This window comes from Talpa europaea, assembly GCF_964194135.1.
Source record: "Talpa europaea genome assembly, contig: HAP1_SCAFFOLD_91, whole genome shotgun sequence".
NCBI classification, from domain to species: domain Eukaryota; kingdom Metazoa; phylum Chordata; class Mammalia; order Eulipotyphla; family Talpidae; genus Talpa; species Talpa europaea.
This window is the reverse complement of record NW_028168027.1, coordinates 100,727-171,514: the sequence shown is the minus strand read 5'-3', so window position 1 is coordinate 171,514 and position 70,788 is coordinate 100,727. Positions and strand designations below refer to the sequence as shown.

The 70,788-nt window shown below is 55.4% G+C and overlaps 1 protein-coding gene across 1 annotated transcript; it reads left to right on the top strand.

Annotated features, from left to right (window-relative positions):
* Positions 1 to 17,063: 17,063 nt before the first annotated feature.
* On the top strand, positions 17,064 to 61,109 carry LOC311187974 (ubiquitin carboxyl-terminal hydrolase 17-like protein 6; the record flags this gene model as incomplete). Its single annotated transcript, XM_084259752.1, has 4 exons — positions 17,064 to 18,304; positions 58,616 to 58,790; positions 59,132 to 59,331; positions 61,019 to 61,109. The coding sequence occupies 4 exons, from the start codon at positions 17,064 to 17,066 to the stop codon at positions 61,107 to 61,109; spliced, it is 1,707 nt and encodes a 568-aa protein (XP_084115878.1).
* Between the last annotated feature and the right edge of the window lie 9,679 nt (positions 61,110 to 70,788).

Genomic DNA, 70,788 nt, shown 5'->3' with positions numbered 1-70,788 from the left:
GGCAGGAGAGGCCCTGAGGTAAGTCCTGTGGCCCCCGGTGTCCAGGACTCACCCCAGGCAGAGGCTGTGGCGGAGGAGGCGGGAGCTCCTGAGCCCACTAACACTTGCCTTGTCTCTTGTCCAGGTCACCCACCGTCGGGCCCGGGGACAGCGGGATGAAGCTCCAGGCAGCCCGTCCGATGGCGGGAAGGTCCAGCCCAGCTGGGGTCCTCTGCCCGGTGAGCACCCAGAGAGGGATGGACCCGCGGGCAGGACCCGGGGAGCAGACAGCACCCCCAACAGTGGAGGAGGATCCTCGGGTAAGTTCAGGACCTTGTCGGGCCCCCAGGTCGAGCACAGGGCAGGCGCCCCTCATGATGTCTGCACAGCTCAGGCCCCCCCGCCCCAGCACCGCCAGGTGCTCCAGGGCGGGCCCCGCACCCCCAGTCAGCTCCTCCCCCTGTCCCTGCACCTGTAGCCCCCGCTCGCCCCGGTGCCCAGTGCGGTCAGCCACCTGCGCCCTCCCTTCTCCTCCAGCCCCTCCCTCAGACCCTGGGGGAGGCCCCCACTCTGCCTCTCCTGCCCCCCACAGCCCCCTCCCCGATTCCTTCCCCTGCATGTGACTGTGAGGCCCTGACCCCGTGTCCCTCCTCCCCGCAGGTGAAGTGCAAGGACTGCGGAGCCTTTGGGCACAAGGCTGCCAGCCACAGGGGCCCCATCAGGTGCTGGCAGGGGGCCCTGGCACCCCAGGCTTTGGGCTCCCTGCAAGGCAAGGAGAACCAGAACCCGTGGTACGGGCACCTGGCACGGAAGCCCCAGACTGGCAGCCGGACCGTGCGGGAGGTTGCACGGGCACTGAGGTAGGTACATGCGGGCAGCTGGCGGGTCCCCCAGCTCACGGTCAAGGTCGCTGTGACCACCCCTCCCCTGTGGGCACAGCCAGGCCCGGGCCAGCACAGGTGGAGGGGGCAGCGCCACAGGCCGGGATCCTCCGGCCTCCATGCTGAGGGGCCCCTGATCTCCTGGGGGCCCACGCGGGTGAGGGGGGCAAAGGGAACCTGCACCTGTGGACAGCACGGGGAGGGGGGTTCAGGGGGGTCCATAGGGAGACCGTGGGCGCCCAGCAGTGGGGAGATGCTCCAAGGCGGGAGGACAGTGGGGTGGCCGGGGCGTTCATGACCCTCCCGGGAGCCGGGGGATGGAGGGGGGACACTGCCCACACCCTCTTGGGCTCAGGAATCTCTGCTTAATGGCGTTTATCCCCGCAGGCAGGAGCAGCAGCGGGGCGCCCTCCCGCAGAAGCCTCCCAGGAGCACCCCGGGCCCGGCGCAGGGCGGGCAGCCGCAGCCCCCTGGGACGACGCGCGGGTGAGTGTCCCTGCTCCCGGGCCGCCCCTGCGCCGGGGCCGCTGTGGTTCCCTCGCCGCGCGCTGCGCTGCTGACCGGAGCGCGGGGGAGCTCACGTCCGTCTCCCTCGTGTCCCCACAGCACCCGAGCCGGCCCCTGCCCGTCCACCCCACCCAGAAGCGCGGCCCTGGTCCGGACCTGCCCCGGGGAAGGCCGCCCGCGAGCTCGCAGAAGACACGCAGCGGTGTCCAGGGGTGTCCCAGGGGCCGGCCCGCCCCGGGGGGCTTCTCACCCGCCGCCCTGAGGGAGATGCAGGGCGGGGCTCCCTCCCCTGGGCCCACGTCTCTGGACACACCGCGGGGTGTCGCTCAGCATCAGGCCCTGCCTCCCGGCCCCCACCCCTGGACACACCCCAATCTCCTTGAGGTCCCCTCAGGCTCCGACACTCAGCCTGCCCTGAAGTGGGGGCCCCAGGGCTCCTCCATCAGCCCCAAGGCCCCAGGCAAGAGATCCGCCCCCAGTCCTGCTCCACAGAAGCCCCCGAAGAAAGCCCGGCTGGGCCCGGCCCAGCACCCCCAGGAGGACAGTGAGGACGCAGACGTGGGGCCTGAGCCAACCCTGCCTCCCCCACCAGGCCTCCCGGAACATGGGTCCTGCACAGCCCCGCTGGCCACCCAGGGGACCCCGGCCCCCAGCGCTGAGCCCCCGCGCCCTGCCCACGCCCCCGAGCGCCCAGACTCCCGGCCCTGCAGCCCGCCCCGCCCGGCCCTCACCTTGGTCCTCAGCAGACGGCAGCACGGCCAGTGGAGCTGCAGGTTCAAGGCCGCCTGCCCCCCGCCCCCTCCGCCGCAGAGCACCCCACCCGCTGCAGCCCCGAGGGCGCCGCCCCGCCTGCCCCGCGCAGCGTCCTCCACGAGGATCTCCTGGTGTCTTCCTCCTCTGAGGACAGCGATGGGGACTGAGACGCCCTGGCCGCGGACCCTGGCCCGCAGGCGCCCCGAGGATGCCCCGTGACAGGCGGGGACCCAGGGACGCCACAGCTCGCTGCCCCGCACCCTCGTGGGTGGGTTTACTGCAGACTCTGCTCACCGCCGCGAGCGCGAGGCTCCTGTCTGCGGCCTGGGATGGGGGCTCCCTGTGCCTTTGGCTCTTCCTGGAGCGCAGCCGTCGGGGGCCTGCGCCCCAGTCTCCTCTATTAATAAAGTGCCCTGAAACGCACGCGGGTTCGCGTCTCTCTTCTCCGAGCAGCACATCGCGCAGCGCCCCCGTTCCCTCCCGCACAGCTCCCCGTGGGGACCCTTAAGAGTCTGAGCCCAAAACCGCCCCCGGCAGGCCCTCATTCCGGCAGCCAGAGGACCCCAGGGCCCCCGCGGGGTCTCCCCCTTCTGACGCCGTCTGTGCGTGTCCGAGGCCAAGGACCCGGCCATCCTGGGGGGGCCCGTGGGAATCGCTCTCCTGGAGGAGCTGCCACCGCAGGGCGGGTGGGGGTGGGGAGCACCAGGGACGCTGAAGGGCGGCCTCGGCGCAGGACCCTTGACACCTTTCTGGGGGCGTGGTCACCCCAACTCTGCTCCTGGGCAGGGACCCCGAGGGGGAGGAGCACTGGGCCTGAGTGCCCTGGGCTTGGGCGAGGGAGGGTCTCTCTGGCTTCCCTGTGGGGTGAAGCAGAATCGGGTCCAGCCTGGGCTTCACTGTGTGAATCTGGGGGATTCCCTGGGGTGGGCCCAGGGCGCGCGGAGGGCGCCCTGCCCCGGCCCCCCACCCTGCGCTGACATGTGGCCGGGGTGGTGGTGGCCGAGTTATCGTCGGGCACCTTCCCCCGCTTGTTTTGAGCCGAACACGAATCAGTTTCCTGCTCTTTGTAAAGTCTTTGAAAGTGAAATTTGTGTCGGGCTTTACCTTCCACGCGTCGCGAGTGCGTTGGCACACATCCCCCCACACTCACTCATTTGCACACAAGAGTGTGTTATTGAGAGTGAAGAGGAGCTGGTGAGACACCGTCTTATTAGAGTCCAGCCCCCAGCAGGAGGCTGCCCGGTGCTGGCCGCCCCAGGCTGGGCAGGGGAAGGACAGGGCGGCTCCCGCGGCCGCGGCTCCAGCGCTTTGGAGGCCCGGGGGCAGCCAGCCCCCTGAGGGAGCCCCAGCGCACGCCCGGGAATCCTCGGGGTCTGTCTCCCCCGCTGTCATGGGGTCCACGTGGTTCAGGACGTCGGGGTTGAGGAGCCGGGGTGGGAGGGAAGGGGCGGGACGCCAGCCGGGCGCAGCCATCTCGCGGCTGCAGCAGGACAGCCTGGCGCTAGCCAGGCCCTCTCCGAGCTCCGGGCCGGGCTAGTGAGGACACAGCGACCCCCTTCCCCAGGGCCCCCCTTTTCGTCGGCTCGTCATGCCCAGGACCTGTAATAACGACCAGCTGCCTCCCTCGCCCAACACCCCCGCAGCACAGGGAGCAACAGAAGAGGAAAGTCAGGGGACACACCTGGGCCCACCCAACGCTGCCCCATCCCCAGCGACCCCCATCCTGGGACGGGCCGGGGCTGCTCCAAATACCTGCAGGCCCGGCCCGCGCCTCCTTTATAGCCCCTGGCCCCGCTCGCCCTGAAGCCCCCGACCCCCCCTCCCCGGGTCACCAGCCTGCTGGGCTACGCTGGGCATGGCCCTTCCAGGCTGGCATCTCCAGGGGAGTCTGGCGCTGGGTGAGCCTTTCCCTGGACAAGCGACACCCCAGCCCTCAGCGTCCAGGGGGCCCTGAGAAAGCGCGGTGGGGCTTGGGCTGATCTCTGCCTTCGCCCCCCCGATGATCAAGAGGCGCCTTCTGGGACGTGCATACCCGGGCACTGCCCGGAGCCCCGGGGTGAGGGGGACACGCTCCGGATTCCTGAGGGCTCGCGGCTCTAGGTCTGGGGCCGCAGTGGGTCCCGGGCAGAGCCGACGCTGCTTCCCCCCAAGGGAAGCCCAAGAGGACACAGGGCCTCATCCAGATTTCACGGAGTTCGGGTCGTTCATTTTTTGAAGCCTCGAGAGATCAAAGTGACCCATTGCCAGGGGTGCGGACCCAAGGGCCGCCTGCCCACCCCCCTGCCTTCCTGCGAGCGCCCGGGACACAGCTCCCCCCAACCTGAGCCCTCCACGGAACAGCAGCAGCCCAGCCGCCCTGTGCCCCACCCAGTCACGCCCCGGTTCTGAGGGCAAGATCCCGGGGCCAGGCCCGGCAGCAGGTGCCAGAGGTGTCGCCCTGGGGCCTCTCCAGGGAGCGCTGTGCCTCCCTCCCTGAATAACTGCCCCTCACCCCTGGGGCGGGGGTTGTGGCTCCAGACGTCCCCCGGGGCCATGTGGCCACACCCAGCACCTCCGGCTGCAGGGGCCTCCCGGGGGCCTTGGTGGACACTGAGTGGATCCTGTCTGTCCCGGCCAGCGCCCGCCCCACTGTGAGGATGGCGGGGCCCCGAGGGGCTCTGTCTCCCCAACAACAGTTCTGCATCTTCCCACCTCGCAGGCCCAGGCCAGGCCCTCGGCTCGGCGTCCGGACCTCCTGGGACCGATCAGAGAAACCTCGTCACGTCTGTCTTGAGCTGTGCAGCTTCCCTTGAAGATATTTTTTAATCCCGAATCCTTGGGAATGAATGATGTAGCCGCCTGTGTCCATCCCGCGGGCTGCTCCTGAGTGCAGCGGGGCCTCCTGCGAGCTCCCCGAGAGTCTGCTCCTGCACTTTGAGCCCCGGCCAGAGGAGTCACCCCAGCCCCACATGTGTCCGGAGCCAACTCCGGGCTTCTCTGACTCTCTCCTGTCCCTGCCAGCTCGTGCTGATGCTGCTCTGACATGCGGGGGCAGGTGGGGTGGCGCCAGTGGAGGGTAGGAGCCGCTGTCTGTCGACCCCAGCCCTATTCGGGTCCCGAGCCCAGGACACTGAGGGGGTCGGAAGGGGCCAGATGGCTGTCCCTGTCCAGCCGTGGGCAGCTGGGGCGCTGAGTGTCTCGTCAGGCCGCACCTGTGCCAGGTCGGGGCCGGCAGACGGGAGGCCTGCGGGGGGGGGGGGGTGTCACCCGCGCAGGACTCCCCGTGGAGATGCCAGCCCGGAAGGGACACGCCCAGCGCTGCCCAGCAGGCCGGTGACCCTGGGGGGCGGGGGCGGGGCCTGGGCGCGGGGCGGGGCCAGGGGCTATAAAAGGTTCCCGGGCCGGGCCTGCAGGTCATTCGGAGCCAGCGGTCCTGACGCGCGCATCGTCCAGCGGCTCTTCCTGACCCCGGCAGGGTAGACTCCGGACCTCGCCGCGACTCGGAGCTTCGGCCTCAGGACTGGACGCGCTCGCAGCCTCTGCACCAGGTGCGGGGACCCGGGAGCGCTGACCTGCCCCCCCCCCCAGACGCTCGTCCCTCCGGCAAGGCCTGCACGGCATGGCCCCGGGGCCTGCGGAGACGACCAGCTGCCAGGGCCTCCTAGGGCGCCGGCTGGGGTCCGGCCACGTTGGGGCCGGGCTTCGCAACCTGGGGAACACCTGCTACGCCAACGCGGCCCTGCAGTGCCTGACCTACACGCCCCCGCTGGCCGGCTACCTGCTGTCCCGGCCGCGCGCGCCCTCCTGCCCCCGGCGGCTGTCCTGCACGCTCTGCGCCATGCGGGCGCACGTCTCCCGCGCCCTCCTGCACCCCGGGGAGGTGGTGTCGCCCGTGAAGGAGCTGCTCGCCGGCTTCCATGCCTGGCGCCAGGAAGATGCCCACGAGTTCCTGATGGCCACCGTGGGCGCCATGCAGGGCGGGTGTGTGAGCGAGCTGGCGGCCGCGCACCCACAGCCCCAGGACAGCACCCTGGTGCGGCGGCTCTTCGGGGGCTACTGGAGGTCCCAGATCCAGTGCGTGCGCTGCTGCGGAGTCTCCACCACGCTGGAGCCCTACCTGGACATCGCCCTGGACATCCAGGCCGCCGACAGCGTGGAGCAGGCTCTGCAGGACTTGGTGAAGCCGGAGAGCCTGGTCGGGCCCGACGCGTACCACTGCGCTGCCTGTGGCGACAGGGGGCCCGCCGCCAAGACGCTGGCTCTGCACGCCCCTCCCCAGGTCCTCATCCTCATGCTCAAGCGCTTCGGCGGCCACACAGGTGGCAAGGTGGCCAAGCCCGTGCGCTACCCACAGCGCCTGGACCTGCAGGCCGTGCTGTCCGAGCAGACGGCGGGGGCCCTGGAGTACGAACTCTATACGGTGCTGGTCCACGCAGGCTGGGGGTGTCACCAGGGACACTACTTCTGCTACGTGAGGCCTGGGAAGGACCGGTGGTATCGCATGACGACTCTCAGGTCACCTCCTGCAATGTCTCCTCTGCCCTGAGCCAACAGGCCTACGTGCTCTTTTACATCCAGAAGAAGGAACTGGACAGGGCCAGCGAGCTGGACTCCCCTGGTGGGCCACCCCCAATGCTGACCACCACAGGTGTGGACCTGCTCCCTGAGGCCCATTGGGAGCCTGTGGGAGACAGGCCTCCTGCGGTCCCCGAGCCCCAGGAGCCTGCGCGAGAGACCCCGACCCGGCCGGTCACCTTGGACCAGTGGAGAAAGCATCAGGAGCACGAGCGACCCAAGCCTGCCCTCAAGCTCAGGGAGGTGGACCGTGCCCTGCCCGCCGACGCGGTCGTGATCCACCGGCCCAGACAGCCCGCGGGGACCAGCGCAGGTCCTGCCCAGCAGGACACTGGCCAGCCGCAGCTTTCAGCCTGGGCACATGCTGCTCAAGGGCCAGCCCCCGTGGACAGAGCCCCTGGCATGGGAGGGAGAACCAGAGCCACCAAGGGGAAGAACAGGAAGGCCCAGAGGGTCCTGGTTGCCTTCTAGACACCGACTCCCATATCCGGTCCTCCAGGCCGAGGTGACAGAGCACATGAACACCCAGGATCCTGCGTGTCCCACGGGAGGCCCAACCCGCCAGAGCCTCCCTAACCCAGTGCTCCTCACCCTCAGCACCTTAGACATGACCCCGGAAAGGTCCTTCCGCTGTCCAGCAGCAATGAGATTCCCAAGCGATCCCCAGCTCCGTGTAGGCCAGGTGCAGGGGCCCAATGGAATCCCACTCCTGGCACGGGGTTCCCTAGTTTTGGTTGCACCTGATCCTCCAACTGTGGGGATGGAAGAAAGGGCAAGGCCCTGGCCTGGGTGCAGGTGGCCCACACAGCACACTCAGCCTTGTCTTAGGATGAGTTTTGCTGCAAAGCCACTCAGCTGTCCCCAATGGAAAGCAGTTCTGCATCCAACGACTCGCTTTCCCGGGCGTGGAGTGCAAGGCGGGAGCCGGAGTGCCTCCCGGCGCCCGTGATGGACACCTGGACCTAGCAAGTTGGGCGTGCCCCCGGGCAGGAGGCAGCGCGCTCCATCCTGGAAGGACCTGAGCCTCAGGAGCCAGTACATGGAGTCACCATGGGGTGCCTTCTCCTGCGCCTGTTCTCTGTGAACTCACAACACTGTTTAATGTAGCATGTACGTTTCTTTCAATTAACAGTGTGTGACCAAAATGATACGGTACAGCTGAGGTCCCCCAAGGGGCACAAAGCATTTCTACCTTCTGAACCTTCTAGAGGACCTGTTGAGAAAGAGATCCATAGTGGTTTCTGGATGGCGGCGTGGGAGTTCAGTTCCTGATAGGATTTAGTCTGCTTAGAGATGCCAGAGCAGAGTGGGTGGTGGGGGGAGGGTGAGAAGCACCAGGGCTCCCTGAAGCAAGGCCCCAGGGTATGACTGGTGGTAGCTGTGGCCCTTTCCTGCAGGGATCACATACCCTCTGCACCTCTGATGGGGACACCCTTGGGGGTGGGGCACCTGCCCGCTGTGTTTTCTGAGAGTGGCCTTCTTGGCATACTTCTAAGTTTTCTGATAGCAGGCATTGCCTGTAGCCCCTCGTTTTCTCTGAAGAAGGGAATGTGGGTGGTGGGAGGGCTATCTAGGACTAGATGGAGGGGTTGAATCCTGTGATAAAATTAACCTAGTGACATCTGGCAAGAGGGAAAATGATTTTGAGTGATTTGGGAAAGTTACCTTATCCTTCCCAAAAGATGAATAAAGATCAAATGTACCATACGTGCCATGTGTGTGCCCATTGTTTTTTTAATCAGAATGTGTTTATCATTTCTTGCAGATGCTTTTGCCCGCTACTAAGACATATAATTTTTGTGATGATATTTGTCATGGTAAAAGTTCTGAGTAGTGTCATGAGGATCAGGAGCTGAAGATGGGGTGTCCTTCGTGACTCAAATGTCCGCACCTTCCTCCCTAGTGGGCACCTGTTTGTGTTTTGCTGCTTTCATTCTGCAGAAATCGATGATCACGGCCATGGGTGCTCCATTCTGGGGACCAACAGTCATTAGAAAAGCGGGGGACGTGATCAGATCATTGTTCGGGCCATAGCCAAAGCCTGCACTCAGGGCCCAGGTGTGGGCTGCTGCTCCCTTCCACGCCGGGCCTCATAATTCTGGAGTGAGACACCGTCTCTCCCACACATACTTATTTACTTTGCTCATTTATATCAGACAAAAAGTTTCAGAATTAAAGCAGAGTTGCTTATGCTGTCTTTCAACAGGAAATCTGATGGGGCCTCCCCCATGGCGCAGCCAGCAGCCTCTGCACCACAGGTTAGTTTTCCTGCCTCCCACAGGGGAGGGGGGGTTTCCCACAAAACAAACACACAAAAACGAATGTACAACAACAAACAAGCGAAAACAAACATAAACAAACAAAAACACAAACAAAATTAACAAAAACAAACAAACAAAAACAAACAAACGGACACGCCCTGGTATTTCCATGGCGGGTGCCTTGATCAGGCTCTTTTAAAAAGCTCCTGGGCACGAATGGGCACCCAGAGGGCCCCCAGGAAGGGGGAGTGGAGGGACCAGGGCGCACGGGAGGCGGGGTGCAGGGGGGAGGGAAGAACCTGAACACAATTGTTGATGGGAAGCAGAGGGCAATTTGGCTTTAAAATCTTGTTTCAAATTCAGAAAACCAGGAAGGAGACTGAAGCCACAGGCACATCCCGGGGATTCCCGGCCAGGAAAGCCTGGTGCGAACTGTCAGAGCCTGATCATTATCAGCTGTTGCCAATTAAACTGAGAGGTTCGCTTCTTACTGTCCCTTTCCCTGGGGGCAGGAACACAGAATGGGGATCTACCTGCTCTTGACAGAAGTGCCCATTGCCCACAGCCATCTGGGGCCTCTGGTCCACCTCAGTAGCCTCCTAGCCACGCCAAGATGAGGCCCTCAGCTCATTTCCACCTTAGAGTTGAATAAACTGAGTCACAAAAAGACTGAGTAGCATCTCCTGGACTGTGATGGTGGAAATGAGAACCCGTGAGGTCTGTCTCCAGGGTCTGGACTTATTTGTTCCCTGAAGCCCTTCTTCACACTTCTCTTGTCTCTGCCTCTCCAGCCAAGATACCAGAATGTTGAATTTTAGTTCCTCCTCCTCACATGACTGTTTCCACCCTCGCTGCACCATAGAATCGCTTTGGGGGGGGGGTGTTTGAAAACAGTGGCTTATCACTGTGAGGCAAGACTGTTCGCTCACAGGGCCTCAGGGTGTGAGTGGGGACGGTGGCAGTTGGGAGAGCACCCGCCAGTTGAGTTCTCTCTTGGAAGCATTTCCCCTTGAGCTTGAGTTCAGTTTTTAGGTTTGTTCAAAGGGAAACATGTGCAATTCCTTTGTGAGAACTTTCATTCTGCAGTACGTTGCGGGCTTCTGTGGTGTGTGATCGCTTAGGGGGTGCAGCTTGCCTGAGTGCTCTCGGCAGAGCTGCTGTGGAAGGAGAAAGCACTGGCGGAGAGCTGACTGGGTGCGGAGCTCAGGACTCACCCAGTCAAGGTACTGGATGTGGTTACGGGACGATGAACTCCCGCCCCCACATAGCCCAACTCAGATGCTTCATGGAGAAATTCAAGGAGTGTTCTGTGGCCTGGAGGTGCTGAGCTACCCCTTCCTCTGGTCTGCAACTGTCCCCACAGAGACGGGGCTGGTGCTGACGCAGTGGTGGACATCAGTGTCATTGCTACTGCCCCCCGCATGACCTCGCCAAGCCAGGGCCACGGCACACTGGAGCAACCAGGCACGGGTGAAGGATCTTGTGTCTCCCGCAGGCCAGGACAGAGCGCAATATGTCAGTGAGGAGAGAGGATGCGTGGGGTTGAGCTGTGTGGAAGGAGCTGCTGGGAAGGCTTTCCCGCACAGATGGCATTCACAGACTTTACCTTGACTGGGAATGTGCTTATGCTGATGAAGGCATGGCCGGCCACCAAGGGATTTCCAACACTGCTTGCTGATACAGGGTTTCTTTTCCGTGGGAGCCTATAAATGTTCGTTCAGTGTGGAGCACTATGGGGAATCTCCCATACTGTTACATTCAAAGGGAATCTGCTTTTGGGAAGGAGAAGAAGGGCTAGTAATGGTTTTCCATATACATCCATACATTCATTATTAAATATATATACATATATATATATAATCATTTAGTGATGCCCTTCAATTAAAATCTTTCCAGTGTTAATTCCTAATGAGCTGCATCTCCCTCCTGCACACGTTTTTGTAGCATCCTAACTGCGGCTTGTAGACTGATTTTGAAGGCGTCAATGTGTTTCAAAGACGAGGCATAGGGGCCTCCCCGGTGGCGCAGCGGTTGAGCACTGGGTTGCTCAGCTGCCCGCAGTCTCTGCAGCTCCGGTTCGATCCCCGGTTGCTCCCTGGCCACAGGAGGAGGGTCCCACATGGCGCGCAGACCTCTCCTGCAGCCCGCTGCTCCCCTCAGCAGTGTACTTCGGTCCTTCTGCCTGCTCTGCGTCCCGCTCTGGCTCTGGTGAATTCTCTCACCCTCCCGCGCTTCTGACTGTGCCCAGTGCTTGCATAAATAAATAAATAAATCTTTAAAAAAAAAAAAGACTAGGCAAAGACTAGGCATAGGAACAGTATGTAGTTGTCCATATTTTTTTAATATCTCGGGATATAATTTTGAGCTCATTAATTTTTTCACTACCTCAACTATCCAAAACTTTTTGCTGAGAGTTAAATCTCAACTTAATGTACTTTAGGATAATAGATTCACTTATTCACATACTACTGCCATGTCTCTAATTTGAATGATTAGTGTCACTCGCCATGTGACTTACCATTGCCTTGATTGCAGATGCGTCCTTCCTGCTGATATGGACTCTCCTGGGTTCTAAAAAGGTCCCGGGGTTGGAACGAGACAAAAGCTGCAGGCTGTGGATTTGTGCTGTAGATCTCAGACCCTGTAGATCTCAGCATCTGGCCAGGAGGGCAGGGAGGGGCAGGCGATCCCGGGGGAGACTTGGAGGCACCCCCCCAGCAGGGCTGGTGGAAGAACAATGGGGAGGGGCATGGATGCTGCCCGCGCCTCCTCCCGCCCCTCCCCCGACTCCATCTCAGACCAGTGCATGGGAACAGGCTTGGCTCTCCTCGGCCCAGGCTCAGCTCCCTCTGGCCGGCACGGATCAGGCTGCTGTCTGTTCCAAACGTGCACGGGCCAGCTTTTCTGACACATGTGGAAACGTTCCCATAGGCTCTGCAGAGCACACTGACAGCCCAGCGTCTTCCTGTATCATCTCTGTGCCCCAAAGAGGCGCAGCACAGACGCCAGCACACGGGGCCTGGGCCAGTCCTCCCAGGGAGCCAATGGCCGTCGCCCACGGGACTGTTCCCTGGGAGACGTGGAACATTCTTATAGACTGGAAAGGGTTATTTATTGGGATTAGGAAGCACAATGTCTCCTTCTGCTTCTATGCACCCCAGACACGGCCATGGCAGGGGGCCGGGGGTTTGGTTCTGCTCGTTGAGGAACAAGCGTGGGCACGGCCTGGCGCGGTGAGGCCTCGCTGATGGGGTGACGTCTGCCCCGTCTCAATTCTAAATCCATCCCCTGTGTCCAGGAGCCCTGGGTCCTCCGCTTGGTGAGCACCCAGAGAGGGATGGCCCCGCGGGCAGGACCCGGGGAGCAGACAGCACCCCCAACAGTGGAGGAGGATCCTCGGGTAAGTTCAGGACCTTGGGCCCACCACGTCGAGCACAGGGCAGGCGCCCCTCATGCTGTCCGCACAGCTCAGGCCCCCCCGCCCCAGCACTGCCAGGTGCTCCAGGGCGGGCCCCGCACCCCCAGTCAGCTCCTCCCCCTTTCCCTGCACCTGTAGCCCCCGCTCGCCCCGGTGCCCAGTGCGGTCAGCCACCTGCGCCCTCCCTTCTCCTCCAGCCCCTCCCTTAGACTCTGGGGGAGGCCCCCACTCTGCCTCCCCTGCCCCCCACAGCCCCCTCCCCGATCCCTGCCCCTGCATGTGACTGTGAGGCCCTGACCCCGTGTCCCTCCTCCCTGCAGGTGAAGTGCAAGGACTGCGGAGCCTTTGGGCACAAGGCCGCCAGCCCCAGGTGCCCCATCAGGTGCTGGCAGGGGGCCCTGGCGCCCCAGGCTTTGGGCTCCCTGCAAGGCAAGGAGAACCGGATCCCGTGGTACGGGCACCTGGCACGGAAGCCCCAGACGGGCAGCCGGACCGTGCGGGAGGTTGCACGGGCACTGAGGTAGGTACATGCGGGCAGCTGGCGGGTACCCCAGCTCAAGGTCAAGGTCGCTGTGACCTACCCCTCCCCTGTGGGCACAGCCAGGCCCGGGCCAGCACAGGTGGAGGGGGCAGCGCCACAGGCCGGGGACCTCCGGCCTCCATGCTGAGGGGCCCCTGATCTCCTGGGGGCCCACGCGGGTGAGGGGGGCAAAGGGAACCTGCACCTGTGGACAGCACGGGGAGGGGGGTTCAGGGGGGTCCATAGAGAGACCGTGGGCGCCCAGCAGTGGGGAGATGCTCCAAGGCGGGAGGACAGTGGGGTGGCCGGGGCGTTCATGACCCTCCCGGGAGCCGGGGGATGGAGGGGGGACACTGCCCACACCCTCGTGGGCGCAGGAATCTCTGCTTAATGGCGTTTCTCCCCGCAGGCAGGAGCAGCAGCGGGGCGCCCTCCCGCAGAAGCCTCCCAGGAGCACCCCGGGCCCGGCGCAGGGCGGGCGGGCAGCCGCAGCCCCCTGGGACGACGCGCGGGTGACTGTCCCTGCTCCCGGGCCGCCCCTGCGCCAGGGCCGCTGTGGTTCCCTCGCCGCGCGCTGCGCTGCTGACCGGAGCGCGGGGGAGCTCACGTCCCTCTCCCTCGTGTCCACACAGCACCCGAGCCGGCCCCTGCCCGTCCACCCCACCCAGAAGCGCGGCCCGGACCTGCCCTGGGGACGGCCGCCCGCGAGCTCGCAGAAGACACGCAGCGGTGTCCAGGGGTGTCCCAGCAGCTGGCCCGCCCCGGGGGGCTTCTCACCCGCCGCCCTGAGGGAGATGCAGGGCGGGGCTTCCTCCCCTGGGCCCCCGTCTCTGGACACATCGCGGGGTGTCGCTCAGCATCAGGCCCTGGCTCCCGGCCCCCACCCTTGGACACACCCCAATCTCCTCGAGATCCCCTCAGGCTCCGACCCTCAGCCTGCCCTGAAGTGGGGGCTCCAGGGCTCCTCCGTGGAGCGCAGCCGTCGGGGGCCTGCGCCCCAGTCTCGTCTATTAATAAAGTGCCCTGAAACGCACGCGGGTTCGCGTCTCTCTTCTCCGAGCAGCACATCGCGCAGCGCCCCCGTTCCCTCCCGCACAGCTCCCCGTGGGGACCCTTAAGAGTCTGGGCCCAAAACCGCCCCCGGCAGGCCCTCATTCCGGCAGCCAGAGGACCCCAGGGCCCCCGCGGGGTCTCCCCCTTCTGACGCCGTCTGTGCGTGTCCGAGGCCAAGGACCCGGCCATCCTGGGGGGGCTCGTGGGAATCGCTCTCCTGGAGGAGCTGCCGCCGCAGGGCATGTGGGGTGGGGAGCACCAGGGACGCTGAAGGGCGGCCTCGGGGCAGGACCCTTGACACCTTTCTGGGGGCGTGGTCACCCCAACTCTGCACCTGGGCAGGGACCCCGAGGGGGAGGAGCACTGGGCCTGAGTGCCCTGGGCTTGGGCGAGGGAGGGTCTCTCTGGCTTCCCTGTGGGGTGAAGCAGAATCGGGTCCAGCCTGGGCTTCACTGTGTGAATCTGGGGGAGTCCCTGGGGTGGGCCCAGGGCGTGCGGAGGGCGCCCTGCCCCGGCCCCCCACCCCGCGCTGACATGTGGCCGGGGTGGTGGTGGCCGAGGGATCGTCGGGCACCTTCCCCCGCTTGTTTTGAGCCGAACACGAATCAGTTTCCTGCTCTTTGTAAAGTCTTTGAAAGTGAAATTTGTGTCGGGCTTTACCTTCCACGCGTCGCGAGTGCGTTGGCACACATCCCCCCACACTCACTCATTTGCACACAAGAGTGTGTTACTGAGAGTGAAGAGGAGCTGGTGAGACACCGTCTTATTAGAGTCCAGCCCCCAGCAGGAGGCTGCCCGGTGCTGGCCGCCCCAGGCTGGGCAGGGGAAGGACAGGGCGGCTCCCGCGGCCGCGGCTCCAGCTCTCTGGAGGCCGGGGGGCTGCCAGGTCATGGGTGAGCCCCAGCGCACGCCCAGGAATCCTCGGGGTCTGTCTCCCCCGCTGTCACGGGGTCCCCGTGGCTCAGGACGTCGGGGCTGAGGAGCCTTGGGCGGGGAAGGGGCCGGACGCCAGCAGGGCGCAGCCATCTCGCGGCTGCAGCAGGACAGCCCGGCGCCAGCCAGGCCCTCTCCGAGCTCCGGGCCGGGCTAGTGAGGACACAGCGCCCCCCTTCCCCAGGGCACCCCTTTTCGTCGGCTCGTCATGCTCAGGTACTGTAATAGCGACCAGCCGCCTCCCTTGCCCACCACCCCCGCAGCACAGTGGGCGATGGAAGAGGAAAGTCAGGGGACACACCTGGGCCACCCAACGCTGCCCCATCCCCAGCGACCCAACTCTCCAAATACCTGCATGCCCAGCTCGAGCCTCCTTTATCGCCCCTGGCCCCGCCGGCCCCGAGCCCTGCATCGCCCCCCACCGGGTCACCGTCCTGCTGGGCAGCGATGGGCGTGGCCCCTCTGGGCCCTCATCTCCCGGGGAGTCCTATGCCGGGTGACACCCTCCGTGGACGCCCACGACTTCCGTGGTCCTCGGGGTCCAGGCCGCCCCGAGAAAGCGCCGTGGGGCCTGGCTGACCTCTGCCTTCACCCCCCGACGGTCATGAGGCGCCTGCTGGGACGGGCGCCCCAGGGCCCCCCCCCCCGGAGCCCCGGGGTGAGGGGGACACGCTCCGGATTCCTGAGGGCTCGCGGCTCTAGGGGCGGGGGCCGCAGTGGGGCCGGGCTGAGCCGACACTGCTTCCCCCCAAGGGAAGCCTGAGAGGACGCGGGGCCTCGGCCAGATTTCACGGAGATCGGGTCATTCATGTTCTGAAGCCTCGAGAGTTCAAAGTGACCCACTGCCAGGGGTGCGGACCCAAGGGCTGCCTGCCCACCAACTTCCTTCCTGCGAGCACCCACGGGGGACAGCCCGGGCCACAGCTCCACCCTAACCCGAGCCTTCCACGGAACGGCGGCAGTCCAGCCCCCCCACATCCCCCCAGCCACATCCCGGTTCTGAGGGCAAGTTCCCGGTGGCCAGTCCCGGAAGCAGGTGCCAGAGGTCATGCCCTGGGGCCTCTCCAGGGAGCCCTAGGCCTCCCTCCCTCAATCACTGCCCCTCACCCCTGGGGCGGGGGTTGTGTCTCCAGGCGTCCCCCGGGGCCATGTGGCCACACCCAGCACCTCCGGCTGCAGGGGCCTCCCGGGGCCCACGGTGGACACTGAGTGGATCCTGTCTGTCCTGGCCAGCGCCCGCCCCACTGTGAGGATGGCGGGCCCCGAGGGGCTCTGTCTCCCCAACACCCGTTCTGCATCTTCCCACCTCGCAGGCCCAGGCCAGGCCCTCGGCTCGGCGTCCGGACCTCCTGGGACCCCATCAGAGAAATCTCGTCACGTCTGTCTTGAGCTGTGCCCCTTCCCTTGAAGATATTTTTTAATCCCGAATCCTTGGGAATGAATGATGTAGCCGCCTGTGTCCATCCCGCGGGCTGCTCCTGAGTGCAGCGGGGCCTCCTGCGAGCTCCCCGAGAGTCTGCTCCTGCACTTTGAGCCCCGGCCAGAGGAGTCACCCCAGCCCCACCAGGTGTCCTGAGCCACCTCCGGGCTTCTCTGACTCTCTCCTGTCCCTGCCAGCTCGTGCTGATGCTGCTCTGACTTGCCGGGGCAGGTGGGGTGGCGCCAGTGGAGGGTCCGAGCCGCTGTTTGTTGTCCCCAGCCCTATTCGGGTCCCAAGCCCAGGACGCTGAGGGGGTCGGAGGGGGCCTGATGGCTGTCCCTGTCCAGCCGTGGGCAGCTGGGGCCCGAAGTGCCTCGTCAGGCCCCACCTGTGCCAGGTCGGGGACCGGCAGACGGGAGGCGGGGAGGGGTCACAGGGCGCCTGACTCCCGGGGGAGATGGAAGGGCCACGCCCAGCGCTGCCCAGCAGGCCGGTGACCCTGGGGGGCGGGGGCGGGGCCTCGGCCCGGGGCGGGGCCACGGGCTATAAAAGGGGCCCGGGCCGCGCCTGCAGGTCATTCGGAGCCAGCGGTCCTGACGCGCGCATCGTCCAGCGGCTCTTCCTGACCCCGGCAGGGTAGACTCCGGACCTCGCCCCGACTCGGAGCTTCGGCCTCAGGACTGGACGCGCTCGCAGCCTCTGGACCAGGTGCGGAGACCCGGGAGCGCTGACCTGCCTCCCCCCCCGAGACAGACGCTCGTCCCTCCGGCCAGGCGCGCGCGGCATGGCCCCGGGGCCTGTGGAGACGACCGGCTGCCAGGGCCGCCTCGGGCGCCGGCTGGGGCCCGGCCAGGTGGGGGCCGGGCTGCGCAACCTGGGGAACACCTGCTACGCCAACGCGGCCCTGCAGTGCCTGACCTACACGCCCCCGCTGGCCGGCTACCTGCTGTCCCGGCCGCGCGCGCCCTCCTGCCCCCCGCGGCTGTCCTGCACGCTCTGTGCCATGCGGGCGCACGTCTCCCGCGCCCTCCTGCACCCCGGGGAGGTGGTGTCGCCCGTGAAGGAGCTGCTCGCCGGCTTCCATGCCTGGCGCCAGGAAGATGCCCACGAGTTCCTGATGGCCACCGTGGACGCCATGCAGGGCGGGTGTGTGAGCGAGCTGGCGGCCGCGCACCCACAGCCCCAGGACAGCACCCTGGTGCGGCGGCTCTTCGGGGGCTACTGGAGGTCCCAGATCCAGTGCGTGTGCTGCTGCGGAGTCTCCACCACGCTGGAGCCCTACCTGGACATTGCCCTGGACATCCAGGCCGCCGACAGCGTGGAGCAGGCTCTGCAGGACTTGGTGAAGCCGGAGAGCCTGGAAGGGCCTGACGCGTACCACTGCGCTGCCTGTGGCGACAGGGGGCCCGCCACCAAGACGCTGGCTCTGCACGCCCCTCCCCAGGTCCTCATCCTCATGCTCAAGCGCTTCGGCGGCCCCACAGGCGGCAAGGTGGCCAAGCCCGTGCGCTACCCACAGCGCCTGGACCTGCAGGCCTTGCTGTCCGAGCAGAAGGCGGGGGCCCTGGAGTACGAACTCTATGCGGTGCTGGTGCACGCAGGCCTGGGGTGTCACCAGGGACACTACTTCTGCTACGTGAGGCCTGGGAAGGACCGGTGGTATCGCATGGACGACTCTCAGGTCACCTCATGCAGTGTCTCCTCTGCCCTGAGCCAACAGGCCTACGTGCTCTTTTACATCCAGAAGAAGGAACTGGACAGGGCCAGCGAGCAGGACTCCCCTGGTGGGCCACCCCCAACGCTGACCACCACAGGTGGGGACCTGCTCCCTGAGGCCCATTGGGAGCCTGTGGGAGACAGGCCTCCTGCGGTCCCCGAGCCCCAGGAGCCTGCGCGAGAGACCCAGACCCGGCCGGTCACCTTGGACCAGTGGAGAAAGCATCAGGAGCATGAGCGACCCAAGCCTGCCCTCAAGCTCAGGGAGGTGGACCGTGCCCTGCCCGCCGACGCGGTCATGATCCACTGGCCCAGACAGCCTGTGGGGACAAGAGCGGGTCCTGCCCAGTGGGACACTGGCCAGCCTCAGCCTTCAACCTGGGCACATGCTGCAAAAGGGCCAGCACCTGTGGGAGGAGCCCCTGGCATGGGATGGAGAAGCAGAGCCACCAGGGGAAGAAGAGGAAGGCCCAAAGGGTCCTGCTTGCCTTATAGACACCGATTCCATCTCCGTTCGTCCAGGCCGTGGTGTCAAGAGCATCTGAACACCCAGCATCCTGCGTGTCCCAGGGGAGGCCCACCCCGGCAAAGCCACCCAGACCCAGTGCTCCGCACCCTCAGCACCTTGGACAGGACCCCGGAATGGTCCTTCCCCTGCCCAGCAGCAATGGGATTCCCAAGAGCTCCCCAGCTCCGTATGGGCCAGGTGCAGTGGCCCAATAGAAGCCCACTCCTGGCACGGGGTTCCCTAGTTTTGGGCGCACCTGATCCTCCAACTGTGGCGGGGGAAGAAAGGGCAGAGCCTTGGCCTGGGCGCAGGTGGCCCACACAGCACACTCAGCCTTGTCTTAGGATGAGTTTTGCTGCAAAGCCTCTCAGTTGTCCCCAATGGAAACCTGTTCTGCATCCAACTAGTCGCTCTCCCGCGGCATGGAGTGCAAGGCGGGAGCAGGAGAGCCTCCCGGCACCCGTGAACGACACCTGGACCTAGCAAGTTGGGCGTGCCCCCGGGCAGGAGGTAGCACACTCCATCATGTAAGGACCTGATCCTCTGGAGCCAGTGCATGGAGTCACCATGGGGTGCCTTCTCCTGCGCCTGTTCTCTGTGAACTCACAACACTGTTTAATGGAGCATGTACGTTGCTTTCAATTAACAGTGTGTGACCAAAACGATACGGTACAGCAGAAAGCATTTCTACCTTTTGAACCTTCTGAGAGGATCTGTTGAGAAAGAGATCCATAGTGGTTTCTGGATGGCGCCATGGGAGTTCAGTTCCTGATAGGATTTAGTCTGCTTAGAGATGCCAGAGCAGAGTGGGTGGTGGGGGGAGGGTGAGAAGCACCAGGGGTCCCTGAAGCAAGGCCCCGGGGCATGACAGTGGTACCTGTGGCCCCTCCTACAGGGGCACTGCTCCCCTGGGATCACACACCCTCAGCACCTCCGATGGGGACACCCTTGGGGGTGGGGCATCTGCCTGCTGTGTTTCCCGGGAGTGGCGTTCTTGGCATAATTCTAAGTTCTCTGATAGCAGGCATTGCCTGTAGCCCCTAGTTTTCTCCGAAGAAGGGAATGTGGGTGGTGGGAGGGCTATCTAGGACTAGATGGAGGGATTGAATCCTGCGATAAAATTAACCTAGTGACATCTGGCAAGAGGGAAAATGATTTTGAGTGATTTGGGAAAGTTACCTTATCCTTCCCAAAAGATGAATAAAGATCAAATGTACCATACGTGACATGTGTGCCCATTGTTTTTTTAATCAGAATGTGTTTAATTTCTTGCAAATGCTTTTGCCCGGTACTAAGACATATAATTTTTGAGATATTTGTCATGGTAAAAGTTCTGAGTTGTGTCATGAGGATCAGGAGCTGAAGATGGGGTGTGCTTCGTGACTCAAATGTCTGCACCTTCCTCCCTAGTGGTCCCGTTTGGGTTTTGCTGCTTTCATTATGCAGAAATTGATGAACACAGCCATGGGTGCTCCATTCTGGGGAACAACAATTATTAGAAAAGCGAGGAAAGTGATCAGATCATTGTTCGGGTCATAGCCAAAGCCTGCACTCAGGGCCCGGGTGTGGGCTGCTGCTCCCTTCCACGCTGGGCCTTATAATTCTGGAGTGAGACACCGTCTCTCCCACACATACTTATTTACTTTGCTCATTTGTATAGGACAGAAAAGTTTCAGAATTAAAGCACAGTAGCTTACGCTGTCTTTCAATAGGGAATCTGATGGGGCCTCCTCCTGGCGCAGCCGGCAGCCTCTGCAGTGCAGGTTAGTTCCCTGGCCTGTGGCGGGGGCGGGGTCCCACAAAACAAACAAACAGAAACAAACAAAAACAAATGAAGAAAAACAAACAAGCGAAAACAAACAAGCAAAAACAAAAATAAACAAAAACAAACACTAACAAAAACAAACAGAAACAGAAACAAACTAAAACAAACACAAAAAAAGACTCACAAAAACAAAAACAAAAACAAACAAACCAAAAACAAACACTAACAAAAATTAACAAAAACATACAAAAACAAAAACAACAGAAACTAACAAAAACAAACAGAAACAAACAAAAACAATCAAAAACAAACACTCACAAAAACAAGCAAAAACAAAAATAAAGAAACAAAAATAAACCCTAACAAAAACAAACACAAACAAAAACAAAAACAAAAACAGACACTAACAAAAATTAACAAAAACAAACAAAACCAAAAACAAAAAAAAACAGAAACTAACAAACATTAACAAAAACAAACACAAACACACAAACAGAAACAAAAACAAAAAACTCTAACAAAAACAAACGAATCAAACAAAAACAAACACTAAAAACACACAAAAACTGACAAAAACAAACAAACACAAACACACAAAAACAAACAAAAACAAATGGACACGACCGGGTATTTCCACGGAGGGTGCCTTGATCAGGCTCTTCTAAAAAGCTCCTTGGCACGAATGGGCACCCGGAGGGCCCCCAGGTACGGGGGAGGGGAGGGACCAGGGCCCACGGGAGGCAGGGTGCAGGGGGGAAGGAAGAAATAGAACGCTACATAAATGAATCCCCCAAAGGTTAACAGACCTGAACACAATTGTTGATGGGAAGCAGAGGCAATTTGGCTTTAAAATCTTGTTTCAAAGTCAGAAAGCCCAGAAGGCGACTGAAGCCACAGGCACATCCAGGGGATTCCTGGCCAGGAAAGCCTGGTGCTAACTGTCAGCGCCTGATCATTATCAGCTGTTGCCAATTAAACTGAGAGGTTCGCTTCTTGCTGTGTTCCCCTGGGGGCAGGAACACAGCAGGGGGATCTACCTGCTCTTGACAGAAGTGCCCCTTGCCCACAGCCATCTAGGGCCTCTGGTCCACCACAGTGGCCTCCTAGCCACGCCAAGATGAGGCCCTCAGCTCATTTCCACCTTAGAGTTGAATAAACTGAGTCACAATAAGACTGAGTAACATCTCCTGGACTGTGACGGTGGAAATGAGAACCCATGAGGTGTGTCTCCAGGCTCTGGACTTATTTGTTCCCTGATGCCCTTCTTCACACTTCTCTTGTCTCTGCCTCTCCAGCCAAGATACCAGAATGTTGAATTTTAGTTCCTCCTCCTCACATGACTGTTTCCACCCTCGCTGCATAGAATCGCTTGGGGGGGGGGCAATTTGAAAACAGTGAGGTATCACTGGGAGGCAAGATTGTGTTCACTCACAGCGCCTCAGGGTGTGAGTGGGGACGGTGGCAGTTGGGAGAGCACCCGCCAGCTGAGTTCTCTCTTGGAAGCATTTCCCCTTGAGGCTTGAGTGCAGTTTTCAGCTTTGTTCAAAGGGGATACATGTGCAATTCCTTCATGAGAACTTTCATTCTGCAGTAGTTGCGGGCTTCTGTGGTGTGGGATAGCTTAGGGGGTGCATCTTGCCTGAGTGCTCTCGGCAGAGCTGCTGTGGAAGGAGAAAGCACTGGCGGGGAGCTGACTGGGTGCGGAGCTCAGGACTCACCCAGTCAAGGTACTGGATGTGGTTACGGGACGATGAACTCCCACCCCCACTTAGCCCAACTCAGAGGCTTCATGGAGAAATTCAAGGAGTGTTCTGTGGCCTGGAAGTGCTGAGCTACCCGTGCCTCTGGTCTGTAACAGTCCCCACAGAGACTGGGCTGGCGCTGACACAGTGGTGGACATCAGTGTCATTGGTACTGCACCCGCCCCATGACCTCGCCAAGCCAGGGCCACGGTACACTGGAGCAACCAGGCATGGGGTGAAGGATCTTGTGTCTACCAGCAGGCCGCGGACGGAGCACGCTATGTCAGTGAGGAGAGAGGATGCGTGGGGATGAGGTGTGTGGAAGGAGCTGCTGGGAGAGACTCTGAGTTGGGCTAAAACTTCAGCCCACGTGCCGCGGAGCCCAGACCTAAACAGGTGCCTACAGCTGCATAAGGACAAGCAGAACTTCAGCTCACCAGACTTTTTTAGCAACACGGTTTACTCACATCTTTACAAATCTATTGCAAACTTTAATTTCTTACAAAATCGTGCATACTCCCAGAATCAGTTCAGTATTCCCAGACCACTTGACTATCTTGGCGATGTCACCCTTTCCCTGGGAAATTATGTAGATTCTTAATTATTTGCTAACTTGCATATTAAAAGATTCTTAGCGTATTTTTCTCCTAGATTTCGTTATCTGATATGAAATCTAGCTGAAGTTTTCTCCACTTTGGTTTTTGGACTACCGTCTCCTTGGTTTGAGAACCTTCTTTCGTGACACTGAGTGCTCTGTACAATCTGATTCCTCCTATGTGTCACAGAATGGCTCTGGGAATAAGGGTTCTGTTGGATTTTAATTGAATCACTTCTGTGTGAATTGCTTGGTAATCCTCAAGCACATTCATCGCTCACATCCTGGGTTTGCAGTGACTCGTTCACTGAGCTTTGTTGTGCCTACATGACTGGTGCTTGGCTGAATATTTGTTCACATGGATGACACTCCCAGGCGGTCTGACCTGTGTCAATCCTTTAGTATGTTTCAAACGTACAACTGCTGCTGAAGACAACCTCATTCTTTCTATGTACAGTAGGAGTTCACTCAGGTCATCGAAGGTCAGGCCAATGACTGAAGGTTTTGATGTCATACGTGTATATTCACGGCCACACACATGTGCATATGTCAAGTACGAAAGACTAGAGGATCTTCCACATCAGTTCCAGTATCCCTTCAATGTATGAGTCTTCTGGTGTGTTTCAACATTAAAGCTATAGTTGACGTCTCCTAAATATAATGAATCATCATTGTATGTCATCTCAGGTCAGAATATTCACTAAAAGCACTCATGTTCTCTCCATGGTGGATTCCCTCGTGTCGTCTAAGGGCAGAACACTGACTGAAGGATTTCCCACACTGATGACATTCATATGGTTTCTCTCCAGTGTGAGTTCTCTCGTGTCGTCGAAGGGCAGAACACTTACTGAAGGCTTTCCCACACAGTTGACATCCATACGGTTGTTCTCCAGTGTGCGTTCTTGCATGCTGCCTGAGGTTAGAGGACTGACTGAAGGCTTTCCCACACAGGTGACATTCATACGGTTTCTCTCCAGTGTGAGTCAGATTGTGCTTTCTAAGGTCAGAGCTTTGAATGAAGGCGTTCCCACAGATGCGGCATTCGTAAGGTTTCTCTCCAGTGTGAGTCATCTCGTGCCGTCTCAGACTGGAGCAGTTACTGAAGGCTTTCCCGCACAGATGGCATTCACAGGCTTTACCTTGACTGTGAATGTGCTTGTGCTGATGAAGGCATGGCTGGCCACCAAGGGATTTCTGACACTGCTTGCTGATACAGGGTTTCTTTTCTGTGGGAGCCGATAAATGTTCGTTCAATGTGGCGCAATAAGGGGAATCTCCCATACTGTTATATTCAGAGGGAATCTGCTTTTGGGAAGGAGAGGAAAGGCTATTAATGGTTTTCCATATACATCCATACATTCATTATTTTTTATATATATATATATATATATAAAATCATTTAGTGATGCCCTTCAATTACAATCTTTCCAGTGTTCATTCCTAACGAGTTGCATTTCCCTTCTGCACACGTTTTTGCAGCATCCTAACTGCAGCTTGTAGACTGATTTTGAAGGTGTCAATGTGTTTCAAAGACTAGGCAGAGACTAGGCAGAGACTAGGCAGAGACTAGGCATAGGGACAGTATGTAGTTGTCCATGTTTTTTTAAGATCTCGGGTTATAATTTTGAGCTCATTAATTTTTTCACTAAACTCAAACTATCCAAAGCTTTTTGCTGATTGTTATATCTCAACTTAATGTGCATATGGATAATAGATTCATTTATTAACATACTACTGCCATGTCTCTAATTTGAATGATTAGTGTCACTCCCCATGAAACTTACCATTGCCTTGATGGTAGATGCATCCTTCCTGCTGATATGACGTGTGGCTATTGTTGTTGGTTTTGTAGGGGCACTTTCCCTGCCTAAAATTAAAATTTAGAATGGCCTTAGGAGAATGAAAACATTGAAAAGTACCAAGACATTAATAAGTCTAAAAACTCACACTTCAAAAAGGCAAATAATAGAAATGAAGAAATTTTCTAGAAAGTAGAAACACATTAAGGGCACTGACAAAGATTTTCAGCATTGAAATATGAAAAATTAAAATGGGGATGAGCTATCGGGTTGGTAATGATAGGGAAAACCTTCAAGGGGGGGTGAGGGAGGGACCAGGATAAGAGTTATTATGTGAAAGTTTAACTTCAATACATACATGAATACCCTTTTCCCTAAAGCCAGAGAAATGTGACTAATACAGGCAAGGACTAATGACATCTGAAGAAGTTCCCCCCAGTGTACCTCACATACACTTTAGAGTGTATCCCTCACCCCGTCACATCTTCAGTTGGTATTTCTAAGGATACTCAGTTGTCAGGCACTGGCCTGGCTCCTGCGGAGGTGTAGGTTCCTGCTGCTTACCTGGGCTCTGGCCTTGGAGAAACCCTGTTCCTTCACTCCACAGCTCTTCTTGCTCCAACTGGAAAATTAGATCTGATTTGGAATGCTGATACCCTGTTCATGGGGGAAATAAGTAAATATTGGTAGGTTTTGAGTTCCATGATGATAAACACGCATGATCATCAAGGCCAGGACAGACTGCTTAGAAAAAATAAAGAGAACACTGATTCAGAGCCCAGACAGCAACAGCTTGGACAGAGAAGACAGAGACGGTCCCGCAGCAGAGCAGGAAGAATCCCAGCTGTATCCAAAGCAGTGATGACCTCTGGATGCCGATGTCTGTGCCCAAGGGCAAGACAGAATGTAGCCTCCTGCTCTTCAAAAGCGGAGAAACTGAGTGTGTTCAGTGAATTGAGTATTATTTGAAAACAGAAGATGAACAGCTAATGAACATAAGCTTCCAAAGGATCACCAAAGTTGGATTATTTTTTTCTAGTCAAGGCTCAGCATAGTGACTACAGCAGAGTAATTATCTAGAAAATATTTCATCAATTTATGTATTAAAAAACATTGATTTCTGCTGAGTGTCAGACATTAACAAGAAAGACATTAAATTGGGGTGAATATTCTAGCAGGGTGACAAACTAGATGTAAGTAAATCAAACGACTTTCCCTCATGTCATTATGAAGTCTAAAATAATCGGCAGAGACGGGGTGGTATCCTGGGAAGCTGTTTTAGATGCTGCCTGGATGCCTGCATCCATATACAAGTGCTGACGCGTACCCATGGAGACCAGATGACTGACATTTTCCAGCATCACATCTCTGAAGAGCTGCCTCTGCCATGGGTCCAACAGGGCCCACTCTTCCCGGGTGAAGTCGACAGCTACATCTTCCAATGTCACTGATTCCTGAAATGTGGACATTCTGGATTAGACAGAGCAGTCCCTACCAGTATCCAGAGTAGGAGGGTGAGGATGACAGCACTGAGGAAGGGGATGGAGGAGTAGGTGTAGAAAAAACTCAAACTGAGTCTGGGGCCCACATCAGTTCATTCCCAGGGCCGAGCCTGCACGTGCCTTCCAGAGCCATCCCTGACACACAGTCTGAACGAGTATCACATCATTGGGAAGGCGTGTCCTATGAGGTGTGTCCCAATATAATCTGGAATTTTTCATCTTCTGAAATAAACTAGTAATTATGGCTTCCAGATATGTGGTTATAAAATTTATACTTGAAAATTCATAACTCTCCTGATTTAATTTCAAGTCCCTCTACTTTCCATCACAAGGCAAACAGTAACCATATTTGCCTCTTTTAAACCACAACTGTGCTTACACGTCATTTCCCTAGATGAACCTGTTTCCTCATTTATGAAATGGTTTAATAACCTGCTACGAGTGTTGAAAGATCCAATGACTGGAGGTATGAGGCTCTTCTTATCTAAGTAAACACGTATAAATGCAAGCCATTAGTCTACTACTCATTAAAATATCTGATCACCGTAAAGCAGTCGCCAGCATTCTTCAGAAAAGAAACTGCTCACAGACCCTGGCAGCAGTACATGCAGTTGCCCTCAACTTTGCAGGACTCAGGTGTTCCCAAAGGAGAAGGTCAGCGGCACACACCAGGGCCCCTGAGGCCCCTGCACTGGCAGGCAGCCCTGGGACAGGCTCACGCCAGACACTGCTGGGGGATGACGACACCCGGTCTCTCTCTGGGGCCTCCACCGCCAGGTGTCACACTCCATCCTGGCTCCCTGCTGAGAGATTAAAGAAGTCTCTTGATTGGATTTGGGCTATCTAGTTCTTGAAAACATTTCCAAAGGAGCTAGAATTTTATTCTATTCTTTGTCTTGAATGTGCAGCCAGAATTAAGGGAAAAATTCTCCCTACACAGTAATTCCAGTTATTATTAAAAAAGTTAAATACAAAAAGGTAAACTGCATGATTAGGAACAAATATGATGAGAATTTAAATTGTCTTTTAGGAAGTTTCCAAAAGGGTAAATATATCAAAACTCTAAATTCAAATTAGCAAAAACGAAGGAGCGGTTACTCTTGCGTTCTCTGGCCTACACGTCTCTTGTGCTAAGCAATTCCCAGCCGTCCCCCTGACCTGTGACATGGGACTGACTGGCCTCACCTGGTAGCCCCGCGGCCCCCTACTGTGCTGTGCTGGCCTCCCGCCCCTCTGCTGAGGGCACCTGCACAGCCGCATGCCGTGAGAACCAGTGACAGTAAATGACAGTAATGAGCAACTTACTCCCAGGGAGCCCATGCAATGAATTAGACAAAAGAAACTTCTCTTGTCTTCTGTAGACACACAGCCTTCATGGAGGGATTCACGGTGTCACAGGAAGGACATTAGTTACTGAGGCGCCCCTGGTCCATTACAACCATCACAGTCTCCTGGGGAGCTCCCCTGCAGCTGGGATCCCTGAAGCCCACACTTAGAACATCGCTGTGAGCAGGAGAAGCAGCCCCGCCCGTCCACACTGTGGGGCACGACCTGAGTGGAAATGGCCTCCCCACTCACCAGTGACTGCATCGTCAGCGACTCAGTTGCCGACTGTTTCTCTCTGGTTGCCGCTCACAGACAGTCCACCACTAAGCCGGCAAAGCTGAGGAGGGAGAAAGACACCATAAGACCTCCGGTGTCATGCACTTTCCAGATGCACCTGCCACGAAGCCCCAAACCTTCCTCTGGGTGTGCTGCCACCCTCGCCAACAGACTTGTAGTGCCTTCTAGGAGAGCTCCACAGGGTTATCCTCTCCAGGAGTCAAAAGTGAGAAGGCCATGACCATCACTGCGAGTGAAAAATATTTAAATACAGGTGTCTTATGGATAAAAGCCTCAAAACTATGGCACTTTATGTGACTGCGGCATATTCAATTCCTCCCTGATTCCAAAGCACAGCAATCCCTGGCATATGCAAGTTTTCCACCTACAGGCAAACACTGTGGGATTTCTCAGATACCAGCATCGCTCCGGCCACCTGACCTGGGACGTCCACCCCAGGGTGCCAGCACTCGGCAGCAGTGCTGAGTGAAAGTACTGAGCCAGCGCGGGACCCCCCCTTCTCTGCGCAGAGGGATGATGCCTGCGGGAGAACGTCTTTCACAAGCGAGATCTCCAGGTCCTGCCATAAGGGGAGCTTTTCACCAGCACCGAGCTCTACCGTGACCCTCAGCCCCTCACTCCCAAGCAGATGGAGCCGTGGCAACAGGGTTGTTTCGTGAGGCAGAGGGTTCACTCCGCTGCTCCTCTGAGCATGGAAAGCAGAGGTCCACTCAAAGGGCCACCCAGTCAGGTGGCCCAGTCAGGTGGCCCCTCAAGAGGTGAGTCAGAGCACCAGCGACACTGCTCCGCCTCACTCCCTGCCCCGGGACAGCAAAGGAGAGGTGCTGATTCCCTTATTACATCCCTTCAGTTCTTGAGTCACACTTGAGCTGGCCTGTACCGGATCCCAAGAATTGTTTATAAAATATTCGGGAGGTCTGTGAATGGCTTGAATCTTGCCATGATACAAAGAAGTCAGCGAACACCGTAGGTCCCGGCTTACTGGCCTGTTCCAAGAGCCCGCTCACCCCCGCGAGGCTGCTGGGGGCCGCCCGACAAGACCACAAAATACCGTTTCTGGTCCCCATTAGCACTGCCTTGAGATGATACTAATGTCGTCCATCATTAACTACTCACCCAGAATCTTGGGTTTTCACCTACAACTGAGAACATTACTTTTAAAATAGCCTATTTTATGACTTCTAAAACATTTGTTTAAAAAAGTACTTGTTTAGGGGCCTCCCTGGTGGCGCAAGGGGTTAAGCACCGCACTATGAAGCAATCTGCAGCCTCTGCAGCACGAGTTCGATCCCCGGCCAGGGAGCAACCCACATGGCACAGCAGACCTCTCCTGGCTTGCCCTCTGCTCCCCTCAGCAGTGTATTTCAGTCAGTCTGCCTGTTCTGCTCCCCACTCTGTCTCTGGTGAATCCTCTCACCCCCCGCATGTCTGGCCTGTACCCCAGCTCTTGTATGCATAAATAAATAAACCTTTAAAAAAAAAAAAGTACTTGTTTAATATGAAAAACCATTTACAACAACCTGAAAATATTTATACAACACCAAACCCATCTCCCCAGAGACAGTCATTATTAGCTTCATGGTCCCTATCCCAGAAGGCCTCGACCAGCCAAGGTGTCCATTCTGGATCTCTTCCATCCCTGCCCGGTCTCAAAATATGGGTAATTCTTACAGAGGGTCAAAGAAATTGTCACAAAGATGCCATCCACGTCGGTCACACAGGAGGTGACAGAGTATTGACTCAGAATCTTGCCACTTATTCAGGCCTCCTAAGTCCACCGTCATTATCTCCGCTTGTCGGGCGAAGCCAGCCTCCACAGGACGCGCGTGACAGTGGAAACATTACAGCACGTAACCGCTTGAACTAGTTTTCAGGCTGACACATGTCTGGCTGCGAAGCCTCTGTGCCGACCGTGTACCCCGAGTTAGGTCTTCTCATGTCTCTGAGAAGGGCAGCTGGAGGTGACGCAGGGTGTGCAGGGAAGGTAGTGAGGAGCATCTGGGATACTGGGTATCATTGCTGCCACCATTTGGAGGAGTTCTGGCTGGAACCGAAGGTGACCACAAAAGGTGGCAGCACTTCCTGCAGAAAAGCTTGGCACCATTCCTTCCCTGGCCTGGGAGTGGACTTCTAAGAGCTTGAGGGTGGCATCAGGACAGCTGAGGCAAAGACAGGATGTAAGAAGTAAAAGGGAAGTCTTCGGTGGTGAGAGAAATGTTTAGCCCGGTTGCTGCTGGGATCCATCTTTTCTAGCTGAGATGACACTCTGGCTGCGAGACCGCTCGTGCTGGACCATAGCTGGCTGTCTCAGGAGATGCTGGCCCAGGACCCCACCTGCTGAGAAGTTCACCGGGTATAGGTTGTGGAGTTTTGCCAACTTCAGAGAGGGCGCGCACGAGTCCCTTGTCCAACACCAGGGGAATGGCCGCCCGCTCAGGAAACACAGCCGTCAGCATGGACAAGATGGCCCCCGCCGTCACTGAAGCAGGGCAGGGTCCAGGACAAGCTCATGCCGGAAGAGCAGTGGAGCAAAGTGGCTTTCCTCAAAGAGCCATGACTTCCTAATGCAGGACACTTCTAGAAGCTGGTGATTACGCTTCCGCAAGCATGCGACTAGCATTCAGTCAGGGGTGACAGCTCTTCACACTCCCCTCCCCGAAGCTGGAAGAGCCCAGAACCATTTATGCCTCAAACCAGGTGGCCTCCCCTGCTCAGTGACTGCAGCCCTGACCCGACGCCTCTCCGGCGATGCCCAGAATAAGGGCTCTCCTTTGCAACACCCAGACCTGAGCCGGGGGAAACGACTGCCTCGGTGCTCCACTGAGCCATCACCGATGCCCCCGTACAGAGCCCAGTGAGGCATCTGTGGGAGAACTGCCATCCCGGGTACACCGGACACCTCGCGCGCTTTCCCCAGCAGGATCCATACCCGCAGGTGTCAGGTACACAGCTCCGTAGTTCAGAGTGTTCGACTAGCATGTTCCGCAGCTTACAACCTCTGTGAGGGAGAAAACGGACATGTATCGCCAAAACTGACCAGCGCGCAAGGCTTTGCTTCCGACCCCTCCTCCCCCGCAGCCCAGGGCCAGAGCCCGGCTGGCTGGCCTGCTGCACTGTGCCTGAGCGCCCACACCAGGATTTTCCCTTTTTAGGGTGGGCCCTGTGCTCAGCACCCCCCAACACAGGCCTCTGCCCTGAGCTTTAAGTGGCTGCCCCTCCCCCTGGACGTGAGGCCACACCTGGAGAGCCGAGTCTTCCCGGCAGCATGCAGGAAGGAGCGCGTGCTCGGCATCCCAGAGGCAGGCGCTACCCGGGTGACCAAGCTTGTCTCTCCGCCAGCTGAAGGATGTCCCGGCTTGAAGAATCTGGGTTCCTTGCCTGGTGGGGCGAGCTGAGGGATCTGAAGAACAGGGGAGTCAAGTCGTTCAGACGCTGGTGGGGGGCAGCCGGGTACTGGGCACCTGCTTTTAAGTCCTCCGTGAGGCACTCAGCAGGGGGACGGGGATTTCGGTCAGCTCTAAAAGAGAAGCCCCTGATTAATGCAAGGATCTGAATACCCGATATCCAGGACAGATCACAACACCCCAAGAGACACCCCATAAATAAGGCTTATAGACTGAGGTGCCCTGCATGCCCAGGGTGCACCAGGAGCGGGGAGAGCTGGGTAATGAGGCACTGGTCGTGGGCTTTGACTCCCGGGCAGAATCAGACTGAAATGGAAAATTATTTTTTCACTTTCTCCTGGGAAATATAGGGGTAGCAGGGAACCCCTACACATACTAAACAGGACGCTTTCCTGCCCTCTGTGACCCCCGTTCCATCGGGCAGCGGTGAGGGCAAGGGAGACCGTGATTTCTCTAAGCTGCCTAAGGCTGAGCCCCAGTTCCAGGCCGAACCACGCGTATCCCACGGGCCACTTTCATGGCAGAACGTTCGCACCACGCCCTTCCCGGGTGGAAGACGCAGACAGTCTCCTCAGGCCGTGACGCCCGCTGCCCGTGGAGATGCCAACAGACACGGCAGCTGAAGGGACAACTTCCAGAACAAAGCACTTATAGGAGATTTGAAAGTAAGGATGAAAATAGGCTTGAAACCCTGTCTCGTGTTGCTTCTGGTCTTTATGGTGCAGGATCTTTATGCTGAGCTCCGCGGGGAGGGGGTGGCTGGGGGACCTACGGCCCTGGGGGAACGTTCTCGGGCCTTGTGCTTGTGAGAGGCCCGTCAGCAGCCCCGGAGAAAACGAACCACTTGGGAATCTGACCCCATTCGGGCCTCCTCCATGCCCTTGTCTCCTTCCTCTTCTTCCTCCAGAGCCCAGCGGCTTGCAAGGGCGGGGTTCTCCGGGCCGCGGTGTCATCCACGACAACTTCCCAGCCATAGACGTGTCTCCTCCCCTCCCCCTGTCACCAGAGCTAGTCCCTGCGCACTTCTCGGGCATCTTTCTCTCCCCCCCCCCACGAAAGATTTATTTATTTATTTATTTATTTATTTATTTATTTATTTATACATGCACTGGGTACAGTCAAAAGCGGGGGAGGGTGAGAGAAATCACCAGAGCCAGAGCAGGGAACAGAGCAGGGAGAAGGACCGAAGCACACCGCTGAGGGGAGCAGCGGGCAGCAGGAGAGGTCTGCGCGCCATGTGGGACCCTCCTCCTTGACCCCCCTCTGGGACTAGCCAGGGCTGATCTTATCCCACCCCGTCTCCCTTCGGCCGGGTCCCAACCTGGCACAGGTGTGGCCTGACGAGGCACTCAGAGCCCCAGCTGCCCACGAGCTGGACAGGGACAGCCATCAGGCCCCCTCCGACACCCTCAGCGTCATGGGCTTGGGACCCGAATAGGGCTGGGGACGACAAACAGCGGCTCGGACCCCTCTACTGGCCAAGGAGATCACACCTGTAACTGTGTAATGAGAGAAAGTCTCCATAACAGAGAAGAAGTGTTACTAACACAACACAACCAGAAGGACTCAAGGGTCGCCATGCCAACGGTAAGTGGGTGTGAGTCCTAATCATCCAAACTGCAGATCCGGCAATAAGGTAAGGTGCCTGCAGGAGTGTAATGGAGTTGGAATTAAGCACTTTCTGGGGAAAAGTTTGGTAGTTTGAAATCAGTGAAGAAATTAAGCTCAAAATAAATGAGCTCAAGGCAAAACCTCAGTTCTAAAAATACAGTCAACTGCATCAACATTTCTCACGGTAGGAAAATAATATCTCAAAGGATAATATTGTCTGCCTGCAGGTGAGTGACCCAGTACGTGTGCAAGACGAGCCCTAGAGACTGTCAATCCCAGGTTGCTAGTGGAAAAATGAAGGCAATGACATAGGCTGGCAAACCACTAAGAGTCTTTTTTCTCTTCTCCCAAACAGCCACGTCTCACTCCAGAGGCTCCCGTTGGACACATTGACGTGGGTGACGAGTTTACTCACAGAGCTGAGTTCAATCAACATGTTTTAATTTGCGTGGGACAGAAGCCTCATATCACAACAGGGCATGGAAAATCACTCCACAAAGACCTGTCCTTTCAACCACACAAACAAATTCACACTAGAGGAAAATTACGTGAGTGCCACGAGTATGGGGAGCTCCTTCATCCTTACCTTCACCTCAAGAAACACAAGACAACGCACAGTGTCGGGGCCCAGACCTGGGGCCCAGACCTTAACATCCGGGTTCTTGCCTGAAGCAGGTACTGAATGTTAGCTCCAGTGAAGGTTTCAAGTTTCCTATTGTGATGACTGACCCCTTCCCCCTGATTGCTCCTGTGGCTTGTTTCCATTGGTGGTTTCTCCTTGTTCGAGATAACGAGAGACCTCCTCCTCTGAACCCTATATAACCTTGTACACATTCCTGAATAAATGAGACTGGCGATGATCCTGGCTTTGTCTCCACTCCTCACGTACCCCTGTCCCATACCAAGCCCCTGCTTCCTCTCCCAGGTATCGTGTTGATTTGCCCGTGTGGCCCGGGTACGAGGTAGAACTTACAGAGGGAGAAGACGCCCGAAAAGGAAGCTAGCTAGCTCAGGAGGAAGCCTTACCAACGTGGGACCCTGCTACTTCGTGGATAAGGTAAGCTCAGGTACAGCGTCTGAATCATGGGACAGGCAATAAGCCAGCATGAAATATATGTGAAGCAATTAAAAGAGGCACTTAGGACGCGAGGAGTCAGGGTCACAAAAAAGGATCTACTCCACTTTTTTGATTTTGTTCAAGACCTGTGTCCTTGGTTCCCTCAAAAGGGCACAATAAATCAAAAAAGATGGAAAAGGGTGGGGGAAACAGAACAACTGCTTAGAAGTGCTTCCCCCGCACGGCAGGGGCCCCAGCCCCCAAAGATCACTGTGAGGACTTAATTCCCTTTCACAGTGATGCGGAGGACAATCCATCCAAAGAAGAACAAAAAGAACCCTTAGAGAAAAATGAAAGGCCTCTCCCGACCGGCCCAAAATAGAAAAGAAAAACAGAATTTATCCTTCTTTGAGCAAGTTTACTTCTGTGGCTACAAACCCTCCTTGCTCGTCTGAAGTAGAGGACGGAGTTTTTCCACTGCCTAACACGAAAAGCGAAATGAAAGTTGCTTTGCAACCTCGCCCCACTATCGCAAAAGGGGAGGATCCTGAGGCGGGCGAAGCAGATTGGAGCAACCTCAAGGAGGAGGCCGCACGTTACAATCCCCACTCTCCTCCTTACTACACGGCTGCTGTTGCCTCTGCGCCCTCACAACTCGCTGACCCTAATCTCGACCTTAAAACCAAAATCGCCCACCTTGAGGAGCGCATGCGCCTACAGGCTCGTATCATAAACTTTCCCTTCAACTTCAATAGATCCGATTAACTTCTTCATCCACCTCAGATCCCGCTCCGCCATTACGGGGGAGCGGTGATGCTGAGGCCACTTCAAAGCCGCCGTTACGGGGCGGGCTTGAAGCCGACCTCACCTTAAAGCCGCCGTTATGGGGCGGAGTTGACGCAGACTCCATTTTATCTCCTCCCCCCACGGCTCCCGCCACTCTGTGGGCTTTCCCACCTCCCAAAAAGCCCTTTTCCGTGGCTTCTGTCTTTCCTGTTATCGAAGCTCCAGATGTTCAAGGCCACCTCCAGCGCTATCACCAGCCACATAATTTTCAACATTTAAAGGAATTAAAAACCCCTGTTACCCAGTATGGTGCTAGTGCCCCTTTCACTCTCACAATTCTTGATTCAATCGCAGAAGGGTGGCTCACTCCCCTAGATTGGCAAACTTTAGTAAAGGCTGCCCTTGACGGCGGAGATCATCTACTTTGGAGAACCGAATTTCAGGATCTCTGTAGGGACCTGGCCCGAGAAAATAAAGGGGCTGGAAACCCATGGACTTTTGAAATGCTCACAGGCTCTGGGGATTTCGCTACGTCGGAAGCTCAACTTGTGGCTGATCCCGGCCTTTTTGCTCAAATCTCTTCTGCAGCCACCAGAGCATGGCGCAAACTTCCTGCCAAAAACAATACTGGAATCCCACTGATTAAAATAAGACAGGGTACTGGGGAGTCCTTCTCTGATTTTGTTGACCGTCTACAGATTGCAGCAGAGCGCTCCCTAGGCTCCACCGCTGCCACTGCTGACCTGGTGAAGCAGTTGGCTTTTGAAAATGCCACTCTGGCTTGCCAAGCGGCTATCAGGCCCATGAAAAGACAGACCTCGGATGTTTCTGACTACATCCGCATTTGTGCTGACATTGACCCTTCATATCAACAGGGTTTGGCCATGGCGGCAGCATTTAGTGGTCAGACTGTGGCTAATTATATTAAGTCAAAAACAGATCCCTCGCGGAATTGTTACAAGTGTGGCAAACCTGGCCATTTTTCAAAGGCTTGTCCTTTGAACCCCGCACAAGCCCAGCAAAAGGTCCCTGGGCTGTGCCCCCGCTGTAAGCGCCGCAAACACTGGGCACGAGACTGTAGGTCAAAAACAGACACTCAGGGACAGCAATTCCCGTCCCAGTCGGGAAACGAGAAGAGGGGCCAGCCCCAGGCCCCGAAACAACCTCTTGGGGCAATCCCCTTAGTTCCAGCGACACCCACAAATCCTTTTCAAAACTCCGCAGAGCAACACCAGGAAGTGCAGGATTGGACCTCTGTGCCACCTCCAATACAATATTGACCCCTGATATGGGGCCCCAGGTCTTAAGGACAGGGGTTCATGGCCCTCTACCACAGGGTATGTTTGGCCTCATCATCGGCAGAGGCAGTGTGGCTTTACACGGTCTTAAGATTTTCCCGGGTGTTGTTGATAATGACTTTAAAGGTGAAACCTCTAGACATGTTATTGCACACCTGCTCCACTATTTCTCCATTTTGGGGATCCCAAAACGTATTAAAACTGATAATGGCCCATGCTACACTGCAAAAGCCTTCAAAAATTTTTGCTCTACCCTGTCCATTCACCACACCACGAGCATCCCTTATAATCCTCAAGGACAAGGCATAGTTGAGCGTGCCCATCTTTCGTTAAAAACCACCATCCAAAAGATTTTACATGGTTCCTGGTACCCCTCTAAAGGTAACCCCCGCAACACGCTAAACCATGCTCTGTTCATCCTCAATTTCTTGAGGCTTGACGCTCGGGCGAAAAGTGCGGCCGATCGTTTCTGGCATACGGAAAGGCAAAATCATTTAGCAATGGTAAAATGGAAGGACCTTTTGGACAATACTTGGTACGGCCCTGACCCAGTTCTGATCTGGGGAAGGGGATCTGTATGTGTCTTCTCACAGACTCATGATGCAGCCCAATGGTTGCCTGAACGGCTTGTCAGACAAATTGATCACAAGCACCAACCCAGGGACACTCAACCTCCCTGAGGTATCTTTTACTTTTGATTTGTTACAGTATGGTGACCGCTTCCTGGCTCATCCTCTGTGCTGAGGGGCTACTTTTCTCCTCGGCCTTCGCCGGCTTCGGAGACACAGGCCAACTGATGTCCTTGACTAAAGCACTGTACAGAGAAATGCTGTTTTTACGCCAACAAATCAGGAATCGTCCACAATAAAATCCGACAGTTACAAGATGACCTGGAAAGAAGACGCCAGGAACTAGCTGAAAATCCACTCTGGACTGGTCTCAATGGACTCTTACCCTACCTTCTTCCCCTCATGGGTCCCCTATTAACCCTTTTGATATTGGTTGTGGTGGGTCCTTACATTTTTAACAAAATAATCACCTTTGTAAGACAACAGATTCAGGCCCTTCAGGCAAAACCCATTCAGGTACATTACCATAAGTTGGAGATGCGACATAAGGGAGGCTCTTACTCAGACCTATGCTCAGTCTGAAGAAATAAGACCCCCTTCCCCTGTGCGATGGACTGGTCAGCCAATGACGGGTAAGATCGGGGGCAGACTCAAAAGGATTGAGGTGCTAAATCGCCACACGTCTGTGACTCCCCACGACCTAAGACAGGCGCAGTCCCCGAGGGGTTTTTGTCTTTTTGCTCTCTCATTAGAATTAATAGAAAAGGAGGATCTGTCGGGGCCCAGACCTGGGGCCCAGACCTGAACATCCGGGTTCTTGCCTGAAGCAGGTACTGAATGTTAGCTCCAGTGAAGGTTTCAAGTTTCCTATTGTGATGACTCACCCCTTCCCCCTGCTTGCTCCTTGTGGCTTGTTTCCATTGGTGGTCTCTCCCTGTTTGAGATAACGAGAGACCTCCTCCTCTGAACCCTATATAACATTGTACACATTCCTGAATAAACGAGACTGGCCATGATCCTGGCTTTGTCTCCACTCCTCGCGTACCCCTGTCCCATACCAAGCCCCTGCTTCCTCCCCAGGGAACCGCATTGATTTGCGCGGCTGGCCCGGACAGCACACTGCAGAAAAAACATGTAACTGTCATTGAGGTGGGCACAAAGGTTTGCAAAGCTCTGACCTTAGAAGGCTCAATAACACCCAGACCCGACGACGAGGTAGCAGACCACACGCACGCCATTCGCGTGAGAAAGTGTTCAGCCACAGCTCTCACTGTGAACAGCAAGAGAAAACTCACACTGTGGAGAAACCCTATAAGTGCCGCGCATGTGAGAAGGCGTTCAGTCATTTTTCTTACCTTAGAAGCCACGAGAAAATCCGCCCTGCAGAGAAGCAGGATGCCTGTCCACAGGGCGGGAAATCCTTCAGCCAAAGCTCTGGCCTTAGCCAGCACAACAGAATTCACAGTGGAGAAACACCACACAAGCGTCTGCTCTGCGGGGAGGCCTTCTATCACGGCTCTGAGCTCCGGCGCCCCGGCAGAACAAACACAGGCGAGAAACCCCATGAGGGCCGCCGCTGCGGAAAGCCTTCAGTCAACGCGCTCACCTTAGAAGCCATGAGAGACCCACCCTGGTGAGCGGCCGCATGCGTGTCCGCTGGTCGGGAGAGACTTCAGCCACCGCTCCTCCCTTCGGCGACACCAGGGGACCCAGACCTGAAGGGAGAGTCTCGCAGGCCTGTAGGTGGTCACCTGCCTGGTGGACAGTGCATGAAAAAGCAGAAGCAAAATCCAGTCCCAGCATAAATTTTCAAACCCTCCAAGGGCTCTCACACTGCATAAATCAGCACTGCAGTCCTGGGGTGAGCAGGGAGGATACTTCTACCCCCTTATCAGCAGTCAAGAGGTCAGGTTTGCAGGTGAGTTCTCCCAGATCAGAGCAGTGACTGGTGGTTTTGCACATACACAGATGGGCTGTCAGTGTGCCGCTCGCCAACCTGACATCACAGGTGCAGGCACTTGATCCTCCACTGTGGCGGGGGAAGAAAGGGCAGAGCCCGGGGCTGGGCGCAGGTGGCCAGCCCCCACACAGCACACTAAGCCTTGTCTTAGGATGAATTTTACTGCAATGCTACTGAGGGGTCCCCAACGGAAATTTGTTCTGCATCTGAGACAGGGCAAGCTAGGGTTATTAGGCAGTTTTAGGGACAGTGCAGAAGGGGACCTCTGAAAAATTTAGGGAGGCTTCAGAGATAAGGACAACCAAAGAAATATAACCAATTCCATTAGGAAAACAAACACTCCAGGACCACGAATAATATTAACACTGTTAACTGTGGTCCTGGTTTCCTTCAGGTGATAAAGGGAGGTGGAGACTGGAGAAATGGAGAGTGGTTTAATTTATGGACGCATTAGAAGGGCAGCTGTTTAACTTCAATTCAGGGATGCCCATCCAGAGGACTGGGCCATACATTTAAGGATGCAACTAATGGGGTAAGAGAAAGCTGTTAGATAAGGAATGTGAAGATCCCGCACTCAGTAGCAAATTAAGTGAGACAGCCGAGAACTAACCAATCACAGAGAGACTGGTGCAACTTTAGAATAATGAGGGAAAAAAGGTCTATATTCCCTGAGACACGACTCCACTTTGGCTTCCTTGCCCCTCCCAGGCCTGGTTCCCTGGCCTGGGAGTCCCACTTTATTTCTGCTCTTTTTCTCCTCAATAATTTTTTTCTTCTTCTAAACAAACCTGCCTTTGCTTGCTTGCTTGCCTGAGTGTCTGCGAAGTTCCTGCTGTGGCTTCGTGAGACACCAGCCCGTGGGGGGGTCTAGTGGCTGGGGCTCAGCGCTGCCCTGCAGCCTGGAATCCATTCCTGGCTGGGAGACTAGGCCTGACAATTCCGGCATCACATCCAACGAGTCGCTCTCCCGCAGCGTGGAGTGCAAGGCGGGAGCAGGAGAGCCTCCCGGCACCCGTGAAGGACACCTGGACCTAGCAAGTTGGGCGTGCCCCCGGGCAGGAGGCAGCGCGCTCCATCCTGGAAGGACCTGAGCCTCAGGAGCCAGTACATGGAGTCACCATGGGGTGCCTTCTCCTGCGCCTGTTCTCTGTGAACTCACAACACTGTTTAATGTAGCATGTACGTTTCTTTCAATTAACAGTGTGTGACCAAAATGATACGGTACAGCTGAGGTCCCCCAAGGGGCACAAAGCATTTCTACCTTCTGAACCTTCTAGAGGACCTGTTGAGAAAGAGATCCATAGTGGTTTCTGGATGGTGGCGTGGGAGTTCAGTTCCTGATAGGATTTAGTCTCCTTAGAGATGCCAGAGCAGAGTGGGTGGTGGGGGGAGGGTGAGAAGCACCAGGGCTCCCTGAAGCAAGGCCCCAGGGCATGACTAGTGGTAGCTGTGGCCCCCTCCTGCAGGGATCACACACCCTCAGCACCTCCAATGGGGTCACCCTTGGGGTGGGGCACCTGCCTGCTGTGTTTTCCGGGAGTGGCGTTCTTGGCATACTTCTAAGTTCTCTGATATCAGCTCATTGCCTGATATCAGGCATTTATATAGCCCCTAGTTTTCTCTGAAGAAGGGAATGTGGGTGGAGGGAGGGCTATCTAGGACTAGATGGAGGGATTGAATCCTGCGATAAAATTAACCTAGTGACATCTGGCAAGAGGGAAAATGATTTTGAGTGATTTGGGAAAGTTACCTTATCCTTCCCAAAGGATGAATAAAGATCAAATGTACCATACGGACGTGTGTGTGCCCATTGTTTTTTTAATTAGAATGTGTTTATAATTTCTTGCAGATGCTTTTGCCCACTACTAAGACATATAATTTTTGTGATGATATTTGTCATGGTAAAAGTTCTGAGTCGTTTCGTGAGGATCGGGAGCTGAAGATGGGGTGTCCTTCGTGACTCAAATGTCCGGACCTTCGTCCCTAGTGGGCACCTGTTTGGGTTTTCCTGCATTCATTCTGCAGAAATCGATGATCACGGCCATGGGTGCTCCATTCTGGGGACCAACAGTCATTAGAAAAGCGGGGGAAGTGATCAGATCATTGTTGGGCCATAGCCAAAGCCTGCACTCAGACCTGGGTGTGGGCTGCTGCTCCCTTCCACGCCGGGCCTCGTAATTCTGGAGTGAGACACCGTCTCTCCCACACATACTTATTTACTTTGCTCATTTATATCAGACAAAAAGTTTCAGAATTAAACCACAGTTGCTTATGCTGTCTTTCAACAGGAAATCTGATGGGGCCTCCCCCGTGGCCCAGCCGGCAGCTTCTGCAAGCAGGTTAGTTTTCCTGCCTCTGGCGGGGGGAGGGGAGGGGGTTCCCACAAAACAAACAAACAACAACAAATGTACACAAACGAACAAACAAAAAAAACATAAACAAACAAAAACAAACACAAACAAACAAAAACTAACAAAAACAAACACTAACAAAAACAATCTAAAGCAAAAACAAAACCAAAAACAAACACTAACAAAAATTAACAAAAACAAACACTAACAAAAACAAAAAGAACAAAAACAAACAAAAACACACAAACGCTCACAAAAACAAAAAAAAACAAAAACTAACATAAAAACCAAATCAAACAAACAAAAGCAAACACAAAAAACACAAACAAAAACAAAAAACAAACACAAACAACAAAACCAAACAAACAGATGCTTTTGCCTGCTACTAAGACATGTAATTTTTTTTTGTATTTTTAAATGTTTATTATGTTTATTGAGATACTGTTTTACAACACTGCATGTGTTTTACTTATTTTTTATTTTTTTATTTTTATTTTTAGATAATAAATTTTATTGTTATATTCCCCATACAATTGCAGCCCCCCCATTCTGACCCCAATCCCTCCCCTCCCGCCCCCGCCCCCCTAAAAGTGTCTCTGGTTCATAGTTTTTTGTTGATTTTGATTTTCACTTTCTTATAGTTATTCATTTTCCTGGTCCCTTATTTAAGTTTTCTAGATTCCTGCTATGAGTGAGACCATCCGGTATTTTTCTTTTTCTTTTTGGCTTATTTCGCTGAGCATGATCCCTTCCAGCGCCATCCATGTTGCTGCAAATTGCATGTGTTTATCTTTTTTGAATGCTGAGTAATATTCCATGGTATATATGTACCACATCTTCTTGATCCAATCATCTATTTTTGGGCATTTGGGTTGTTTCCAAAGCTTAGCTATTGTAAACAGTGCTGCTATAAACATAGGGGTGCAGGTGTTCTTTGGAATTGATGTTTCTGTGTCCTTTGGGTAAATACCTAGGAGTGGAATTGCTGGATCATATGGAAGCTCTATGTTTAGTAGGTCCAGAAATCTCCACACAGCTTTCCACAGTGGTTGGACCAGTTTGCACTCCCACCAACAGTGCAGAAGAGTTCCTTTTTCTCCACACCCTCGCCAACACTTGTTGTTGCTAGTTTTTTTAATATGTGCCATTCTCACTGGGGTGAGATGGTATCTCATGGTAGTTTTGATTTGCATTTCCCTGATTACAAGTGATGTTGAACATTTTTTCATATGCCTGTTGGCCATTTGCAATTCCTCTTCAGAGAAGTTTCTTTTTAGCTCTTCTGCCCATTTTTTTGACTGGGTTATTTTCTTTGTTGTTGTTGAGTCTCATCAGCTCTTTGCAGATTTTTGTGATCAGTCCTTTATCATTAGTGTTGGGTGCAAAAATGTTCTCCCAGTTGGTGGGGTTTCTCTTTGTTTTTGTTATTGTCTCTTTTGCTGTGCAAAAGCTCTTTAATTTGATGTAGTCCCAGCTGTTTATCTTTGCCTTCACTATCACTGCTTTGGGTGATGTGTCTGTAAAGATGTCTTTGATGTGCAAATCACGTAGTGTTTCGCCTATATTTCCTTCTATATATTTTATGGTTTCAGGTCTTATGTCTAGTTCTTTAATCCATTTTGAGTTGATCTTTGTGTATGGTGTGAGGTAGTGGTCAATCTTCATTCTTTTGCATGTAGCAACCCAGTTTTCCCAGCACCATTTATTGAACAAACTTTCTTTGCTCCAATGCATAGTCTTTGCTCCTTTGTCAATGATTAGTTGACCATAAATCTGTGGGTTTATTTCTGGATTTTCTATTCGATTGCATTGGTCTGTATGTCTGTTCTTGTTCCAATACCATGCAGTTTTGATGATTATGGCTTTGTAGTATAGTTTGAAGTCTGGGAGTGTGATACCTCCATTCCCTTCTTTTTTTTTTTCAGGAGAGCTTTGGCTATTCGGGGTTTTTTGTGATTCCATATGAATTTCATCAATAATTGTTCTATTTCTTTGAAGAATGACATTGAAATTTTCATTGGAATAGCATTGAATCTGTATATTGCTTTTGGAAGGATGGCCATTTTAATAATGTTTATTCTTCCAATCCATGAGCAGGGGATGTTTTTCCATTTCTTTGTGTCTTCTTCTATTTCTTTTAACAGTGTTTTATAGTTTTCTTTGTATAGGTCCTTTACCTCTTTTGTTAGATTTATTCCCAAATATTTGATTTTTTTTGTTTCAATAACAAAAGGGATGGTTTTTTTGATTTCTTCTTCTTCAGATTTATTGTTTGTGTATAGGAAGGCTACTGACTTTTGCATGTTGATTTTGTATCCTGCCACTTTACTGAACTGATTGATGAGTTGAATTAGTTTTTCTGTGGAGTTTTTGGGGTTCTCTATGTATAATATCATATCGTCTGCAAATAGTGATAGTTTGACTTCTTCTTTTCCTATTTGGATTCCTTGGATGTCTTTCTCTTGTCTTATTGCCCTGGCTAGGACTTCCAGTATTATATTGAAAAGCAGTGGTGAGAGTGGACATCCTTGTCTTGTTCCAGATCTTAATGGAATTGCTTTCAGCTTTTCACCATTGAGAATGATACTGGCTGTTGGCTTGTCATAGATGGCCTTTATGATGTTGAGGTATGTTCCTTGTATCCCAAGAATTTCAAGGGCTTTTATCATGAATGGGTGTTGCACTTTGTCGAAAGCTTTCTCAGCATCTAATGATATTATCATATGGTTTTTATATTTCTTTTTGTTGATGTGTTGGATAACGATGATTGATTTTCGGATGTTGAACCATCCTTGTGTCCCTGGAATGAATCCTACTTGGTCGTGGTGAATTATCTTATGGATACATTGTTGGATTCTGATAGCTAAAATTTTATTGAGGATTTTTGCATCAGTGTTCATTAGGGAGATTGGCCTGTAGTTTTCCTTTTTTGTGTTGTCCTTGTTCGGTTTTGGTATTAGTGTAATGTTGGCTTCATAGAACGTGTTTGGTATTGTCCCTTCCTTCTCAATTTTTTGGAAGAGTTTGTGAAGGATAGGCACTAATTCGTCTCTGAATGTTTGGTAGATTTCATTTGTAAATCCATCAGGTCCTGGGCTTTTGTTTTTGGGGAGGTTTTTTATTACCATTTCAATTTCGCTAATTGTAATTGGTCTGTTTAGGTGTTCTATTTCTTCTTTATCTAGCTTTGGGTGATTGTAGAGTTGTAGGAATTTGTCCATCTCCTCTAGATTGTTAAACTTGTTTCCATATAACTGTTCATAGTAGTTACTGATTATTCTTTTGATTTCTGCTGTGTCCGTTGTGATTTCTCCTCTTTCATTGATGATCCTGTTTATTTGTGCTTTCTCCATTTTTTCCTTTGTGAGCCTGGCTAGGGGTTTGTCTATTTTATTGATTTTTTCAAAGAACCAGCTCTTGGTTTCATTGATCTTTTGGATTGTTTTTTTAGTTTCAATTTCATTTTTTTTGCTTTGGTTTTTATTATTTCTTTTCTTCTACTGGTTTTGGGGTTTTTTTGTTGTTCTTTTTCTAGATCTTTGAGCTTCGAGATTAGGTTGTTTCTTTGAGTTCTTTCTTGTTTCTTGATGTGAGCTTCTATTGCTATATATTTTCCTCTTATTACTGCTTTTGCTGCATCCCATACATTTAGGATATTGGTGTCCTCTTTGTCGTTCAATTCAAAAATTTTTTTAATTTCTTCTTTGATCTCCTCATTAGTCCAGTGGTCTTCCAGTAGTGTGGTTTTTAATCTCCATGAGGTAGGAAAGTTCCTTGCCTTCTTTTTATGGTTTATTTCTAGTTTGATGCCTTCATGGTCAGAAAAGATGGTTGATATGATTTCAATCTTGGTGTATCTGTTGAGGTTTGTTTTGTGCCCCAGTATGTGATCGATCCTGGAGAATGATCCGTGTGCGCTTGAGAAAAATGTGTACTCCGTTTTTTTGGGGTTTAGTGTTCTATAGATGTCTGTTAAGCCCAATTGCTCTAGGTCCTTATTTAGAGCTTTGGTTTCTTTACTTATTTTTTGTCTTGTTGATCTATCCATTGTTGATAGTGGTGTGTTGAAGTCTCCCACTACGTATGTGTTTTCTCGGATGTCTGTTTTCAGAGAGGACAACAGTTGTCTGATATATTTTGGTGCTCCTTCGTTTGGTGAGTATATGTTAATGAGTGTTATTTCTTCTTGAAGTATTGTCCCCTTGATCATAATGTAGTGACCATTGGGGTCTCTTTTTATCTTTTTGAGTTTGAAATCTGTTTTATCTGATATAAGTATAGCTGTTCCTGCTTTCTTTTTTGGTCCATTTGCTTGTAGGATTGTTTTCCATCCTTTAACTTTGAGCCTATTTTTATCTTTTGTAGCTAAATGTGTTTCCTGGAGACAGCAAAAGGTTGGGTTTTGTTTCTTAATCCAGGCTGCAACTCTATGTCTTTTTATTGAAGAGTTTAGTCCATTTACATTTAGAGATAATATTGATATGTTAGCATCTGTATTTGCCATTGTGATTGTCTTTCCTTTGATTTTAATTATTTATTCTTTTAATAGTTTTTTTTTTTTTGGGCCTTCTTTCATTGTTATTCGTCCCTCTGAGGTTCTGGCTTTAGGACTCCTTGTAGTATTTTTTGGAGTGGGGGTTTAGTTGTAATGAAATTCTGGAGTTTCTGTTTGTCTGGGAAGGTCCATATTCTTTCTTCAAAGAGGAAGGAGAGCTTTGCGGGATAGTGTATTCTTGGTTGGCATTTGTTTTCTTGGAGTCTGTTGACTATGTCCCTCCACTCTCTCCTTGCCCGTAGTGTTTCTTCGGAGAAGTCTGATGTCAGCCTGATTGGCTTTCCTTTGAATGTTATCTGTTTCTTCCCTCTTGCCAGCTTCATTATTTTTTCCTTGTCCTGGATTCTTGGGAGCTTTACTATTATGTGTCTTGCTGTATTTTTCCTTTTGTCGTGGAAGTTTGGTGTTCTTCTTGCTTCTTGTATATCAATTTTCAGCTCCTTCTTCACATTTGGGAAGTTCTCTTCAATTATCTCTTTGAATATTTTCTCTGTTCCTACATCTCTCTCCTCTCCTTCTGGTATTCCTATAACTCTTATATTTCCTTTCCTCATGGAGTCAGATATTTCCCGAAGTCTTTCTTCGTTCTTTTTCCTTCGTACTTCTCTTTCCTTTTCTGTTTTGGTTCTTTTTATTTCTGTGTCTTCAAGAGTACTTATTCGTTCTTCCATTTCATCTATTCTGCTTTCATTGCTTTTCCCAGAATTCTTTAGTTCTTCCATTAATTCTTTGATCTCCTGCATTTCTTTTACTTCCCTCTTTAGGGACTCAATTTCTTTCTTCTGACCATTGTTTTCCCTCTCTAGGGACTCAATTGCATTCTTCTGATCGTTGATTATTTTTCCCTTATCATTGTTTTCCTTTATGACTTCTGTCAGTTTTTTAATCACGGCAATTTTAAATTCTCTTTCTGGAAGGCTCAGAAATTCTTCCAAGTTATTGTCGTTGCAATCTGGGGGCTGGTTTTCTTTTTGTGGTGTGCTTTTTCTCTGGAGAGTTGCTAGGTTGCGTGTGGTTCTTCTCCTCCCTACTGTCTGTTTTCTAATTTGCCGTATGCAAATTAGACACTGTGTTGTTGGGACTGGCCGGCATCTTGGGTGGGCTTCTCTGCTCCCCTCTGGTTCCTCCAGGAGTCATCTGTCAGTTTCAAGCAGTCTTTACTGGAGAAAGGTCCCTGTTCTAAAATGCCGATGTGGGGACACACTCCCCTGTGCGCCTGGTCTGCCCCGGCGGTGGGTTCCTGCTCCCCCTCTGGGCTTGGACTGCAGGCCAGAGGGGGTCTGGCGTGGGCGAACTTCCCCTGCTCACCTCTGGCTCCTGAGGAAGCCTTCTGCAGGTAGTCTTTAATGAATAAATGTCCCTGTTCTAAAATGGTGATGTGGGACACACTCCCTGCGGTCCGGTCTCAGGCACACTCTTCTGCGCGCCTGGTCTGCCCCGACTGTGGGTGCTCGCTCTCCCTGTGGGCTCAGACTACTGGTCGGAAGGGGCCCGGTGTGGGCTAACTCCCCAGCTGGCCACTGGCTCCTTCAGGAGTCTCTGCTGGCTTCAAGTCGCTAGGTGGCGCCAGAGATCTCTCCTAGAGCCCTTGGGGAGCTGATTTTCCACCCCGTGGGACAGGGAACAGAGCGGGGATGGTAGGGTACACCTCACCGGCTTTGGGGTGCTGTGTCTGCCTTGTGCCCCACCATCGTGGGGTACCCACGCCCCTAATTTCGTGCCCTGGGTCTCAGTTCCAAAGCCCTCAGTTCCAGGATGCGGGCTGTAGCCCAGATCAGTGGCGCGGGAATGGCGCCTTTTGAATCCCGCTCCCCTGCCTGGGCGCCTGGTTCCTGCTCACTCAGGGAGGGCCACCGCGCTTCTCCCCGCAAGCCTAGGTTGCAGGCGCGGTGACCTGGGCAGCTGCGATCCGATCCGGATCCGCGTTTGCTTTTCAACCGCACTGCTTTTCAGCGTGATCCACGCCGCTTTTCCGTGCAATCCCGATCCGTGTCTGGTTTTCCAGCGCGCAGCTTTCCGCACAAGCTTACCGGGCGGCCGGGGCTGGCCTCCTCCTGGGGGGCGGGGCTCTCTTTAATGGCGCCTGGAGCTCACCTCCGCGGCGGATCCTGCAGGGTTCTGCACAGCTCCCGTTCAAGGGGTGTGGTGGCTGAAATAGTTCCTTTCCACTCACAGTCCCGCTTGCTGCGTCCTTTGTTCTTGTTGGCCGTTTTGGTTTGTTGTTTCCCTCCTCTCTGCCGGTCGGAGAGTGCTGACTTTGTGGGCGGGGGAGGGGAGGAGGGTTCTGCGCTTTCCTCCCTTCTGGTCCTCTTTTATGGCAACTTTCTTCTTTGGGCAGTTTGCTGGAGTCGCCCCTTTATCTTCTGGGTCCCTGTTCTCACTGGGACCTGCCGCTTTTCCTCCCTATAAACTTTTTTTTAATGGGAGATCTTACTCGCAGTGTCTCCTCACCGCCATGTTGCTCCCTAACTCAAGACATGTAATTTTTGTGATGATATTTGTCATGGTAAAAGTTCTGAGTAGTGTCATGAGGATCAGGAGCTGAAGATGGGGTGTCCTTCGTGACAGAAACAAACAAAAAGAAACAAACCCTCACAAAAACAAACAAAACCAAAAAGGAACACTAACAAAAATTAAAGAAACAAACAAACATAAACAAACAAAAACAAAACAAACACTAACAAGAAATAACAAAAACAAACAAAAATAAACAGAAACTATCAAAAACAAACTAACAAAATCAAACAGAAACAAACACTAACAAAAACTAACGAAAACTAACAGACAAAAACGAACACTAATAAAAACAAACAAAAACAAACTCATAAAAACAAACAGAAACAAACAAAAAACAAACACTAAAAAAACAAACAAACAAAAACAAACACAAACAAAAACAAAAACAAACACTAAAAAGAACTAACAAAAACTAAAAACAAAAACTAACAAACACAAACCGAAACTAACAAAAACAAACAAACACAAAGAAACAAACGGACACGCCCGGGTATTTCCATGCCTGGTGCCTTGATCAGGCTCTTTTAAAAAGCTCCTGGGCACGAATGGTACGGTGGAGTGGAGGGACCAGGGCGCACGAGAGGCGGGGTACAGGGGGGAAGGAAGAAAGAGAACCCTACATAAATGAACCCCCCAAAGGTTAACAGACCTGAACACAATTGTTGATGGGAAGCAGACAGCAATTTGGCTTTAAAGTCTTGTTTTAAATTCAGAAAGCCCGGAAGGCGACTGAAGCCACAGGCACATCCCGGGGATTCCCGGCCAGGAAAGCCTGGTGCTAACTGTCAGCGCCTGATCATTATCAGCTGTTGCCAATTAAACTGAGAGGTTCGCTTCTTACTGTCCGCTTCTTACTGTCCATTTCCCTGGGGGCAGGAACACAGCAGCGGGAACCACCTTCTCTTGACAGAAGTGCCCATTGCCCGCAGGCATCTGGGGCCTCTAGTCCACCTCAGTAGCCTCCTAGCCATGCCAAGATGAGGCCCTCAGCTCACTTCCACCTTAGAGTTGAATAAACTGAGTCACAATAAGACTGAGTAACATCTCCTGGACTGTGACGGTGGAAATGAGAACCCATGAGGTGTGTCTCCAGGCTCTGGACTTATTTGTTCCCTGAGCCCTTCTTCACACTTCTCTTGTCTCTGCCTCTCCAGCCAAGATACCAGAATGTTGAATTTTAGTTCCTCCTCCTCACATGACTGTTTCCACCCTCGCTGCACCATAGAATCGCTTTGGGGGGGGAGGTTTGAAAACAGTGACTTATCACTGTGAGGCAGACTGTTCACTCACAGGGCCTCGGGACGTGAGTGGGGACAGTGGCAGTTGGGAGAGCACCCGCCAGTTGAGTTCTCTCTTGGAAGCATTTCCCCTTGAGGCTTGAGTTCAGTTTTCAGTTTTGTTCAAAGGGGATACATGTGCAAATCCTTCGTGAGAACTTTCATTCTGCAGTACGGTGCGGGCTTCTGTGGTGTGTAATAGCTTAGGGGGTGCAGCTTGCCTGAGTGCTCTCGGCAGAGCTGCTTTGGAAGGAGAAAGCACTGGCGGGGAGCTGACTGGGTGCAGAGCTCAGGACTCATCGAGTCAAGGTACTGGATGTGGTTATACGGGACGATGAACTCCCGCCCAAACATAGCCCAAATCAGACGCTTCATGGAGAAATTCAAGGAGTGTTCTGTGGCCTTAAAGTGCTGAGCTACCCGTGCCTCTGGTCTGCAACTGTCCCCACAGAGACGGGGCTGGTGCTGACTAAGTGGTGGACATCAACGTCATTGCTAATGCCCCCCGCATGACCTCGCCAAGCCAGGGCCATGGCACACTGGAGCAACCAGGCACGGGTGAAGGATCTTGTGTCTCCCGCAGGCCAGGACAGAGCGCGCTATGTCAGTGAGGAGAGACGATGCGTGGGGATGAGCTGTGTGGAAGGAGCTGCTGGGAGAGACTCTGAGTTGGGCTAAAACTTCAGCCCACGTGCCGCGGAGCCCAGACCTAAACAGGTGCCTACAGCTGCATAAGGACAAGCAGAACTTCAGCTCACCAGACTTTCTTAGCAACATGGATTACTCACATCTTTACAAATCTATTGCAAACTTTAATTTCTTACAAAATTCTGCATCATCCCAGCATCAGTTCAGTATTCTCAGACCACTTGACTATCTTGGCGATGTCACCCTTTCCCTGGGAAATTATGTAGATTCTTAATTATTTGCTAACTTGCATATTAAAAGATTCTTAGCGTATTTTTCTCCTAGATTTCGTTATCTGATATGAAAACTAGATGAAGTTTTCTCCACTTTGGTTTTTGGACTACCGTCTCCTTGGTTTGAGAACCTTCTTTCGTGACACTGAGTGCTCTGTACAATCTGACTCCTCCTATGTGCCACAGAATGGCTCTGGGAATGAGGGTTCTGTTGGCTTTTAAATGAATCGCTTCTGTGTGAATTGCTTGGTAATCCTCAAGCACATTCATCGCTCACATCCTGGGTTAGCAGTGACTCGTTTCTTGTGCCTACGTGACTGGTGCTTGGCTGAATATTTGTTCACATGGATGACACTCCCACGCGGTCTGACCTGTGTCAAACCTCAAGTGTTTCAAATGTACAAATGTGGCTGAAGACAACCTCATTCTTTCTATGTACAGTAGGAGTTCTCTCAGGTCATCGGAGGTCAGGCCAATGACTGAAGGTTTTGATGTCATACGTGTGTATTCACGGCCACATACATGTGCATATGTCAAGTACGAAAGACTAGAGGATCTTCCACATCAGTTGCAGTATCCCTTCAATGTATGAGTCTTTGGTGTGTTTAAACATTAAAGCTATGGTTGACGTCTCTTAAATATAATGAATCATCATTGTATGTCATCTCAGGTCAGAATATTCACTAAAAGCACTCATGTTCTCTCCATAGTGGATTCCCTCGAGTCGTCTAAGGGCAGAACACTGACTGAAGGCTTTCCCACACAGCTGACATTCATACGGTTTCTCTCCAGTGTGAGTCAGATTGTGCTTTCTAAGGTCATAGCTTTGAATGAAGGCATTCCCACAGATGCAGCATTCGTAAGGTTTCTCTCCAGTGTGAGTCATCTCGTGCCGTCTCAGACTGGAGCAGGTACTGAAGGCTTTCCCGCATAGATGGCATTCACAGACTTTACCTTGACTGGGAATGTGCTTGTGCTGATGAAGGCATGGCTGGCCACCAAGGGATTTCCGACACTGCTTACTGATACAGGGTTTCTTTTCCGTGGGAGCCTTAAATGTTCGTTCACTGTGGAGCACAATGGGGAATCTCCCATACTGTTACATTCAAAGGGAATCGCTTTTGGGAAGGAGAAGAAGGGCTAGTAATGGTTTTCAATATACATCCATACATTCATTATTAAATATATATACATATATATATAATCATTTAGTGATGCCCTTCAATTAAAATCTTTCCAGTGTTAATTCCTAATGAGCTGCATCCCCCTCCTGCACACGTTTTTGTAGCATCCTAACTGCAGCTTGTAGACTGATTTTGAAGGCGTCAATGTGTTTCAAAGACGAGACATAGGGGCCTCCCCGGTGGCGCAGCGGTTGAGCGCTGGGTTGGTCAGCTGCCCGCAGTCTCTGCAGCTCTGGTTCGATCCCCGGTTGCTCCCTGGCCACAGGAGGATGGTCCCACATGGCGCGCAGACCTCTCCTGCAGCCCGCTGCTCCCCTCAGCAGTGTACTTCGGTCCTTCTGCCTGCTCTGCGTCCCGCTATCGCTCTGGTGAATTCTCTCCCTGTCCCGCGCTTCTGACTGTGCCCAGTGCTTGCATAAATAAGTAAATAAATCTTTAAAAAAAATAAAAAAGACTAGGCATAGACTAGGTATAGGAACAGTATGTAGTTGTCCATATTTTTTTAAGATCTCGGGTTATAATTTCGAGCTCATTAATTTTTTCACTACCTCAACTATCCAAAACTTTTTGATGAGAGTTAAATCTCAACTTAATGTACTTTAGGATAATAGATTCATTTATTCACATACTACTGCCATGTCTCTAATTTGAATGATTAGTGTCACTCCCCATGAAACTTACCATTGCCTTGATGGCAGATGCGTCCTTCCTGATGATATGGACTCTCCTGGGTTCTAAAAAGGTCCCGGGGTTGGAACGAGGCAAAAGCTGCAGGCTGTGGATTTGTGCTGTAGATCTCAGACCCTGTAGATCTCAGCATCTGGCCAGGAGGGCAGGGAGGGGCAGGCGATCGCGGGGGGGGGGACTTGGAGGCACCCCCCCAGCAGGGCTGGTGGCAGAACAATGGCGAGGGGCATCGATTGCTGCCCTTGCCCCCTCCCGCCCCTCCCCTGACTCCATCTCAGACCAGTGCATGGGAACAGGCTCGGCTCTCCTCGGCCCAGGCTCAGCTCCCTCTGGCCAGCACGGAGCAGGCTGTTGTCTGTTCCAAACGTGCACGCGCCAGCTTTTCTTCCACACGTGGAAACATTCCCATAGGCTCTGCAGAGCATGCTGCCGGCCCAGCGTCTTCCTGTATCATCTCTGTGCCCCAAAGAGGCGCAGCACAGACGCCAGCACACGGGGCCTGGGCCGGTCCTCCCAGGGAGCCAACGGCCCTCTCCCACGGGACTGTTCCCTGGGAGACGTGGAACATTATTATCGACTGGAAAGGGTTAATCATTGGGATTAGGAAGCACATTGTCTCCTTCTGCTTCTATGCACCCCAGACACGGCCATGGCAGGGGGGCGGGGGTTCGGTTCTGCTCGTTGAGGAACAAGCGTGGGCACGGCCTGGCGCGGTGAGGCCTCGCTGATGGGGTGACGTCTGCCCCGTCTCAATTCTAAGTCCATCCCCTGTGTCCAGGAGCCCTGGGGGGTGGATGGTTGAGCTTGGCCCCAAGGATGGGATTTCGCCTTCCAGTAATGAATCACCAGCTGACTGAGGGCTCTGCTCTGCGCCCTCAGCCCGGGGAGCTATTCACAGGCAGTTGAAGTGTCTGTGGATGGACGGCGGCTGCGAGGCCGAGTGCCTTTCCTTTGAGGTGAAGGTCGGGGGCTGCAGAAGTGAATTTGTGCCGCTCTGATTCCAAAGAAGGAGTAAAAATGATGCTGAGCAGCAGCTATGGACATGAAGGCGCGATGGTGCCCCGGACTGGGCTCCACTCAGGTGCCTCCCTGCCCCGCCTCCAGCACCGCTTTCTGGGTTCTCTGACGCCGTCTGTCCCCTTGGGAGGCCGTGAGCATCCGCTGGCCTCTGCAGCCCCAGCACCTGGTATCAGGTGGAGGAAGTGGGTGACTCACAGATAAAACAGAGGAGATGGCCCGCTCGGCCTGGGCCCAAAGGTGCTGGGGCTACATCAGCCCGGCTCACACAGTTGCCTGCGCTTGGGGCCAAGATCCTGGTCTCTGGGGTAGCAGGACACCCAGTAAACTGCGCCTCAGGACGCCACTGCACCACACTCCTCATCGCGGTACAGACGGGCGCGCTGAGAACACCGTCACCCCCGAGCATCAGGTCCCACGAGGACACGGCCTGTGCTGTCACACTAACACTGCCAGGTGCCCGCTCGGCAGGCCAGGTCCCAACCCCTCCCTACCCCCGCCCAGGCCAAGGAGATCACAGCTGTCACTGCTCAGCTGCCCTGTCCAGATGGCGGGCTTTGGCCTAGTGTCGTTACCTCCCCAAAACACTGCTGTCTTATACGTGGAATAGAGAAACCAAACAAAGAGCTGGATGAAGACGCACTTTAAAACCAACCCTTGAAAGCTAACCAGAGACCCCAGGCTTGTGGGGGAGGGGGTGGACAGGGTGGGAGAGAGCATGGTGGGCCTTCGTGGAGGACGGTGGGTGCTTTAGCAGGGGGGTTACAGGCCCACCCCTGCAGGGGAGGCCCCACACTTCCAGAACACTAGCAAGGCTGGAAACCCAGGGCTCTCTATGCAAAAACACAAAGCCGGGCTGGATTTGGACAGCGCGGCACAGGCCAACCCTAAGGCGCAGGTTGTCCCACAGCTCCCATTAGCTGCTGCATGGAGGGAGAAGCTGAAACCAGCTGCACGGGAACTGGACGCTTTCCTGCCCTCTGTGACCCCCGTTCCATCGGGCAGCGGTGAGGGCAAGGGAGACCTTGATTGCTCTAAGCAGCCTAAGGCTGAGCCCCAGTTCCAGGCCGAGCCACGCGTATCCCACGGGCCACTTTCATCGCAGAACGTTCGCACCACGCCCTTCCCAGGTGGAAGACGCAGACAGTCTCCTCAGGCCGTGACGCCCGCTGCCCGTGGAGATGCCAACAGACACGGCAGCTGAAGGGACAACTTCCAGAACAAAGCATTTATAGGAGATTTGATAGTAAGGATTAAAATAGGCTTGAAACCCTGTCTGGTGTTGCTTCTGGTCTTTATGGTGCAGGATCTTTATGCTGAGCTCCGCGGGGAGGGGGTGGCTGGGGGACCTACGGCCCTGGGGGAACGTTCTCGGGCCTCGTGCTTGTGAGAGGCCCATCAGCAGCCCCGGAGAAAACGAACCACTTGGGAATCTGACCCCATTCGGGCCTCCTCCACGCCCTTGACTCCTTCCTCTTCTTCCTCCAGAGCCCAGCGGCTTGCAAGGGCGGGGTTCTCCGTGCCGCGGTGTCATCCACGATGACTTCCCAGCCATAGACGTGTCTCCTCCCCTCCCCCTGTCACCAGAGCGAGTCCCTGCGCACTTCTCGGGCATCTTTCTCTCCCCCCCCCAAAGATTTATTTATTTATTTATTTATTTATTTATTTATTTATTTATTTATTTATTTATACATGCACTGGGTACAGTCAAAAGCGGGGGAGGGTGAGAGAATTCACCAGAGCCAGAGCAGGGAACAGAGCAGGCAAAAGGACCGAAGCACACCGCTGAGGGGAGCAGCGGGCGGCAGGAGAGGTCTGCACGCCATGTGGGACCCTCCTCCTTGACCTCCCTCTGGGACTAGCCAGGGCTGATCTTATCCCTCCCCGTCTCCCCTCGGCCGGGTCCCAACCAGGCACAGGTGTGGCCTGACGAGGCACTCAGCGCCCCAGCTGCCCACGAGCTGGACAGGGACAGCCATCAGGCCCCCTCCGACACCCTCAGCGTCATGGGCTTGGGACCCGAATAGGGCTGGGGACGACAAACAGCGGCTCGGACCCCTCCACTGGCCAAGGAGATCACAGCTGTAACTGTGTAATGAGAGAAAGTCTCCATAACAGAGAAGAAGTGTTACTAACACAACACAACCAGAAGGACGCAAGGGTCGCCATGCCAACGGTAAGTGGGTGTGAGTCCTAATCATCCAAACTGCAGATCCGGCAATTAGGTAAGGTGCCTGCAGGAGTGTAATGGAGTTGGAATTAAGCACTTTCTGGGGAAAAGTTTGGTAGTTTGAAATCAGTGAATAAATTAAGCTCAAAATAAATGAGCTCAAGGCAAAACCTCAGTTCTAAAAATACAGTCAACTGCATCAACATTTCTCACGGTAGGAAAATAATATCTCAAAGGATAATATTGTCTGCCTGCAGGTGAGTGACCCAGTACGTGTGCGAGACGAGCCCTAGAGACTGTCACGCCCAGGTTGCTAGTGGACAAATGAAGGCAAGGACATAGGCTGGCAAACCACTAAGAGTCTTTTTTCTCTTCTCCCAAACAGCCACGTCTCACTCCAGAGGCTCCCGTTGGACACATTGACGTGGGTGACCAGTTTACTCACAGAGCTGAGTTCAATCAACGTGTTTTAATTGGCGTGGGACAGAAGCCTCATATCACAACAGGGCAGGGAAAATCACTCAGCAAGGACCTGTCCTTTCAACCACACAAACAAATTCACACTACAGGATAATTACGTGAGTGCCACGAGTATGGGGAGCTCCTTCGTCCTTACCTTCACCTCAAGAAACACAAGACAACGCACACTGGAGAAAAAACATGTAACTGTCATTGAGGTGGGCACAAAGGTTTGCAAAGCTCTGACCTTAGAAGGCTCAATAACACTCAGACCCGACGACGAGGTAGCAGACCACACGCACGCCATTCGCGTGAGAAAGTGTTCAGCCACAGCTCTCACCGTGAACAGCAAGAGAAAACTCACACTGTGGAGAAACCCTCTAAAAGCCGCGCATGTGAGAAGGCGTTCAGTCATTTTTCTTACCTTAGAAGCCATGAGAAAATCCGCCCTGCAGAGAAGCAGGATGCCTGTCCACAGGGCGGGAAATCCTTCAGCCAAAGCTCTGTCCTTAGCCAGCACAACAGAATTCATAGTGGAGAAACACCACACAAGCGTCTGCTCTGCGGGGAGGCCTTGCATCACGGCTCTGAGCTCCGGCGCCCCAGCAGAACACACGCAGGAGAGAAACCCCACGAGGGCCGCCGCTGCGGGAAAGCCTTCAGTCAACGCGCTCACCTTAGAAGCCATGAGAGACCCACCCTGCAGAGCGGCCGCACGCGTGTGCGCTGGGCGGGAGAGCCTTCAGCCACCGCTCCTCCCTTCGGCGACACCAGGGGCCCCAGCCCTAAAGGGAGAGTCTCGCAGGCCTGCAGGAGGTCACCTGCCTGGTGGACAGAGCTTGATAAAGCAGAAGCAAAATCCAGTCCCAGCATGAATTTTAAAACCCTCCAAGGGCTCTCACACTGCATGAATCAGCACTGCAGTCCTGGGGTGAGCAGGGAGGATCCTTCTACCCCCTTATCAGCAGTCAAGAGGTCAGGTTTGCAGGTGAGTTCTCCCAGGTCAGAGCAGTGACCGGTGGTTTCGCACATGCACAGATGTGCTGTCAGTGTGCCGCTCGCCAACCTGACATCGCAGGTGCAGGCAGGCTGCAAGCAGAGCTGTGGGAACGGTGTCACCAACAGCTCCAAACTTTGACATATCTGGAGGACTTGTGCAGGGAGCACCTCATTCTTCCAAAATTATTTCCATCCTGGGCAAGCTCCGCTCGGGAGAAACGCTAGTCTCACAATCACTGTGAACTAAGATTCAGCCCCCTGCCAGCCTGACGTGCTCAAGAAAAGCCATCGAAGGAGCAAAGGTTCAAACAGCAAGAAGAGGATAAAACACCTCGGGGTATAAAAGAGTCTTTGAAGCAGGACCAAGAGTCCCGACAGACAATTCAGACTGGGGGACTGTTCAGTGTAAGAGCAACAGAAATTCTTGATTCACGGAACATCTCTGACAGGCGTCTGGGTGAGGCGATTCCAAACACCCCGGTGTCATGGAGGAAGGGAAATCTGAAGGAATTCCTTACATTTGGTCAACACTGAGATTCTAACAACGAGGTAGCAAACCTAAAAGCAGCATGGAAAACTCTCCAGCGAGATTGCACGTAGGAAAAAAGGACATCAGTGAGATTTTGAGAAAATACCCACTCAGGGAAATGTGGCTTAATAATGAGTAGCAGAAGGCAGTGGCTGAGGATGTTGAATGAAGAAATCTGTAGGAAATGGAACCTTTTCAAAACAATGCAAGCTGTTGCAAATGCAGCTCACGGCTGGCGTGAGGTCATCGCCGGGCAACCCCTCTGTGAGGCTTCCTCCCCAGGAGACGCCAGCCCTTGCTGCATCTCTCCTTCCTCCGAACACGCGTCCACCCTTAGCAGCCCGGCCCTCCTCCGGCCGCCCCGCCGCCCCCTCTCACTCTCCAAGCCTTAGAGGCAATTTTTAGCCCATCAGGCCAGGAGCAACATTCACCAAGTCTTGTTTAAAGATGTTGGTGGCATCTGAGCATCTGTCTCCGGCCCTGGGGGCAGCCTGGAGCCTGAGCAGCACCGTGTTCCCGGCCTGAGAAAGCTCCTTGGCTTCGGTCCCGCTTCTGACTGGAGATAAATGGAGGCAGAGTCACTTCTAAGGCCACACTTCATATCTCGCTCAGGGAGCCCTGCCCGGCCGAGCCACAGAGGCGGTGCCCCGCGCAGTCCTGCAAATTGTACTCAACTAAGACAAAGCCCCCAAACTACCAGCTCCCCTGGGAGCGGCTGGAAACGACACACACAGTGTCGCGGCGCGAGGCCAAAGGAAACTCGCTAAAAGGGCCCCATGATCTTGCCAAGGCCTGGGAAGTGCTGTCCCCTGACACCGTCCCTGGTGCCCAGGGGAACGTCTCCCAGGACATCACCACGATGGTCTGCGTCTTTCCAGTAGCAAGAGTCACAGTCCCAGGACTGACCGACCCACGAGCACTCCCCGATAGAAGCAGGTGGCCCAGGGAGTCAGAGCCCCTCGGAGGCCCCCGCCATCCTCACAGTGCCACGGGCACTGGCCGGGACAGACAGGAGTCAACTCAGTGTCCACCACAGGCCCCCCGGGAGGCACCTGCAGCCGGAAGGGCTGGGTGTGGCCACAACCACCTGCACAGGGGTGAGGGGCAGTGATTGATGGGAGGGAAGACCCGCTGGGTCACGTGACACCAGGGACAGCCTAAAAGCCAGGCCTGGGACCACTCCTGCCCAGTCCCACCTGCTCCGGCCTCCAGGACGCTGCCCACCGACAGTGCACCTGGTCCAGCCCCACCCGAGCATCTCCTGACCCACGGAGCAGCCCCGCGGCCTAAGGTGAGTTCCCCCTCTCGGGAGTCCTCTGATGGCGCAGCCAGTGATAGAGGGGTGAGGGGTGTTTTCAGTGGGGGCAGGAGGGGTTTACCCTCAAGCACTGTGTCCCGAGGCTGAGTCAGCCTTGCCAGGGGACCCTCCTGGCTCCCTGGCACAGACTCCAAGGGGGTTGTGGGGCGGCAGGGCTTGCTGTGCTGCCGCCTGGGCTGGGCTCCCACTCACGGGCACCTGTGCACCGAGATGGATGGAACGGGGCGGTGGAGGGCGGTGGTGAGTCCTGGCTCGGGGTGTGCAGGGGGAGGGGCTGTGAGGGCCCCCATGGTGGGCAGGAGAGGCCCTGAGGTAAGTCCTGTGGCCCCCAGTGTCCGGGACTCACCCCAGGCAGAGGCTGTGGCGGAGGAGGCGGGAGCTCCTGAGCCCACTGACACTTGCCTTGTCTCTTGTCCAGGTCACCCACCGTCGGGCCCGGGGACAGCGGGATGAAGCTCCAGGCGGCCCGTCCGATGGCGGGAAGGCCCAGCCCAGCTGGGGTCCTCTGCCCGGTGAGCACCCAGAGAGGGATGGCCCCGCGGGCAGGACCCGGGGGGCAGACAGCACCCCCAACAGTGGAGGAGGATCCTCGGGTAAGTTCAGGACCTTGTCGGGCCCCCCAGGTCGAGCACAGGGCAGGCGCCCCTCAGGCTGTCTGCACAGCTCAGGGCCCCCAGCCCCAGCACTGCCAGGCGCTCCAGGGAAGGCCCCGCACCCCAAGTCAGCTCCTCCCCCTGTCCCTGCAACTGTAGCCCCCGCTCGCCCCGGTGCCCAGTGCGGTCAGCCACCTGCGCCCTCCCTTCCCCTCCAGCCCCTCCTTCAGACCCCAGGGGAGGCCCCCACTCTGCCTCCCCTGCCCCCCACAGCCCCCTCCCCGATCCCTTCCCCTGCATGTGACTGTGAGGCCCTGACCCCGTGTCCCTCCTCCCCGCAGGTGAAGTGCAAGGACTGCGGAGCCTTTGGGCACAAGGCTGCCAGCCGCAGGTGCCCCATCAGGTGCTGGCAGGGGGCCCTGGCGCCCCAGGCTTTGGGCTCCCTGCAAGGCAAGGAGAACCGGAACCCGTGGTACGGGCACCTGGCACGGAAGCCCCAGACTGGCACCCGGACCGTGCGGGAGGTTGCACGGGCACTGAGGTAGGTACATGCGGTCAGCTGGCGGGTCCCCCAGCTCATGGTCAAGGTCGCTGTGACCTACCCCTCCCCTGTGGGCACAGCCAGGCCCGGGCCAGCACAGGTGGAGGGGGCAGCGCCACAGGCCGGGATCCTCCGGCCTCCATGCTCAGGGGCCCCTGATCTCCTGGGGGCCCACGCGGGTGAGGGGGGCAAAGGGCACCTGCACCTGTGGACAGCACGGGGTGGTTCAGGGGGGTCCAAAGGGAGTCCGTGGGCGCCCAGCACTGGGGAGAAGGTCCAAGGCGGGAGGACAGTGGGGTGGCCAGGGCCTTCCTGACCATCCCGTGAGCGGGGATGGAGGGGGGACACTGCCCACACCCACGTGGGCGCAGGAATCTCTGCTTTTTTTTTTTTTTATAGAGGCATGTTTTTATTTATTTATTTATTATATTTGTTTGTTTGTTTTTGTTTATACATGCACTGGGTATAGTCAGAAGCGCGGGAGGGTGAGAGAATTCACCAGAGCCAGAGAGGGGAGCAGAGCAGGCAGAAGGACCGAAGTACACTGCTGAGGGGAGCAGCGGGTGGCAGGAGAGGTCTGCGCACCATGTGGGATCCTCCTCCGCTGGCCGGGGAGCAGCCGGGGATCGAACCGGCGCCGCAGAGGCCGCAGGCAGCTTCGCAACACAGCGCTCAACCGCTGCGCCACCGGGGAGGCCCAGGAATCTCTGCTTAACGGCGTTTCTCCCCGCAGGCAGGAGCAGCAGTGGGGCGCCCTCCCGCAGAAGCCTCCCAGGAGCACCCCGGGCCCGGCGCAGGGCGGGCGGGCAGCCGCAGCCCCCTGGGACGAGGCGCGGGTGAGTGTCCCTGCTCCCGGGCGGCCCCTACGCCGGGGCCGCTGTGGTTCCCTCGCCGCGCGCTGCGCTGCTGACCGGAGCGCGGGGGAGCTCACGTCCCTCTCCCTCGTGTCCCCACAGCACCCGAGCCGGCCCCTGCCCGTCCACCCCACCCAGAAGCGCGGCCCCGGCCCGGACCTGCCCCGGGGACGGCCGCCCGCGAGCTCACAGAAGACACGCAGCGGCGTCCAGGGGTGTCCCAGCGGCCGGCCCGCCCCGGGGGGCTTCTCACCCGCCGCCCTGAGGGAGATGCAGGGCGGGGCTCCCTCCCCTGGGCCCCCTTCTCTGGACACACCGCGGGGTGTCGCTCTGCATCAGACACTGGCTCCCGGCCCCCACCCCTGGACACACCCCAATCTCCTCGAGGTCCCCTCAGGCTCCCACCATCAGCCTGCCCAGAAGTGGGGGCCCCAGGGCTCCTCCATCAGCCCCAAGGCCCCAGGCAAGAGAGCCGCCCCCAGTCCTGCTCCACAGAAGCCCCCGAAGAAAGCCCGGCTGGGCACGGCCCAGCACCCCCAGGAGGACAGTGAGGACGCAGACGTGGGGCCTGAGCCAACCCTGCCTCCCCCACCAGGCCTCCCGGAACATGGGTCCTGCACAGCCCCGCTGGCCACCCAGGGGGCCCCGGCCCCCAGCGCTGAGCCCCCGCGCCCTGCCCACGGCCCCGAGCACCCAGACTCCCGGCCCTGCAGCCCGCCCCGCCCGGCCCTCACCTTGGTCCTCAGCAGACGGCAGCACGGCCAGTGGAGCTGCAGGTTCAAGGCCGCCTGCCCCCCGCCCCCTCCGCCTCAGAGCTCCCCCACCCGCTGCAGCCCCGATGGCACCGCCCCGCCTGCCCTGCGCAGCGTCCTCCACGAGGATCTGCTGGTGTCTTCCTCCTCTGAGGACAGCGATGGGGACTGAGACGCCCTGGCCGCGGACCCTGGCCCGCAGGCGCCCCGAGGATGCCCCATGACAGGCGGGGACCCAGGGACGCCACAGCTCGCTGCCCCGCACCCTCGTGGGTGGGTTTACTGCAGACTCTGCTCACCCACCGCGAGCGCGAGGCTCCTGTCTGCAGCCTGGGATGGGGGCTCCCTGTGCCCTTGGCTCTTCCTGGAGCGCAGCCGTCGGGGGCCGGCGCCCCAGTCTCGTCTATTAATAAAGTGCCCTGAAACGCACGCGGGTTCGCGTCTCTCTTCTCCAAGCAGCACATCGCGCAGCGCCCCCGTTCCCTCCCGCACAGCTCCCCATGGAGACCCTTAAGAGTCTGAGCCCAAAACCGCCCCCGGCAGGCCCTCATTCCGGCAGCCAGAGGACCCCAGGGCCCCCGCGGGGTCTCCCCCTTCTGACGCCGTCTGTACGTGTCCGAGGCCAAGGACCCGGCCATCCAGGGGGGGCCCGTGGGAATCGCTCTCCTGGAGGAGCTGCCACCGCAGGGCGGGTGGGGGTAGGGAGCACGAGGGACGCTGAAGGGCGGCCTCTGAGCAGGACCCTTGACACCTTTCTGGGGGCGTGGTCACCCCAACTCTGCACCTGGGCAGGGACCCCGAGGGGGAGGAGCAATGGGCCTGAGTGCCCTGGGCTTGGGCGAGGGAGGGTCTCTCTGGCTTCCCTGTGGGGTGAAGCAGAATCGGGTCCAGCCTGGGCTTCACTGTGTGAATCTGGGGGAGTCCCTGGGGTGGGCCCAGGGCGTGCGGAGGGCGCCCTGCCCCTGCCCCCCACCCCGCGCTGACATGTGGCCGGGGTGGTGGTGGCCGAATTATCGTCGGGCACCTGCCCCCGCTTGTTTTGAGCCTAACACGAATCAGTTTCCTGCTCTTTGTAAAGTCTTTGAAAGTGAAATTTGTGTCGGGCTTTACCTTCCACGCGTCGCGAGTGCGTTGGCACACATCCCCCCACACTCACTCATTTGCACACAAGAGTGTGTTACTGAGAGTGAAGAGGAGCGGGTGAGACACCGTCTTATTAGAGTCCAGCCCCCAGCAGGAGGCTGCCCGGTGCTGGCCGCCCCAGGCTGGGCAGGGGAAGGACAGGGCGGCTCCCGCGGCCGCGGCTCCAGCGCTCTGGAGGCCCGGGGGCAGCCAGCCCCCTGAGGGAGCCCCAGCGCACGCCCGGGAATCCTCGGGGTCTGTCTCCCCCGCTGTCACGGGGTCCCCGTGGCTCAGGACCTCGGGGTTGAGGAGCCAGGGTGGGAGGGAAGGGGCGGGATGCCAGCCGGGCGCAGCCATCTCGCGGCTGCAGCAGGACAGCCCGGCGCCAGCCAGGCCCTCTCCCAGCTCCGGGCCGGGCTAGTGAGGACACAGCGCCCCCCTTCCCCAGGGCCCCCCTTTTCGTCGGCACGTCATGCCCAGGACCTGTCATAGCGACTGGCCGCCTCCCTCGCATACCACCCCCGCAGCACAGGGTGCGATGGAAGAGGAAAGTCAGGGGACACACCTGGGCCACCCAACGCTGCCCCATCCCCAGCGACACCCCTCCTGGGACGGGCCGGGGTTGATCCAAATACCTGCAGGCCCGGCCCGCGCCTCCTTTATAGCCCCTGGCCCCGCTCGCCCTGAAGCCCCCAACCCCCCCTTCCCGGGTCACCAGCCTGCTGGGCAGCGCTGGGCGTGGCCTCTCCGGGCTGGCATCTCCAGGGGAGTCTGGCGCCGGGTGACCCTCTCCCTGGGCACGCACGACCCCCCAGCCCTAGGCGTCCAGGGCGCCCTGAGAAAGCGCGGTGGGGCTTGGGCTGACCTCTGTCTTCACCCCCCGACGGTCATGAGGCGCCTGCTGGGACGGGCGCACCTGGGCGCACCCTGGAGCCCCGGGGTGAGGGGGACACGCTCCGGATTCCTGAGCTCGCGCGGGTCTAGGGGTGGGGGCTGCAGTGGGGCTGGGCAGAGCCGACGCTGCTTCCCCCCCAAGGGAAGCCCGAGGACGCGGGGCCTCGGCCAGATTTCAGGGAGTTCGGGTCGTTCATTTTCTGAAGCCTAGAGAGATCAAAGTGACCCACTGCCAGGGGTGCGGACCCAAGGGCTGCCTGCCCACCCACTTCCTTCCTGCCAGCGCCCACGGGTGGACAGCCCGGGCCACAGCGCCGCCCTAACCCGAGCCCTCCACAGAATGGCGGCAGCCCAGCCCCCCCACATCCCCCCAGCCACATCCCGGTTCTGAGGGCAATATCCCGGGGGCCACTCCCCGAAGCAGGTGCCAGAGGTCACCCCCTGGGGCCTCTCCAGGGATCGCTGTGCCTCCCTCCCTCAATCACTGCCCCTCACCCCTGGGGCAGGGGTTATGGCTCAGGCGTCCCCGGGCCATGTGGCCACACCCAGCACCTCCGGCTGCAGGGGCCTCCCGGGGCCCGCGGTGGACACTGAGTGGATCCTGTCTGTCCCGGCCAGCGCCCGCCCCACTGTGAGGATGGCGGGCCCCGAGGGGCTCTGTCTCCCCAACACCCATTCTGCATCTTCCCACCTCGCAGGCCCAGGCCAGGCCCTCGGCTCGGCGTCCGGACCTCCTGGGACCCGATCAGAGAAACCTCGTCACGACTGTCTTGAGTGTGCAGCTTCCCTTGAAGATATTTTTTAATCCCGAATCCTTGGGAATGAATGATGTAGCCGCCTGTGTCCATCCCGCGGGCTGCTCCTGAGTGCAGCGGGGCCTCCTGCGAGCTCCCCGAGAGTCTGCTCCTGCCCTTTGCGCCCCGACCAGAGGAGTCACCCCAGCCCCACAGGTGTCCGGAGCCAACTCCGGGCTTCTCTGACTCTCTCCTGTCCCTGCCAGCTCGTGCTGATGCTGCTCTGACATGCGGGGACAGGTGGGGTGACGCCAGTGGAGGGTCCGAGCCGCAATTTGTCGTCCCCAGCCCTATTCGGTCCCGAGCCCAGGACGCTGAGGGGGTCGGGAGGGGCCTGATGACTGTCCCTGTCCAGCCGTGGGCAGCTAGGGCGCTGAGTGCCTCGTCAGACTGCACCTGTGCCAGGTCCGGCCCCGCAGACTGGGGGGGGGGTGTGACCCAGCGCCGGACTCCCCGGGGAGCTGCTGGCCCGGAAGGGCCACGCCCAGCGCCGCCCAGCAGGCAGGTGACCGGTGGGGGTCGGGGGCGGGGCCTCGTCGCGGGGCGGGGCCAGGGGCTATAAAAGGGGCCCGGGCCGGGCCTGCAGGTCATTCGGAGCCAGCGGTCCTGAGGTGCGCATCGTGCAGCGGCTCTTCCTGACCCCGGCAGGGTAGACTCCGGACCTCGCCGCGACTCGGAGCTTCGGCCTCAGGACTGGACGCGCTCGCAGCCTCTGGACCAGGTGCGGGGACCCGGGAGCGCTGACCTGCCTCCCCTCCAAGAAGCCGCTCGTCCCTCCGGCCAGGCGCGCGCGGCATGGCCCCGGGGCCTGCGGAGACAACCGGCTGCCAGGGCCGCCTCGGGCGCCGGCTGGGGTCCGGCCAGGTTGGGGCCGGGCTGCGCAACCTGGGGAACACCTGCTACGCCAACCCGGCCCTGCAGTGCCTGACCTACACGCCCCCGCTGGCCGGCTACCTGCTGTCCCGGCCGCGCGCGCCCTCCTGCCCCCGGCGGCTGTCCTGCATGCTCTGCGCCATGCGGGCGCACGTCTCCCGCGCCCTCCTGCACCCCGGGGAGGTGGTGTCGCCCGTGAAGGAGCTGCTCGCCGGCTTCCATGCCTGGCGCCAGGAAGATGCCCACGAGTTCCTGATGGCCACCGTGGGCGCCATGCAGGGCGGGTGTGTGAGTGAGCTGGCGGCCGCGCACCCACAGCCCCAGGACAGCACCCTGGTGCGGCGGGTCTTCAGGGGCTACTGGAGGTCCCAGATCCAGTGCGTGCGCTGCTGCGGAGTCTCCACCACGCTGGAGCCCTACCTGGACATCGCCCTGGACATCCAGGCCGCCGACAGCGTGGAGCAGGCTCTGCAGGACTTGGTGAAGCCGGAGAGCCTGGACGGGCCCGACGCGTACCACTGCGCTGCCTGTGGCGACAGGGGGCCCGCCGCCAAGACGCTGGCTCTGCACGCCCCTCCCCAGGTCCTCATCCTCATGCTCAAGCGCTTCGGCGGCCCCACAGGTGGCAATGTGGCCAAGCCCGTGCACTACCCACAGCGCCTGGACCTGCAGGCCTTGCTGTCCGAGAAGAAGGCGGGGGCCCTGGAGTACGAACTCTATGCGGTGCTGGTGCACGCAGGCTGGGGGTGTCACCAGGGACACTACTTCTGCTACGTGAGGCTTGGGAAGGACCGGTGGTATCGCATGGACGACTCTCAGGTCACCTCCTGCAATGTCTCCTCTGCCCTGAGCCAACAGGCCTACGTGCTCTTTTACATCCAGAAGAAGGAACTGGACAGGGCCAGCGAGCAGGACTCACCTGGTGGGCCACCCCCAACGCTGACCACCACAGGTGTGGACCTGCTCCCTCAGGCCCATCGGGAGCTTGTGGGAGACAGGCCTCCTGCGGTCCCCGAGCCCCAGGAGCCTGCGCGAGAGACCCCGACCCGGCCGGTCACCTTGGACCAGTGGAGAAAGCATCAGGAGCACGAGCGACCCAAGCCTGCCCTCAAGCTCAGGGAGGTGGACCGTGCCCTGCCCGCCGACGCGGTCGTGATCCACCGGCCCAGACAGCCCGCGGGGTCCAGAGCGGGTCCTGCCCAGTGCGACACTGGCCAGCCGCAGCTTTCAGCCTGGGCACATGCTGCTCAAGGGCCAGCCCCCATGGGCAGAGCCCCTGGCATGGGAGGAAGAACCAGAGCCACCAAGGGGAAGAACAGGAAGGCCCAGAGGGTCTTGCTTGCCTTCTAGACACCGACACCCATCTCCGGTCGTCCAGGCCAAGGTGACAAGAGCACATGAACACCCAGCATCCTGCGTGTCCCAGGGGAGACCCACCCCGCCAGAGCCACCCAAACCCAGTGCTCCTCACCCTCAGCACCTTGGACAGGACCCCGGATTGCTCCTTCCCCTGCCCAGCAGAAATGGGATTCCCAAGCGCTCCCCAGCTCCGTGTGGGCCAGGTGCAGGAGCCCAATGGAATCCCACTCCTGGCACGGGGTTCCCTAGTTTTGGTCGCCCCTGATCCTCCAACTGTGGGGGGGGAAGAAAGGGCAGCGCCCCGGGCTGGGCGCAGGTGGCCCACACAGCACACTCAGCCTTGTCCTAGGATGAGTTTTACTGCAAAGCTACTCAGCTGTCCCCAATGGAAACCTGTTCTGCATCCAACGAGTCGCTCTCCCGCAGCGTGGAGTACAAGGCGGGAGCAGGAGAGCCTCCCGGCACCCGTGACGGACACCTGGACCTAGCAAGTTGGGCGTGCCCCCGGGCAGGAGGCAGCGCGCTCCATCCTGGAAGGACCTGAGCCTCAGGAGCCAGTGCATGGAGTCACGATGGGGTGCCTTCTCCTGCGCCTGTTCTCTGTGAACTCACAACACTGTTTAATGTAGCATGTACATTGCTTTCAATTAACAGTTTGTGTCCAAAACGATATGGTACAGCTGAGGGCCCCCAAGGGGCACAAAGCATTTCTACCTTCTGAACCTTCTGAGAAGACTTGTTGAGAGAGAGATCCATAGTGGTTCCTGAAGGCAGCGTGGGAGTTCAGTTCCTGATAGAATTTAGTCTGCTTAGAGATGCCAGAGCAGAGTGGGTGGTGGGGTGAGGATGAGAAACATCAGGGCTCCCTGAAGCAAGGCCCCAGGGTATGACTAGTGGTAGTTGTGTCCCTTTCCTGCAAGGATCACACACCCTCAGCACTTCCGATGGGGTCACCCTTGGGGGTGGGGCACCTGCCTGCTGTGTTTTCCGGGAGTGGCGTTCTTGGCATACTTCTAAGTTCTCTGATAGCAGGCATTGCCTGTAGCCCCTCGTTTTCTGTGAAGAAGGGAATGAGGGTGGTGGGAGGGCTATCTAGGACTAGATGGAGGGGTTGAATCCTGCGATAAAATTAACCTAGTGAATTCTGGCAAGAGGGAAAATGATTTTGAGTGATTTGGGAAAGTTACCTTATCCTTCCCAAAAGATGAATAAAGATCAAATGTACCATACGGACATGTGTGTGCCCATTGTTTTTTCAATTAGAATGTGTTTATCATTTGTTGCAGATGCTTTTGCACACTACTAAGACATATAATTTTTGTGATGATATTTGTCATGGTAAAAGTTCTGAGTAGTGTCATGAGGATCGGGAGCTGCAGATGGGGTGTCCTTCGTGACTAGAATGTCCATACCTTTGTCCCTAGTGGGCACCTGTCTGGTTTTGCTGCTTTCATTCTGCAGAAATCAATGATCAAGGCCATGGGTGCTCCATTCTGGGGACCAAAAGTCATTGGAAAAGCGGGGGAAGTGATCAGATCATTGTTGGGCCATAGCCAAAGCCTGCACTCGGGGCCCAGGTGTGGGCTGCTGCTCCCTTCCACGCCGGGCCTCGTAATTCTGGAGTGAGACACCGTCTCTCCCACACATACTTATTTACTTTGCTCATTTATATCAGAAAAAAGTTTCAGAATTAAAGCACAGTTGCTTATGCTGTCTATCAACAGGAAATCTGATAGGGCCTCCCCTGCTGCGAAGCCGGCAGCCTCTGCAAAGCAGGTTAGTTTTCCTTCCTCTGGCGGGGGTGGAGGGGGGTTCCCACAAAACAAACAAACAAAAACAAATGTAGAAAAACAAACAAGGGAAAACAAATATAGACAAACAAAAACACAAACAAAAACTAACAAAACTAATAAAAACTAACAAAAACAAACTAATGAAAAAATTAAAAACAAACAGAAACAAACAAACAAACACAAACACTCACAAAAACAAGCAAAAACAAAACCAAAAACAAACGCTAACAAAAATTAACAAAAACAAACACTAACAAAAACAAACAGAAACTAACAAAAACTAAAAATCAAACACAAACAAAAACAAAAACAAACAAACAGAACAAAAACAAATAAAAACACACAAACACTCACAAAAACAAGCAAAAACAAAAACTAACAAAAACTAGCATAAACAAACAAATCAAACAAACAAAAACAAACACAAACAAAAACAAACAAACAAAACAAACACAAACAACAAAAGCAAACAAACAAAAACAAACGGGCACACCAGGGTATTTCCAAGGAGGGTGCCTTGATCAGCCTCTTTTAAAAAGCTCCTGGGCGATGAATTGGGCACCCGGAGGGACCCCAGGTACGGGGGAGGGGAGGGACCAGGGCCCACGGGAGGCGGGGTGCAGTGGGGAAGGAAGAAATAGAACGCTACATAAATGAACCCCCCCAAAGGTTAACAGACCTGAACACAATTGTTGATGGGAAGCAGACAGCAATTTGGCTTTAAAATCTTGTTTCAAATTCAGAAAACCCGGAAGGCAACTGAAGCCACAGGCACATCCTGGGGATTCCCGGCCAGGAAAGCCTGGTGCTAACTGTCAGCGCCTGATCATTATCAGCGGTTGCCAATTAAACTGAGAGGTTCGCTTCTTACTGTCTGTTTCCCTGGGGGCAGGAACACAGAAGGGGGATCTACCTTCTCTTGACAGAAGTGCCCGTTGCCCGCAGCCATCTAGGGCCTCTGGTCCACGGCAGTGGCCTCGCAGCCACGCCAAGAATGAAGTACTCAGCTCATTTCCACCTTAGAGTTGAATAAACTGAGTCACAAAAAGACTGAGTAACATCTCCTGGACTGTGACGGTGGAAATGAGAACCCATGAGGTGTGTCTCCAGGGTCTGGACTTATTTGTTCCCTGAGCCCTTCTTCACACTTCTCTTGTCTCTGCCTCTCCAGCCAAGATACCAGAAGGTTGAATTTTAGTTCCTCCTCCTCACATGACTGTTTCCACCCTCTCTGCACCATAGAATCGCTTGGGGGGCGGGGGGTTTGAAAACAGTGAGGTATCACTTGGAGGCAAGACTGTGTTCACTCACAGTGCCTCTGGGTGGGAGTGGGGACGGTGGCAGTTGGGGAGAGCACACGCCAGCTGAGTTCTCTCTTGGAAGCATTTCCCCTTGAGGCTTGAGTTCAGTTTTTAGGTTTCATCAAAGGGAATACATGTGCAATTCCTTTGTGAGAACTTTCATTCTGCAGTACGTTGCGGGCTTCTGTGGTGTGGGATAGCTTAGGGGGTTCAGCTTGCCTGAGTGCTCTCGGCAGAGCTGCTGTGGAAGGAGAAAGCACTGGCGGGGAGCTGACTGGGTGCGGAGCTCAGGACTCACCCAGTCAAGGTACTGGATGTGGTCATGGGATGATGAACTCCTGGCCCCACTTAGCCCAACTCAGAGGCTTCATGGAGAATTTCAAGGAGTGTTCTGTGGCCTTGAAGTGCTGAGCTACCCGTGCCTCTGGTCTGTAACCGTCCCCACAGAGACGGGGCTGGCGCTGACGCAGTGGTGGACATCAGTGTCATTGGCACTTCCCCCCCATGACCTCGCCAAGCCAGGGCCACGGCACACTGGAGCAACCAAGCACGGGGTGAGGGATCTTGTGTCACCCGCAGGCCGCGCACGGAGCGCACTATGTCAGTGAGGAGAGAGGATGCGTGGGGATGAGCTGTGTGGAAGGAGCTGCTGGGAGAGACTCTGAGTTGGGCTAAAACTTCAGCCCACGTGCCGCGGAGCGCAGACCTAAACAGGTGTCTACAGCTGCATAAGGACAAGCAGAACTTCAGCTCACCCGACTTTCTTAGCAACATGGTTTACTCACATCTTTACAAATCTATTGCAAACTTTAATTTCTTACAAAATTTTGCATACTCCCAGCATTAGTTCAGTATTCCCAGACCATTTGACTACCTTGGCGACGTCACCCTTTCCCTGTAAAATTATGGTTATTCTTAATTATTTCTAACTTGCATATTAAAAGATTCTGAGAGTATTTTTCTCCTAGATTTCGTTATCTGATGTGAAATCTAGCTAAAGTTTTCTCCACTTTGGTTTTTGGACTACCGTTTCCTTGGTTTGAGAAACTTCTTTAGTGACACTGAGTGCTCTGTACAACTGACTCCTCCTATGTGCCACAGAATGGCTCTGGGAATAAGGGTTCTGTTGGCTTTTAATTGAATCGCTTCTGTGGGAATTGCCTGTTAATCCTCAAGCACATTCATCGCTCACATCCTGGGTTAGCAGTGACTCGTTCATTGAGCTTTGTTGTGCCTACGTGACTGGTGCTTGGCTGAATATTTGTTCACATGGATGACACTCCCAGGCGGTCTGACCTGTGTCAATCCTCTAGTACGTTTCAAACGTACAACTGCTGCTGAAGACAACCTCGTTCTTTCTATGTACAGTAGGAGTTCTCTCAGGTCATCGAAGGTCAGGCCAATGACTGAAGGTTTTGATGTCATACGTGTGTATTCACGGCCACATACATGTGCATATGTCAAGTTAGGAAGACTAGAGGATCTTCCACATCAGTTGCAGTATCCCTTCAGTGTATGAGTCTTCTGGTGTGTTTCAACATTAAAGCTATGGTTGCCGTCTCTTAAATATAATGAATCATCATTGTATGTCATCTCAGGTCAGAATATTCACTAAAAGCACTCATGTTCTCTCCACTGTGGATTCCCTCATGTCATCTAAGGGCAGAACACTGACTGAAGGATTTCCCACATTGATGACATTCATATGGTTTCTC